This window comes from Sturnira hondurensis, unplaced genomic scaffold (assembly GCF_014824575.4).
Source record: "Sturnira hondurensis isolate 20B ecotype Veracruz unplaced genomic scaffold, ASM1482457v3 Scaffold0004622, whole genome shotgun sequence".
NCBI classification, from domain to species: Eukaryota; Metazoa; Chordata; class Mammalia; order Chiroptera; family Phyllostomidae; genus Sturnira; species Sturnira hondurensis.
This window is the reverse complement of record NW_028077253.1, coordinates 899,660-971,748: the sequence shown is the minus strand read 5'-3', so window position 1 is coordinate 971,748 and position 72,089 is coordinate 899,660. Positions and strand designations below refer to the sequence as shown.

Here is a 72,089-nt window from a genome sequence, read left to right as displayed (position 1 = left end):
AAATAACTCTCCTTTGCAATCCTTTTGAATCCAGGAATTGTGTGAGTTCACTTTCTCTTTTGGAAGAGTGCCATTTTTTTTCCTGAATAGTCTCAGTTGTTATTTCTGACACTAGACAGGAAAGACCTGCTAAGAGGTGAATTTTTTTTAAAAAGGCAATTAAGCCATACTGAGCTAAAATAAAATAACTGGCTAATTTGTAGTGGATTTTTTGTCACCTTGCTTCAAAAGGACTGCTTTAACTTCTCTAACTACACAGACTCACCAAGCCCAATGAAGAGGCACCGCACCTTGCTGGGGGAAGCTTTCCTTGAACAAGCCCAGCTGCACTGAGGGACAGGGGTGTTTTCCCACTGCACCGACTTTTCCACGCAGAGATCAGCTGCTTCAGCCAAAGTCATCCTAAACTTTGTAGGATGGTCTGCACACCAGATGGCTCCCTTCAATATCTTGGAGACTCTTTCACAACTGGCTTTAAAAGTGCCTATTTTCCCTTCCTTACTATTACCTGGAATAAATCTGGTTGGAACGGTGTGGGGATAGGGGTGCTTTGAGATGTTGGAAGGGACAAAACATTTTCAGAAATAGACTGAGAAACTGAAAGTTGTTAGGATAAGCAAGATCTTGGTTTTGCTATCATTTCCTTTCCTGCATAATAATAACTGCTACAAATCTGTAGTTACCCATTTGCAAATAAAATGAGCTGTCTCACTCTCTTACTTGTCTCAGTATGCTCATTATCACTTATTTAGTACACTGCACACATTCAGTATGACAGTATGTCAGTAAGACAATTTCCTCCCTTTGAAAGCACAGAAAAAATAAATGATAAATGAAACAGGGGTCAAAATTTCCATCATATATCCCATGTCTGATCTTGAAACACACTCCATTTAAACAGTAAAAACACAAAGTTCTATTCAGCCCTGAAAACCTATAAGCCAAATATCAATGTATCAACTCCAGGGAATCTTACTAACAAGCCCTTCCATGTGAAATCGAACCCTTTCTTAAACATTATGATTTAAGAAAGATCCTCTGCAAAGCACTCTGATAGTTTATAACAGAAGAAATTCAAATCCTAAAAATGAATGTTATACCACAGATGCTCCTGTCACCTAACACATTTCCTCCTGTGCGTTTTTCAGAAATGAGAGTTCTCAAAGGGAAGGTTGTGAAGTGTTTGCTTATCATATGACTTCTTCTACACTATCCTTAACGAATAGGCAACTGATTTACATGCTCTGATGTCAAAAAGATATCCTGTGTGTGGACTGGGTCAGCCCAGAATCACCAACGGATATATTTAAAGGGACAGCATAGAGTCGTTGAAATTTTCTTATTACATTTGTGGTTAACTCATGAGTGAGTCTTTTTGCTATTATAATTCAATAAACGAAGAGACCAATGACCCAATTTTAAAATGGGCAAAATGTTTGAATACATATTTCTCCAAGGAAGATATGCAAATGACCGATAATAACATGAAAAGATGCTCAAAATGACTATCAATCAAGGAAATGTAAATGAAAACCGCAAGGAGATACCACTTCACACCCTGATGAGAAGTGTAATCAAATAATGACAAAGTTCTGGAACTAGAGAATGGTGATGATTACACAACAGGAAAATGTGCTTAACGTGACTGAATCACACGTTGTAAAATGATGAAAATTGTCAGTTTTATGTCATGTGTATCTTACCACACACAAAAAGAGAGGTAATAATTTTTCGTGAGAATATAGAAAATGCAAAACCATGATCCACAGCTATTTGGAATGTAAAATAATGCAGCCACTTTGAGAATCTCTCTGTCAGGTCCACAAAAGGTTAACAGTGTTATCACAGGACCCAGCAGGTGCACTCCTCAGAATATGCCCACGAGACGAGCAATTATATGCCCCCCGCAAAAACTTGTCCAAAACTGTTCATAATGGCTTGAATTACAAGCCACTGAAGCGAACATCAACTGAACAGATAAATAACATATGGTATACCTATACAATGCATTATTATTTGGCAAAGAAAACAAGTAAACTACTAATATATTCTTCAATATGGATGAATCTTAAAAATAGTATATTAAGTGAATGAAGACAGTCCCAAAGGACCTGTAGCAGGTTCCATTTATACTAACACCCAGAATAGGCAGATCCATGGAACCAGAACAAAGATTGGCCGTCATGTAGGGCTGAGGCAGGGAGGGGGACTGTTTCAAGTGAAATTAGGAGTGACCATTAACGGCTATGTACTTTCTTTCTAGGATGATAAAAATATATTTAAACTGATTGTCATGATGGTTGCACAGCTGGTATAAAAACAACTGAATTTTACATTTTACATGGGTGAATTGTATAGCAGGTAGATTATAAGTCAATACAATTCTTTTAAATGACAATAAACTCCTTCTGGTTCATAGAACAAGTGTTGTGTGGGAGCTTGTGTCAACACAGAGAGAGCTTTTGGGGGGATGCATCTGCTGTACTGATATTTCCCAAAGTTAGCATTCTATATCTGTCCTCTAGATGACACTGTTTCTTTTTGCCACTACACACTTTCCAGACCATTGTCAACCTGAGAAAAGGAAAGAAGATCAAAGTAGGAGGACAAGAAATTGGCAGGCACCTGAAAAGGAAGCATAGTAGTAGAATCGGTTCCTTGGTATTGAGGTATTCTATAGGGAGAACCTCAGATCCACCATTTGTCAAAGAGTTGTGGCAACGGGTGGGGTGGGGTGGACCAGGATATCTATCAGTTTGCCTGTCTTTCTAAACCCCAGCACTAATCATTGAAACACACAATACTCTGACAGCAATAATATGAATACAAGTGAGAGGGTCCTCAGTGAAAACCCCAGAAGGAAATCCATCATTTGATCAATGGCAAGCAATCTCTAGGCAAGTTATTTCTCTCGAGTTCCCTCCTTTTCTTCTACCTCTTCTTGCAAAGTTTAAATACAGGTGCTTTTAAATTTACTCCTATTGAAGAGTAGGGTTAGTGATCCTTTTTCTTTACTCCAACCCATAATCAAATGTCTAACATTCTTTATTCGAAAATAATATTTTTCCTGATAAAGAGAGGTCAATAAAAATAAAAATAACAGGTCGCTTGCTTGTTCATTTGTTGCTTTCCGTTTAATATCCCACAAATGAGTGAAATCATATGGTTCTTAACTTTTTCTGACTGACTTATTTTGGTTAGCATGCTATTCTCAAGAGTCATCCATGTTGTAGCAAATGGCAGTATCTCATCATTTGTTATGACTGAGTAGTAATCCATTGTAAATATGGACCACATCTGCATTATCCAATCATCTAGCGAAGGACACTTCAGTTCCTTCCATGCCTTGGTTACCATGGAGAACAAACAATAACTCACAGACACAGACAACACTATCACGGTGACCAGAGGGAAGGGGGTTGGGGAGCTAGTAAAGGGTAAAGGGGGCAAAATAGGTGGTGAGGGAAGATCTGAATTTGTGGAGCGGGCACAGAATATAATATACAGGTGATGTATCAATGGATTATAAACTTGAAACTGATATGATCCTATTCACCAATGTCACCCCAATAAATTTAATAAAAATAAAAAATAATGAAAATAAGAAAAGATTTCTTATTGTTAAATATATTTTCATTGAAGAATTGAAAATATACTTATATTTATGAGCATACTTTTACTTTCAAAGTATTTTTATTTTCAAACTACCTGACCTAAATATATGACAGCTGGTGTTATTTCCTCTGTGCATTTAATATGGAAATGGAGTACACAGAGGCTTGAAAATTATCTCAGGTCTCATTCACGTGCAAAATTTAGGTCTTATGCCATTTGCTCTGTTTAGTAAAAACTCCCCAGTCAAAGACTTCAAAGATAACCCAAGTTAGCATGATATGGTTTCACATATTTCCTTATTTCAGTTCTTAATAGCCTGAGGTAGAAGTGATCTTCTTTTTAGTTTTCTACATTCTATTAAAAGTGCTAAAAAAGACGTAAGATTTGCTTTCAGAACAAAGGCCCTTACTATGATCAATCTCCTATAAAAGAGTAACATTTTGTTAAATTTACCACATGCTTAACTCCCAACATATTTCAATAATTTAATGTAATTTAGTTATGTTTGATCTTCTAGATTCTATATTGAAACGAAGTTATTCTGAATAGAATTTTCATAAGACTTCAAAAAATCTGTCTTCAATGCATTTAGACCTAACAGAATTCTATTCATACAAATTAAGTTCCTGGCAACAAAAACCATTTGAGCCCTGGACAGGTAGCTCAAATGTTTAGAGCATCATTCTGATATGCGAAGGTTGTGGGTTCAATCGCCAGTCAGGGAATATAAAAGAATCAACCAATGTATGCATAAATAACTGGAACAACAAATATATCTTTCTGTATTTTTCTCTCTCCCCTCCCTTCCTTCCTTCTTGCCTAAAATCAATAAATATTTTCTAAAGATTACTTAAAATGTAACTGCTAATTACTCAATGATCTGGTCCTTTCATTTGGTCTCTGATTACTTAACAGTCTGCTGTCCACCAGCCTCTCCACTTGTAAGTCTAATGGGCATATTATACTTAACTAGTTCCAAAATGACCTCCTAACAGTGACCACGATCAAGACCTACTCCCTGCCATCTTCCCCATACCAATAATGGCAATGCCATCTTTCCAGTCATTCAGTTCAGGCATAAGGTCCTCTTTAGAGCCTTTCTTTTTATTTATTTATTTTATGTTATTTATTTATTTATCTTTAGAGGGGAAGAGAAGGAGAGAAGGAGAGAAATATCAATGTATGGTTGCTTCTCAAGTGTCCCCCCACTGGCAACTGGCCTGCAACCCAGGCATGTGCCCTGACTGGGAATTGAACTGCGATCCTCTGGTTCACAGCCCCGTGCTCAATCCACTGAGCTACACCAGCCAGGGCTACAGCCTTTCTTTTTTGTACCTTATGTTCAATCCATCAGCCAATCTTACTAGTTTCACCTTCAAAATATATGCAGAATCCAACCATTTCTCAATGTCCTCTACTAATACCATCCTACTTTAGAGAATATTGTCTCTGAGCAGAATTACTAGAATAACCTTGTAACTAAAATGGCCTCTCCTCTTCAACCCATGGGCCACCTATGGTCTAGACTATTACTTCGAAGTCAAGCAAACCATGTTATTTTATACTCAAAATGTTTCATCTCATTCAGAATAAAAACAAGTCCTCATATAAAGCCCCCTAAAGCTCTCTGTTTCACTACTTCTCTGGCATCTTACCACTCTGCCTATTCCTCACCATGCCCACCCTCTAAGGGACATTTACTCCTCCATCTGCAAAGCTTTTCCAACAGTTATCCTCATGGCTCCTTCCCTCAACTCCTAATTAACACAGTTTCTCCTAAGGACCTGATTTTAAATTACAATCTCTTCCAGACCACAACCTCATCCTCACCTCATATAACCAATCCTCCTTCTCTCCTTTATTTTTGTTCATATAGTTACTATCATTGGGCTTAACAGTCATTTTATTTATGGTCTAAATGATTTTACCTGCATAAAATTTATTTAATCTCTTTCTTAAATTGTCTGGTTCATCTCTACTAGAATGTACACACCATCAGGGAAGAAATTTTGGACTACATTGTTCAGTGATATATCCCCTGTGGTCATAATAGTGCCTAGAACAAAGCAACTACTCCACAAATAGCTGTTGATTAAAATAAGTTATATATGGATGCAAAGATTCATAAAAGAAAATTAAGGATATCTTAATATTCTTGATATTCCTAATCTTATTCTAATACACTTCATAATTTCACTTTTTTAAAAAATACATTTGGTTAAAAATCTCAGGATGAATATAAGCATATTCAAATGAGTTTATTTATAGTCAATATGGCATTCATCAAGCTAAATTTATAAAGTATTATAAATCATCTATTTAGGTTGAGATTAATAATTTGCCTATAAAATGAATCATGTCATTATTTATCCAACTCCTACTTCAATCTTTACCTTCTCAGTAAATCAATCCAATGGTTCCAGCCTGCAACTGAAGTCATATTTGACTTCCTATTTCAGACAGTCCCTCTTACAAACATCCATCAACAAGCTATGTCGATTATAACCTCAGTCTCCTACCTTGGATGTGCCCACAGCTCCTGCCACCACTACCATCATGCCAGTCCCCAGCCACACCATTTCTTCTCTGGACAATGGCAACAGTCCCTCTGTTGGTCACTGCACACACATTAGTTATCACTTCCCACCCATTTTAAACACCATAGGAACAACACTTGTCTTAATCACAGACTAGATCACAGCATCCCATTGATTCCACCACTCAGATGCCTTGGTGTGCATCTTGGTCCTTCCCATGTGCACCCAGGCCCAGGAGAAGCAGCCAGAAGCTGTGGATCACTTGTAGCTCTGAACAGGTTAACCAGGACCTGCCACAGGCAGCGTGTTTCATTGCCCTGCACCACAGTCCCTCCCAAGAGGTCCAGAACCAACACACCCAGTGGCCAGCTTCAAGAGACATCAGATTAGGATCCAAAAAGCTTTACAAGCAACATAATAGAAGGGAGATCTAGGCAGGTACCAAACCCTGCTGAGGTGAATTCTGCTTTGTGTGATCAGCACCTGGAGAGCAGCTTGCACACCTGTGGCCAGGGGTGAGCCTCGTCACAGAGAGCAAGCCTGAAGGTCAATGCCATGTACAAATGGGCTAATAGCAACCAAGACCCAATTACAGCAAGAGGGCCCACATAACCCACACACAGGACATTCCTAGAGCACTCACGTCAGGTGATCAAGGAAATTGTGCCATGAGACCCCACAGGACACCTATTATATAAGGCCACCCCACAAAGACTAGGAATCATAGCAGGTCAATCTAATACATAGAAACAAACACAAAGAGGCAGCCAAAATGGGAGACAGAGAAATGGGCCCTAAAATCAGGGGTGCCCAGGATAGTTATGAATGTGGCCCAACACAAAATCATAGATTTACTTAAAACGTTATGAAATTTTTTGTTGATTGTGTGTCACAATGTAGTTAATGTGTGGCCCAAGACAACACTTCTTCCACTGTGGCCCAGAGACGCCAAAAGGTTGGACACCCCTGCCCTAAATGAAAGAACAGTAAATTTCCAGAAGATGAGCTAAAAGAAATGGAGGCATGCAATTTATCAAATACAGATTTCAAAGTAATGATTATAAGGATGCTCAACAGCATAAAAGAGGACATATAAACCACAAAAAGGACTAGTCCAAAATGAAGAATAGTATACCAGACACAAAGAATACACTGGAAGGACTAAAAGAGTAGATTGGGTGAAGCAGAAGATCAAATCAGCGAATAAGAAGACAAGGTAGAAAAAAAATCACTCAATCAGAGGCGTAAAAGGAAAAAAAGAATTAAAAAGCATGAAGATAGTTTGAGGGAACTTTGAGACAACATGAAACATAACAAAATCTGCATGATGAGGGTACCAGAAGGAGAAGAAAGCGAGCAAGGAATAGAAAACCTGTTTGAAGAAGTAATGACTGAAAACTTCCCTAAGGTGGTGAAGGAAAGTCACATAAGTTCAGGAAGTACAGGAGGTCCCAATAAAAATGAATCCAAAGAGACACACATGAAGAAATATCATAATTAAAATAACAAATATTAAGAAAAAATGACACATATTACAAACGAAGAGAATCTTAAAGGCAGCAAGAGAGAGACAGTTTGTTACCTACAAGGGAAATCCCATAAAGGTGTCAACTAATTCTCAACAGAAACACTTCAGGCCAGATTGGATTGGCATGAAGTAGTCAACGTAATGAAAAGCAAGGATATGCAACAAGACTACTCTACCCAGCAAGGTTCTCATTTAAACTTGAAGACAAAGTAAAGAGCTTGGGAGACAAAAAAGAAGGCTAAAGATGTTCATTACTACCAAACCAGCATTGCAAGAAATGTCATGGGGACTGCTTTAAGAAGAAGAAACAGAGAAGAGAATATAGGCATAAAGAAAAAATGGCAATAAATGAGTGCCTATCAATAATAACCTTAAATGTAAATGGATCAAATGCTCCAATCAAAAGACAAAGGGTAGCTGAATGGATAAGAACACATGTGCTGTCTGCAAGAGATCTACCTCAGACCTCAAGATTGACACAGGCTGAAAGTACAGGGTTGGAGGAAAATGTTCTATGCAAATGGAAATGGCAAAAAAAGAGTTTGGGTAGCAATACTTGTATCTGCCAAAATAGACTTCAAAACAAAAGCCATAAAAAGAGAAATGGGGGCACGGAAAGTGGGAAACTTAAACTTGAGATCAGACTAAAAAGAAAGTAAAAAATTGTCTGTTTCACTGAGATAGAAAATTATTTATTATGTCAAAGGATTTTAGATTAATTCTCATTTGATACTGATATCACCTCTCCAGATCTAGGAAACTTTACTTGTCAATGATACTATTCATTATTTAGGTTTAAGAAACTTCTGCGATGTAATACAACAAGATAAGCTTATCCAAGATAGGATCTTAAAGGGAAGCTGGACGGATTTAGCTCACAAGTGAGACAGACTGAAACAAAGACTGATGAGGTTCCAATAGAATGCTCAAAGCAGATTCAAGCTATGTCCACTCAAGAATGAAACAACTGATCAATCAGAGAGTGAGGGGTGCTGGCTTTAGGGGCTGCTGGCTCATCCACTTTTTTTTTATTCGTGTTTGACTCTGGAGAAGCAACACTGAGATTTTCACCTTTGTTCGCTTGCTCAAGTGAAGGTCCAACACCTTATAAATCACGGAACAATCAACACTAGAAAAAGCATCTGCTTGTTAAAATACAGGAATTTACCAAATCAATGAGTATCCTAAAAATATTGTAAACTTGATTGGTTTTACCTGACACTCATTGCTTTTTGACATAACTGTTTCACATAACTGCCTAGGAATAATTTTTTTCTATCAAAAACTTATTAGAATAAAGTTTAACAATACATTCATCACACATTTTAAGAAAATTTCAGGTTTTGCAAGCATAAATTTAATTTCCCAAAATATTTACTACACAAAGAAATGATGGAAATTTCCAGAAGGAATAAACATTGGCTATTCTTTTTTCCTGTTCACATGGAAACCCTAATTAAATTACCTAAGAACAGAAATAATATTAGTTGTGTTTACAACTTTGAATTATAGACATTTTGAATCTATATACTTGTTTAACACAAAATTGAAATGTCACAGCCAATACACTACAACAGAAATTTCATTGAATCATGTATGTATGTATGTGTGTGTGTGTATACACACACACACACACACACACACACACACACACATATATATATATATATATATATATATATATAATCAGTATCAGTACAGGTATTAACCTTTTGCAAAGGCTATTAAGGCATCTCAATGTGGCATCTTAAACACAAAATAACACCTGACCTGGCTTCCCAAATTTAAAATTATGATTTGTTCAATGTGTTGAGGCAGCTTGTTCCTTATATTAATAGTTAGATAACATTTTCAAATTTATTATCTGCCATTTGTGATCTTAATAGAATAAGAAAAGAATGAAAGCTTTTGGTAAATTTAAGAGCAGTGAGTAGGTAATAGATGAAATATAGAGAAAGGGGAAAGTACATGACTTCCTTTACAGCTGATAAGATGTATATTTAATACTAGGATACAGCCATAGAAAGAGTCCACAAAATCTTGGCTGCGTTTTCCGCAGTGGCTGCACCAGTCTGCATTCCCACCAACAGTGCACTAGGTTTCCCCTTTCTCCACATCCTCACCAGCACTTGTTATTTGTTGATTTATTGATGATAGTCATTCTGACAGGTGTGAGGTGATATCTTATAAAGAATATGTATGTGCAAGCCCTGGGCACAGACAGCAATTTGCGGATCAGCTTGGGGAAGGGAGAGGATGGGGCTAGGTAGAGGCAGGGAGAAAAAGCAGGAACTGTAATAGCATACACAAATAAAAATAAAGTTAAAACAAATCTTGGCCCTACAACCAGCTGTTCCACTGGCCAGAATTCCGTGAAGAGATGTGGTGGCCCTATCCCAGCATATCTCTTTTTCGCCTAGAGAAGTCAGTGATAAAGCTGAGACAATGGTCAAATATGCCTTTATCAGAATTACCTTGTTGATTGAATACAACCCAGAAGCCAAAATCCAAGCTAAAGTACATACACAGAAGAGACAGGTTTTCACTGGAGTGAGAAGTATAAAAAAACACTTCCAGATATTTTGAATACTGGTGTCTCAAGTACATTTTCGGGATGCCTTATCCAATTTTCCTTGTTTTATATCTCAGCTACAATGTATTATTTACACAGGCAGCCCAATCAGACAAAAGTACTCATTGATAATTTGGAGATACTATAATCACTTGCACTGTAAGAGTAAGAATATCTCTTTGAATTTTTAAAAGCATCTTCCATATGAATTTGCACACACTGCTGCTCCTGGATGAACATGTGAACTACAGAGATTTGGCTGTTCCAATCTCCATTCTTCAAACACAGACTAGTTAAAAATACAGCTAACCACAGGTGTTCCAGGACTTCCTCCCATGTCTCCGGAGCCCTGGTGCACGAACGCCTCTTGCCACTGCACATCTAGCAATGACACATATGTAGGTTGCAGGTGAGAAATCCACCCTGAAGGGCTGCGACTTGAAGTATCCTCCCAGGCCCCCAAGCTGTGAAATTCTCCAGCCTGCTTGCAGGAGGTCCTGAAGGAGTTATATGTGGGGGACAGTGAGAATGCCAGATGGCGATTTGTGAGAAAATCTGGGACCTGGGCAGGCAGCCAAAGACAGGGGACTGAATAAAAAAGGATGATCACCAAGAATATCCTCTCTCTTCATCCACCACAAAATGAATGGGAGATGAATTAGAGCTCTCTTCCTCACAAATGTAGAAATCCTCCATGCAGTTTTTCACCCATGTATGTATGCAACAAATAAAACAAGAACTGTAAAATTCTAAAAAGGATATCACCCTTTGCTTCATCAGTAGGAAAGAAAGAAGAAAGAAAGAAAGAAAGAAAGAAAGAAAGAAAGAAAGAAAGAAAGAAAGAAAGAAAGAAAGAAAGAAAGAAAGAAAGGAAGGAAGGAAGGAAGGAAGGAAGGAAGGAGGGAAGGAAGGAAGGAAGGAGGGAAGGAAAGAAAAAAGCCAATTAGCAAGGCATGTGCAGGCAAACTTACAGATAAAGTCTTTTAAAAAATTTAATTGTATCACCAGAAGCAGATGAGAATGCTACAAGGAACCAGTTTCTACTTGATTTGTAATGAACAGGGATATTTGCATTGTATTGATTGTTATTATGCGCCTTTATCACTTTTATTGTTTGCTGCAGTATAGCCCTTTGAAGGTGTGCCAAACCACTGTGACTTGCTCAAAAGCAAGACTGAATTTTAATTAAGCCGAGCCAAATAGACACAGAACAGTTGAACTTCATTAGACCACTTGTCCTCAGACACACACAGAGGGCATTCAGCACACTTTCCCAATACCTGACAAAGTCAGTTTATACATTTGGTGAAATTACCAAAATAAAAAAACACCATTTGTCAACATACTCCTTCTAAGTAAGACTTCTGCTTCTCTACTTTAATCCAATAAGCCACCAAGGAGAGCTCAGAGGGAAGGTTGCCAGTAAGAATGTATGTGACATACTCTCTTGATACCAGTATTCTATATTCCCTGGAAAGAAGCAGTGTGTGAGTTTAGTAATTAGGATTCAACAAGCATTGTTCAAATAAACAAATTAGTGTGTGTTGACTTTACTTTCCAATATTCCAACAGAAGAAAATTTACCAAAGCATTTAGCCCAGATAAGAGAGCAGGGGGGAGGTCAGAATTTCATGAATTTTTATTTTTGATATTTCAAGAGCAAAACACCCAGGTTTCTGGTTGGAGTAGCAGAACTGTTTGAAAATGTGTTCCCAAGGTAACTTCTGAAATCAGCCAGTGTCATTTTCCCACACAGCACGGAGAACCGAGTCTCCGACAGGGCCATGTTTCTGCAAAGCAAACGACTGTAAAACCGACTTTGCTGCTAATTTATGCTCAGTAATCTCTGGAATATTCTCTAAAACAACATTCCTGGGTAGACTTTTAGACCCATAGCCAAACCCACACTTTCCCTAATGGTGGAGAACTGATCACAGGCAGTATTTCAAAATAAGATGCCTCAAGAAGATACTCTCTGTGTGTGCATCTGGGGTGATGGACAGATGCATCCTAAAGTATGAATGAGCTAATATTTCTTAAGGTGTCAGTGCAAATTCAAAGTTTACATTCTAAAAGATGAAACAGAATTTGCATACACATCAAGGTGCAAATCCACTGCCATGAGAGGCTGTGACGCTGATCAATTCCAGTCCCTGAGTCTTTAATAGAATTTTGCACTTACTTCCTAATGCCCTAACACCAATTGACTACACTTAATCCTGAGAAAATAATCCTCCCTTCAGGATTAGCAAAATAAAAATTCAGTCAAATTCTAAATATAAATGGATGCCTTTTCTTTGCAGGGCAGCAAATTGAATTTCAAAAGAAAAAAGAATCCAAAGTTCTCATCCTTGACAAGAACAAGAAAAATGAGCCGTTTTCAACTATTTTTTGGTCTGTTACAATTTCACTCTTTATTCTCGTCTACATGAATTATGTAATAAAATGGTTTTGATAATTCAACTAAAATCCCTGATAAATACGCTTTTAAAAATAAGTCATTCACTGGGAAAAACAGGGACTTTGAAGCCAGATCATTCTGAATTTGAATGTGAATACTAACTATGCAATTTCCTACTTACATTATGTTCCTCAGGTTACTTATCTGTATTTTATAGGATATAAAATGGAAAAAATAACACTTGGGGAACAGATATAATGTATAAGAAATATTCCACTTAATTTCTATATAATGAATTTTAATGAAGTGTTTAATATGCAAAATTTGAATATACTCACATGATAAAAAGCAGGTTACCATTTTATTAGACATAGCATATATGTTTGAACTACTCAATTAGATCTTAATTTTTAGGCACAACTTTGAGGATGATGTAGTATTTGTGCGTGGTAAGTATGCTTTGATTTTTCTTCTTAATGGTGGCCCACTCTCTACCAGTTTATGAGTACTGTGATTAGAACCACATTAGGTTCACCTATCAGCATTTCATTTTTTGATTTCTACTCACTTTCATAAAATAAATGGATAATTTCTCCTTTGAGAGAGAGCGAGATAGAACAAAAACATGGATATGAGAAACAGGCATTAATCAGTTGACTTCTCGCATTAGCCTGGATTAGGGATTGAACCCACAACCTGGGTATCTGCCCTGACCAGGAATCAAACCTACAACCTGTAGGTCTCCAGGATGATGCCCCAACCAGCTGAGCCACGTGGATAACTTTTAAAAATGTAAATAATTGCACTATTAGTGCTTCTTAGACTAAGAGAGAAATGTTACTGAAACTCAACTGTTGATTGGCATTCAAAACCTTCATAGAATAACATGACATCTTCATTTCATACCTACTCTTCGAAAGATCATACTGTGTTTTACTACAGGCCATAAATGAATGAAAATGTATACTATATAAAAGGAAAGATTCCACCAAAGACAACTCTACAAAACACTAAGAAACATCTTTGTGCGTATATGGTACTCTGTATTTTACATAGGACTTATTTTCTAATGGCCATGATTAGTTTAACCTCCCTATCCTGCTATACTCCGTCATTCAACCCCATTCATGCCTCCATTACAGTGGCCACAAATGGTAATTTCATACTTAGGGTATGGGTTTTGTTGTTTCCTCTTTGTCTCCCTCATACCTTGCAGGCTCTCCATGGGCAAGAACCACCATCTTTTTCCTTTTATTAGCAATGCATGTAAATTGTTTTTAAAACCATGCCTAACACACAGCCAAGGCCCAACAAATGAAGAAAACCTAAAGTACAAAGGAAACGCTATCAATTCAGGGAGGATGGAGAGCATCTTTTTTGTTTGTTTGTTTTCCCCCCTGATAATTACTTTCACTTCCAAAGTAATAGCAATGTGCACACTAGTTTGAATCACATCCTGTGTATACTTATTACTCAATTTTCCACGAGATCAAAGAGGTGGAAGTGACCTTGAGGTACTGCTACTACTCAAAGCATTCAGCAAACATTAGCTTTTCTTAAAACCCTAGAGACTTCATGAAGTTCAGATTAGAAATAATCTTGCCCACTGGGTAGAAAAAGGGTGACATCTATAAATGATTCTAATATATAATCCTGAGTTAGCCCTTACAAATATTTATTTTTATGGCAGATAGCAAACTTTGAACTTATAATTACAGCCTGCCCCATCTTCTTTCTGGGAATGGGGGTTTGGGGTTTGGTTTTCTGGGTCAGGGGCCTGTTGAGGTGCTGGTTGAGATAATGGGTAGAGAGGCAAGTCTGAAAGGTGAGATGAGGGGGGGCAGTGGATGCAGATACAGAAAGATAGGTTGGGGGAGTGATTGGAGGGGGAGAGAGCACTGAGGCACAGTGAGAGGTCAAGGAGAGGAATGAGTGAAGACGATCCTTAAATATTTGGGTCATTCTTCCAAAAAATTAGTCAATATCAAAACTGTCTTTCAAAGTTTGCTTTGGTCAGGTTTTGGGTTTTTTTGTGTGTGTATGTTTTGTTTGGGTTTGGTTTGGTTTTGGTTGTTGTTAAATGTAGGATTTGTGTTTCTTTGTAATGTGGCATTGCCTTAGAATGACAAGATGACCTACCCGTATGTGAGTTACCATTCTAAAGGTACTTTAGAAGTCTCTACAGTCTTACTGTTCTGTCCAATATGGTAGACAATAGCCACATGTAGCTCTTGAAAACTAATATAATACAATTTAAATCAGATGAAAAATTCAATCTTAGGTCTCTTGCACTGACCAAATTTCCAGTGTTCAATAACCACATACGGCCAGTGACTAGTGACTTCCATATTAGAAAGCAGAGCTCTAGAATATTTCCGTCATGACAGAAAACTCTATCAGACAGCACTATTCTCAAATTTTGGGCTTATGTCACACACGGGCCATTCAAATGCTTTGGTACTATTAGTGGCACAGAGAAGATATTTTGTCACTATCTATTCTACTTCAAGTAGCAAATATGAAATAGACAATGATGATGCCTTCCTATGCCTTCAGTACACTAATCTCCAGACACCTCGGAGTCATTTCTACTTCCGCTGTTGAAACTTTTATCACTCATATTTTTGTGACATGCTCATATTCCCCCATATTAACTGACTACATTATTCATTATTCCAGATTATAATTTTTAAACTATGAAATCATTTGGCTGCTTTTTAAAAAACTATAGTCAAAGTAACTCAGTAGATGAAATAGTTAAATAAGAAGAAAATAACAACCTTTAGTGTCATGAGTTTGTATTGGGATAATAAAAATGGAAATAAAATACAGTCCTGATTCAAATATTAAAAAATAGATGAATGAAAAATGCCCTCAAAAGACAAACCTCAAGGTCAGTGTAAATTTGAAACTTATAAACATAGCTAGGACAGGAGAAAGTACATTACTCCTAGACTAATGTTAATGCTCAGTAAATAATAAGTTACAAGGACAGAAAACCCAGGAAGACACACTTCAGATTAGTATTGTCATTACGAGAATCTTGAAAGTCGAAAGAGGTGGTGATGAATATTTGGATACTTTTACTATGTTTTATGGGAAGGAGGGTCCAAAGGGTTTGAGAAAGGGTGAAGGATGAGAACCCCAGAGCCTCTCTGGAGTGGAATACTCTGACTTCTATGTACAGAAGGGAGACAATCCCCGGATGAACAAGTATCGGTAGAAGGACAGCTAGATATATCTTTGTCTGAGAACCACACTGGCTGCCCAAGTAATTTCAATAAGTCTAAGGTTGCCAGGAAGATGAAAGCTTCCACAAAGTAAATAATAGTCAAGAATCCAGCCAAACCAAATGATAAGCATGTTTATTTCATCTAGAGAGAAGTTACTTAAAATGGCTGACACATTTTCATTACATGAATAATAGTTGAATTCAAGATTCTTTAGAGTTGATATTTATTGGTCTCTAGTGAAGAGTGATGCTGCTATGTTTTAAAACCTTGAAGAAGAGTAAGTATATTAAAAAAGAAGGAAAGTCAACACCCAGGTTAAGCGATAGAAGTACTTTCCCCGAGGTCAGATCTTCGCATTTCAGTACTGACCTTGTGATCCAGGGTGCATAATTTAATGTACTGGTGCCTCTATTTGTCTTTGGGCAACTCTAAAACATATCTGTAGCTCCCACAAAAACAAAATGTTAAAAATAAATGGAATATATACTCTTATTTGATTAGAAGCTTCCATATGAGAAAGGTACTGAATACAAACACAGTGAAGTTATATTATGATTGCTAAAATACGCTATATGAATAATAATAATGACTGAGTGCTTCCTGTATTTTGAGTGCTTTGCATGTAATGATTCCATTAACCCTCACCATACTGTCAAGGTTGGAAGGATTAAAGGAAGAAGGAATATGTAGGTACCATAATTATTATCCCCATGTTATAAATGAGGAAATTGTAAGACTAACTCCAAATTTTGATCCCCATGCTCATGTGGTGTTTCTGGAGGAGCTTCCCCACAAATGATTGGAGCAGGCTTCACAGAGGATCTAATAAAAAGTACAGATATCAGCAGAAAGGCAGGGAACACCACTGGAGAACACTTGAGAATCTAAGTTAGGACTGAGTACACAGCACATACCCTGGACCTGCTGCTGTATTTGGCACAATGGAACTGAAAGAGCAACACCATTCAATTGTAACTGATCGGTTCTCCAGGAAAATAAAGAAAGAGCCCTCAAGCGAGGAAGATATCTGCTTTATTCCTCAGTTCTCATCAAAGAGTATGGTGTATTGTGAACTATCAATATATGTTTACTGCTTATGCACAGACAGCATAGGACAAGACAGGGGCAGGAGCTAGGGGGAAACTCCAAAGCAGCCTTGGAGTGGCCATTGGGGAGTGAGGAAGGCAAAATGAGAAGGAGGGTCGTAAGAAGGAGGCAGCACTGCTGCTGGGCCTAAAACTATTAGCAGGGTTTTTAAAATGAGGGACAATTCAATGTTGATTTGGCATACTTTAAGATCAGTGGAGAACGGGCATGAAGAGAACGAGGTCCAGGCTTCCCCTCAGCCCTTTCTCCAATCTGCAGTGAACACTGACTGCAGGCCAGGCCTCATTCCGCCACTGGAGAAAAGAAGGGCATATCTGCAGTTCCATCACAGTGAGGAGGTAAACAAGAAGAAAAGGCTGGAAGGAGAATGGAAGGAACCACAATGCGGACTATGGTGCACTATGGACATCCTCCGAAGGGACAAAGAAGAGGCAAAAACAGTTTGCATTATCTTTGCCAGCTGCATATTAAGTACCTGGAGAGAGGAGCCATATTCTTAAACATTTTTAAAATGCCTTAATATGCTTTCTTGCATATAGCTAGTAATCAGCCAATAATTATTTTAGAAGCAGTGTGGTACAACAGAAAAAGGATTGCTTTAGGAGTCTTAAAATAGAACGGTTTCAATTCTCTTGTCTGTAAAAACAAACAAATAAAAAGAGATTGTTAGATCATTTTAGGATTCTTTTCAGATGTAGTCATTAAAAACCCATGATTAGGACTGTCAATTATTTAGCATCACTGTTAAAAAGGAGTTCTCCTTTGAGGGGCACGGCACGCTGGGTGAGAGAGCACACGTGGCCTCTTGTCAGTCAGCCTGGGAGAGGCCCAGCTCATTGCACCTGCAACATGGTACTAAGCGCACAAGTGTATCAGATTTTGGATACCTGACTGTTGAGGCTTAGCAGCTTTGCTTGTAGAGTGGGCTGGAAATAAGGACTATGTATGCCGTGAAAAAAGAAGAAGAGGAGGAGGAAGAAGGAGAAACAACCCAGGCAATTCAGATATGCACTTGGCCTCAACCCAACTGCAAAACCCCTCTTAACGGCAAATTCTTGCTCTAGACTGTCTCATCTGAAAAGTCAAATCTTCAAACCAATAGCAATAATCATATATGGACAATGTGGCAGAGGGTGCTCAGCGGGAGGGAGTTTTATGATCTAACCTAGGGGGCACTTAACTCTGGGTTTCAAGTATTGGATCAAGCCCTTCTGTGGGACCAGGAATGAGATTGTTCATATAGGAAGAATAATTTAAACACAGAACATAGCCCTGCATTAATATAAAAACATCACATATGTTAATGAACAGTGACTTGACATATGAGTGCCTAAGACTGGTCAGTAACATTTAGTGGAGCAGGAGGAGGGTTTATATTATCTGTGATAACACACTGGAAAAGACATCAATTTGAAGAGGTGAGAAGATTGGGGTGGCAGAGAAATTGTCTGTTCACATGAAACAGCCTGTGTGAAGGCTTAGAGCTAGAGGAGAACTCACTCACATTGACAGGGAGCCATCCCCTCTCAAAGAATCAGCCTGGCTCTTGTGGGAGATAAGACAATTTGCATGTTTCGTGACTGATGTGGAGAGAAATCATAAATCACACCCAGTCTTCGCTCAAAGGCTCTGCTGTCTCAGGCTTACAAAGATGAACATTCACGCTCTACAACTCAAGAATTCACATTGTTCAAATGTATTATGATTTCAGGAACGATCTGAAAATACCTATCAGTCAGTACTGCTGAACTTGGACCACAGAGAATTCTATCATTGGGAATCATTTACCATTTGATGTGGTAGATGGAGTATTTTCAACTTGCAAAATGTTTAATAGGTTCTTTTTTTTTGGTTATCAGCATTTTCCCCATGACATGTGTCCCTAACCAAGGGGAAAACAAAAATAAGTCCCTCCACAACAAACTTGTTACCCAGGAGACAGAAATATACATACATACATACATATATATATATATATATATATATATATATATATATATATATTGCATGCTGTTAATTTTTCTGACTCTCTGTTTTCAGAAATATAATTATTTTCTTTTTGCTTTAATATTGCTGATTTTGCTTTCAGATTACGGCTAATGTAAAAAGTGAGAGCAGGGGAAACAGAATGTATTCTCCATGGAGAGTAATTCTATTACTGTTCCCGTACCAATCTTGTAGCTAAGAGGTATGCTCTTCCAAGAAGAAAAATTGCCACTACAGACAGAGTGACTGCATGTTCTATCTTTAAGCGTAAAAAGCAATGATGACATGATTAGCCTTAGAAAGCAGTGAATCACTTAACAGCCAGGATACAACGGGGCCAAAAGTAAACTGCTCACACCTGGCTCCATGTGACAGTATCTTGAATAAAGTACAAGAAAATTCATACCGTTTCACTGTTTCAAATCTAAAGAGGGAACAGTCTCTTTGAAAGTAGAATAAGGTGTCCAAATGAGTTCACGATGCCCTTTTATTCCCAAAGATTTTAGCTCCTGTCTCACTATTACTCCCTTCAATACGTGACGCCCGTCATAATTCACAGGGCTTTAGTCATTGAAAATAATTTTCTTCACTGCATTGACCTAGTAATTCAATGAACTCCTTGATTCCAGAGATTGTGTTTATGTCCTTCACTCTGCCTTGGTCGCTTGGTCCCACAGCTATACCCTGAATTTTGTCAGAAACTCAGCTTTAAGCCTCACGCTTTCTAGCCTCTACCTCCTAAGTAACCAGCTCTCCAGTATTCCTCTTCAAACACTGACTTTATACCAATCACCATGCCCTATAGTTCATTCATTTTACTGGTTTCGCACCATGTAACCAACCCTTCACACCGTCACTTTTCTTTTAATAAGAATCAACTCCATAGTCTTTCATTAGAAACCCTTTCTTCATAGACTCTCATGTTCCTTTGCCCCCTTTCATTTCTCCACCTCATCTGATAAATCTGAAACCCCACTAGAGCCCACTACCCACTCATTCCCTGCCCACTTTCATGTTGTTGAATGTTCTGGAGGAAAACTCAGAATCATTTGGACTAGTCTCATTTCTAATTCATGACCACGCACTTCAAGTTGGCTCTTAGCATGACCCAGCAGCTGACTCTATGCCTCAGTTGACACCTTCTCCTGTATTTCTAGATCAGCTGTTGGCAAATTTACCTGCATTTGCAGGAAATTTTTAGAAGTGCTAAAACCAGCCACTGCCACAAGATTCTGAATTAGCTGGCCATGGTTGCAGCGTAGACACTAAGGTCTCTCAGTGATCCCTCGAGTAATTCTAATGTGAACCAAAGTCTGAGAACCCCTGTCCTGATGACTATTTTATACTCTTCTTCTTAAAACTTCCAAGACCTCCTCCCTTGCCCATTCTCAGTGGATGACATCATTCCTCATTGATCGAAGAAAAGGGAAGCAATCAATAAAGGGCTGCTTCCCAGCATCCTATCACCACACCTGCCCACAGGCCTGTGCTGATGCCTGACCCTGTGGGTCACCGGTGTGTGTTCAGGTTCCATCCACCCCCGCCTACAAGGACATGGCTCCAGCTATTAGCCCCACTCTCTCCTGCATCGCCAATTTCTTTCTCACTTCTGGATCCCTCCCAGCAGTATTTAATGCTAATATTTTTCCATCTTACAAATGTCTTTTGACCTCGTTTCCCACCCACAGTTAAAGCGTCATTTCTGAGTTGCCCAGCAAGTGAAGTTTTAAACATTTCAGCAGTTGCTATTACTTCTCATTCTTCTCTTCAACACTCTCTTGATCCAAATATTTCTATCAACTATGCTTTGACTCCCAGCATTCCCTAAAACTGCTCTTGTCAAGATCACTGAAGGCTACCAGGCTGTTAAATCTAGTGGTCAATTCTTAATTCTCGTTTCTTTTGACAAATCAGCCGCATTTCATACAATCAATAACTCTTTCCTCCTTGAAACAGTTTATTTACTCAGGTACTTGAATTCGGATCTGCACACTACAGCCTGTGGAACAAATCAACTCTAATCCCCGTTTTGGGGAAGCTTTACTGGAACACAGCCAAATTCATTGTGTTTACCTTTTGCCGATGGCTGCTTTCTGCTAAAAGAGCAGAGCTGAATGGTTGTGAGAGTCCTTTAGGCTGGTGAAGTCTAAAGCATTTACCATCCAGCCCTTCACATAAGAATTTTGCCAATAATCCCTTCCCTCATACCTGTTCCTTCTGCGGTATTTCCAGGCTCAGGAAATAAGACGTCTATCCACTGAAATGCTCAAGCCAGAAATCCTGGGATCTTCCTTAAGTCTCTCTCTTCGTTCACACCACCCATTGGACTAGTCAGCAACTTTTGTCCTCTCTAGCTTCAAAGTATATTCATGTTCTAATCACTCCTCTCCACCTCCACTTCTATCATCCTGGGCCAAGCCATCAATATTTCTTGCCTTAACTATTTAATGGATTTATAACTGGTGTCCCTTTTCTTGCCCCTGTCACTTACCTTAACCTTACATACCACACTGCTTCAGTGAATTCTATATATAGAAGCCAGAGTTAGCCTTTAAAAATATTAAGTCAGATAACATGATAACATTCCCAAAGACTTCAACTCATGTCCAATTTTATACTCTATTAACCAAAACGCGTATAACCTGCAACTTCTTAGATGATTTTTTTCTGAACTTTTATTACTCCTCTACCCTTCACTTTTAGCCAGCCACTCGGCTCCCCTAGCTCTCTCCTCTGAACATGCCTGCGTCTTCCTTCCTCGTGGCCTTGGCATCGCTGGTACCCTTGCCTGGCATGCTCTTCCCTGAGATGTCCTCATGCCTTAACCCCTTATCCTCTCCTTTCTCATATATCACCTGTTCAGAGAAGTCCTCCAGGTACATGTGACTTACAACTGCAAGTCCCTCCCAGTATTTGATATCTTACCATCCTGCTTTATCATTTACCAAGGTATTTAACACCAAGTGTATTATTTTATATTTTACATATTTATTTCACTTACTATATGTCTCTTTACATTGAATTTGGTCTCCATGAGAGTAATATAGTTATATATTCTGCTTATCGTTGAATCCCTCATGACCAGAAGGTACTTAGGAGGTGATTGGGAACATGTGTTGCTGGAATAATCACTTGCAGTTGAAAGAAAGCAATCAATTGAAGATGCTTAATTTTGCTTTGTTGTCTTTCAACTTCCCTTCGATAAATTCCAAAACAAAAATACTTGTACACTAAATTTTCTGAGCTTATTTCAAATACTTACTAATTTCACTTTTGTGCTGAAATGACTTAAATCAATACCATTTAATGCCATAGGACAACTAAAGTACTGTGAGGTCCAGGGACTGTTCCATCTAAAGAACTCAAAAAAGGCTCCACAGAGGAGCCTCCCCATTTGCTGTCTTTGAAGGTCACTCAGCATTTCCCAGGACAATCCTTATTTGACAGAAGGGCAGAAAGAGTGCTGGCAGAGTGAAGGTCGGAAGAAAAGGAGAGGTCTGAAACAAGTTCTAAGCATGATATGTTTATACAACTAAATCATACGGCATGCTTGGTAACAGGAAGGAAAGGCAGGGCATGAAAATAAAGAGATGAGCATTGACCAGATGACCAAAAACCTTATTCTAAAAATGTGAGTGGTGGAAACTTATGCAAATTAAGTTGACATTTATGGTTAAATGTCTCTCAATAAACACTGTTTGAGTTGATATAAAAAACATTTACATTCCACGTTTACATGCAGTCAAAATGCATATGCACACTCTATGTGTGTTTATTTACCTACTTTTATATCTGTACAAACACTTATCACTGGTACCTCCATGTCCACTTCCTTATATTCCTCTCCATATGAATAAACTATGTCTATATTATGGTACATAAAGGAGCTGATCATTCTCCACTTTAGGGATGACTCTATCCAGCAAAGCTATCATTTAGAATGGAAGGGCAGATAAAGTGCTTCCCAGATAGGGTCAAGTTAAAGGAGTTCATCATCACCAAATCCTTATTATATAAAAGGTTAGAGGGACTTATCTAAGAAAATGAAAATCAAAAATAGGAACAGTAAAAGGAGAGCAAACTCACATCTACCAACAACTGAACCTAAAAAAACACAAAAACTAAGCAAACAACTAAAACAGGAACAGAATCACAGAAATAGAGACCACATGGAGGGTTATTAGCAGGGAGGTGGAGGGGAAGGATGAGGGAATAGGTACAGGGAATAAGAAGCATAAATGATAGGTACAAAATAGACGGGGAGGTTAAGAATAGTATGGAAATGAGAAGCTAAAGAATTTATATGTACGAACTTGGAACATGAACTAACAGGGGGTTGGGGTAATGCTGGACAGAGGGCAGCTGCAGGGCAGAGGGCAGTAAAGATAAAAAAGTGGAATAACTGTAATAGCATAATTAATAAAATATACATAAAAATTAAAAATGCCTCTGTGTATTAGTCTATTCATTTATAAAACAAGGAAAATAACACCTGCCCACACAGGAATTACTCTAAGAATGAAAGAAGGTAATGGAAAATGTATTAAAATATGAAATCTATAAAAATGATAGTATTACTAAAGGAAACATTTAAATTCACGATATGCATATATTAGATCTTTATAGAGGTTTTTTTTTTTAACCTATAACTCAAAGTAGAATACAGGTTTTACAACTGGTCACAAATTCAGCAAAAGAGATATACAAAAAAATCATAATAATATCTGTGTTCATTTTTATTCATTAATTAAATTTGACAAATACAGATCAAAAATTACCATTAATTAAACACCCCAAATTTAATATCTATCAAATACCATATATTTGCTTAGCACCATTATTTCATTTAATCTTTACAGAATCACTTGGAAATAAATACTACTCTTATTTACGTTTTAAATATGTCCAAAAAAAAGGAAGCTCAGGATTTCAGTAACTTGCAGGCACCACGCAGCAGGCCTCCGTAAATGCCAGCAATCATGGCCAAAGCTGACTACCACCAGCATCTGTCACCACTATGCCAATTTATTCTAAGAATGTAGCTCCTTCTGCAAGCCCAAAGTAGGGCCTCCCAAATTTGTGTTTAAATAGAATTACACGGTTAACTCACTGATCATAGTACGACCATAAAATGAATACCAATTCTCTCCAGAGAGGTCCCATTCCACTTTTCAAAATTGATGCTTTCTTTCTTTGTGCCCTGGGCCAGACCATAAAAGGAAGGGTACCTTGTGAGCTTCTCAAAATCTTGGTTTATCTTAGCTAGACAGTTTTCATAAAGTAGACACACAAAATACCTCTTCATTAACTAAGGTGGAGGAAGCTAGGCATAGTCCACATATGTGCATTTTCATAAATGAGAATTACTACAATCAGTATGTATAAGGAAACCCAAGCTGGTGGGCTATACAAAATAACAGAGAATCATTCAATGTACATATTGGATGTTATTTTAAAAAATAAATAAAAGTATCAAAAACTTGAGCCAAACACAGACATGGCATCCACAATGCAGAGTAGAAGAAAGCTAATGAAGAAATGTGAGCCCAGTCCTAACCCTGTTTACCTAATCAGGCAGAGAAGGTCCAACCAAGCACATCTGATCTACTCAAGGCCAGAATTAAGATGTTCTTTGCAAAAAAAATAAAAAAGATGATGACTTACAGTGGCAACATTTTTAATAGATAGTTGTGCCACATGGGCGGGAAATAAAACTTATGGATAACCAATTCTCAACTATTCCAGCAAAGGCAAAATTACACTATTAATTAACACGAAGACACTGTTGCTTTAATTTTATAAAGTGACATACAAAGACACAGAGGGCTGTGTATATTTTAATGCCATTGCCAAAAATGCACTGAGTTGAAATGTATAGAAAATTCATTCATTCAGCAAGTATTTATGAGCAGGTGCAATGGGAGAGGCATTGGATTGTGAAAGAGAAAGTAAGAAGCCAAGTGCTCTGTTCTCAAGAAGTCATGGTAACTTTTAAATACATAAATGAATAACTATAATAAAATTGGATAGGTAAAGTAATCGAGGTATGAACCATGTGCTCTGAAACATTGCAAAAATAGAGGGCAAACAGAACAGCATGAAAGAAACTTTATATAGGAAGAGACATTTACATAGAACCTTGATGAATGAGGAGATGTTCTCTAAATATGAAATGCCTACAAAGGAAACACCAACACAGGGAAGGTCATGACCAATGGAAAAAAACGTGATAGATTTAAATCATCATGGTTAGGTTTGAATGTGTTTTAAATGTACAAGAAGATGAAAGTGGCCAGTGATGAATCTATCCGGTTGGGATGGGTCAAGTTTAAATAAAACCACATTGTCATAAAAAAATGCCTGTAGTCTTTGGTCCCAAGATATGTTTTGAATTCTAGTTCTGTTCCTTACACCTGCTCTTGGAACTTGCAAAAATATTTAACCTCTTTGTGTATCAAATTTCTGTTTAGCAAAACAAGAGATAACAATATCCCTTCTCTGAAGGTTAGAGATCTGGAGATAATTATGCTATGTGGCCAGTAATATAAATTTCTAAAGACACAATAATAGCAGCAGTCAAGTGCTTTAAATCTATACTAAAATTTTTGGATTCCATTAGGTGGACAACAGAGAGCTCTGTACTATTTTTAACTGTTACATATAGAGTAAAATAAAACCTTTATACTTATAAGATGATAGACATAGAGAGGTCACATTTGAATTCAATTTTTTCACAGAATGAGCATTAAACACATTTCTTCAAAATGCTTTATCAAGCAGGCTAAAACACACTCACAACAGAAAGCTCTGCACTATTTTTAAATAAGGAAGTAACTGTTTTAGGAAGATCTTCTGGATATAATACAAATGATGGACTGAGGAAAATGGCAGAGAAGCCAACCAATGGATAATTAGAACAGCTTGGGAAAAATACAGGTGCCTTTGAAATAAAATGCCAGCAGTAAGCATGGAAAGAAGGGGCACAGACAAGCTATGATTTGACGGTAGAACTGACAAGATTTGGTGAACAAATAGTTGTGCGTTTAGAAAGCTGATTATGCTGATTACAGTTCCTAGAGAAATGGCAACCTTGACTTGTTGCAAAATATAGCCATAAAAATGTAAAGAGAGAATTGTTTTCTGTCTCTGCCTACGTTGGCAGCCATGAGTCCAAGCCCCTGTACATCCTCAAATACAAATAGGTCCAATTTCCATCCTCAAACACAGATAGGTCCAATTAATTTCTCTGCTAAACTTGCAATTCTCTTTTCCTTCCTCTTCAAACACACACACACCCTTTTCACTTATGTCTCATTGATCATTCTGCCAAATCCTAGGTTACATTTTTCTTAGAAGCTGAAATGATTAATGAATTCCTCTAAGACTAATGAGCTCGATACAAGGGAGATCTAGCATTGCTCAGTAATTTGGTACTCTACCCATGTACTTGTGAGGAAACACAGCCATCCATTGATTATTGCTAATGTTATCATGTTGCTCGAGCACCTGCAGTCCTTGTCTTGGGCTTGTAGGTCATTGGGATTTATAGATTACCTGCTACAGATTACAAAGGAGAGCCTTGAGTGGCACTGGCAGTCCATTCGCCGTGACTCTGATGTATTCCTTTATCAAGAATTCTGAACGTGTCTTACCAAAGACATTCAACGTTTCGTTTGTGTGCTTTAGCCATATGAAAAAAATCACCCAGGACTTTCCAGTGGCTTGGTACATTATGAAAACTTGAAAAATAACTTAGGGGGAAGATGGGGCAGGGGGACAAGATGCTGGTTCCCCAGGATGGTTTTGCCTCTGTAGAACCATATAGCCCTGCAGTTGGCATTTGCTAGTTACTGCGGTGCTTGGGAAACAGGTAATCCATGACTTCAGCCAAGAAAACAAGTGAAACCCAGGTCTCAGGGGATTTTCAAAATCAGGACAAGCAGTGTGGCTGAATTATATTGAAACTTTTATACTTCCTCCTTTTTGATTTGTTTTTGTGCAACTAGACATGGAAGGTATTTGATCATGTATACCACAGATAAATATTCTACATGTACTCTTTTTATAAATATATAATCTTTATTGTATTTTTTCCATTACCATTTAGTCCTTTTGTGCCCCCTCCCCCCAGCAATTACCACAGTGATGTCCATGTCCATGAGCCCTTTTTCCCTTTTGCTCAATCTCTCTACCCCCTAACCTCACCCCTCCACTAGCTGTCACCTGTTCTGGCGTCATGGGGCTGGGAAACAAATAGCATGGCTGGAAACAATGGAAATATATATATATAAATAGTTTTGATAAAGTATTGCGGGATAAGTAGGGTATTTTTTAGGGTAATTCTTCAAAAATGTCTTAAAGGATGGTAATATCACCACTGCTCTTGCTGTTTACATCATATACATAAGCCTGTGCAAGTAAGTGGTATTTGAATTATTAAGATAATCAAATTTTATTTAGAATTATAAATTGGTTAAGGAGTTAGAAGCCTATCAACCACATATGTTAAGATTAGTTAGAAATACCAATAGATGAAATCAGAACTTTTATCTTCTAGTATAACTGGCGTAGTGACTAATACGCAACACACATTCACTACTTGTTGGATCAATTAACTAGCTGTTCTTAGTGTACCAATTTAGTTAATTTATAAAATCTTATAAAGGAGTGAAAGTTGCTTACATGGTTTAGATTTTTATTTTGGGAGAAAAAAGTTTTAAAAGATTAATGGAAACAAACAAGGTAAGCAAAATTATTGTCTATCCAAAGTCCCACATATACAGCACTACATACCAAACGTATACTTCTGATATCCAAGAATAAAATTTCTCAGTTTTATAAAGAAATTAACTCTAGAGAGAAAAACAGCTATGCTACTATTGTGACAGTCTAATAGCTACATTTTTTTCATTTGCCTCACCAACGCCAACCAAGTTTACAATATAAACCTAACAAACATCATCAGAGAAATTAAAGTGCATGAATAATGGGGATTAAGAAATCAGTATGTGGCTATTGAAGTATTATGTTCTCAATGTTTTCTAAACTGGACAAAAACGCCTACACAGAGTAAGAGAGTTTCTTAAGTAAAGGCAAGCTGGCTTGTAACAATGCCTTGAAATTCAATATTTTGCCTGAATAACTCAATGTGTATCTCTAAGTCTCTTCTTATTGAAATTACACAGCATGTAAATTTAAGATGAAAAGTCAGGAAGCCAGGTTGACAAACAATATGCTTTAATGGTATAGAAAAATTTCTGGAATACCAAAATTAAATTCAAACACATTTTTCTGCATAGGTCTTAGCCTAACCAAGCAGCCTAAACAAGTTTAGCCATTTTTTTTTTTTAACAGATAGGTAGATAGATCTACAAACACATCGGCATCAAACCCAGCAAGGTCTCATTTAAGGGAGATTGGAAACTACATGTGTTAGACTGTCTCTTTACCACGTCATAGTTTCTCAATTAATTGGCTTGGCCATATAGTAAATGGCCTTGATACAAAAGCCAAAGTATGGTGGACAGATGGATGGTTAGACAGCTTTTATTTAAAATGCATCTTCACCAACTTCATTTAGAAAAATTTCACACTTAGAGAAAAACTGAAAGAACAATGCAGAGAACACCCGAAACAACCTCATGTAGACTCACCCATTGTCAACAGCCTGTCTAATTTCCTCCGGATTTCAATTCAGATACACATTTTTGGTAAGAAGTCTACAAAGGTGGTGACATGGATTTCTTTAAATTTAACCCTTACCGTACTTGTTTTTTTAAATATATTTTATTGATTATGTCATTACAGTTGTTCTATCCCCCCCTTCATTCCCCTCCACCCTGCATACCCCCCCCACCATTCCCCCATTTAGTTTATGACCACGTGTCTCAAGTTCTTTAGATTCTACATCTCCCCTACTATTCTTGCCCTCCCCCATCTATTTTCTACCCACTGTCTATGCTATTTTCTGTGCCTTCTCCCCCCTTATCCTCCTCCCACTCCCCTGTTGCTAACCCTCCATGTGTTCTTCGTTTCTATGGTTCCACTCCTGATCTAGCTGTCCTCTAGGTATGCTTTTGTTTTAGGTGTGGTTGTTAGTAACTGTGAGTTTGCTGTCCTTTCACTGTTCCTATTTTTTATCTTCTTTTTCTTAGATAAGTCCCTTTCACATTTCCTGTAATAAGGGCTTGGTGATGATGAACTCCTTGAACTGGACCTTCTCTGAGAAGCGCTTTATCTGCCCTTCCATTCTAAATGAAAGCTTTGCTGGATAGAGCCATCTTGGTTGTAGGCCTTTGGATTTCATGACTTGGAATACTTCTTTCCAGCCCCTTCTTGCCTGTAAGGTCTCTTTTGAGAAATCCACTGACAGTCTGATGGGAAGGTGACTGTAGGTGACTGTCCCCTTATCTCTTGCTGCTTCTAGGATTCTCTCCTTCATTTTAGTCTTGGCTAATGTAATTCTGATGTGCCTTGGTGTATTCCTTCTTGGGTCCAACTTCTTTGGGACTCTCTGAGCTTCCTGGACTTCCTGGAAGTCTATTTCCTTTGCCAGACTGGGGCAGTTCTCCTTTGTTATTTGTTCAAATAAGTTTTCCACTTGTACTTGCTTACATTACCTTTTAGTCCCCTATACATCCTTCCTCCTTTATTAAGGAAAAGAACAGTAACTTTTCATTGTTAAAAATGACTTCTTTTTATGCAACAGTCAATAAAATTACATACAATAGCTAATCAGTTCAACAACTAATCCCTTCTAAGGACACATGTAAAGACAAAAGTAAAACCCTGCTATTTCCACCACTGTTATTGGCTAGGTACTACCTCTCCAAATTGTTCTCTTTCCTTATGTGTGCACACATAGATTTGCTTAACATTTGTAGAATACTGATACCTGCATTTTGCACATAAAACTGAATGTTGAACATTAGCTTCACAATTATTATATGCATACTTAAGCTTTATTTTCCTTCTATGTAATATTTGTTTCTTACTATGCAATATTATAGAAGTACTTATTAAATGACCATTTCCCTTGGTCATTATAGAATCTTCTTATAAATGTATTTTCTACTTTTCACTTCCTAGTAGTCCTGTGAGGCATAGCATATTATGCCCATTTTGCACTTAGGCCAGCAGAGACTCAGGGACATGAACGCCTGCCCAAGGTCACAGAGTGAGGAATGGCCGGATCAAAATGCCCATAAAATGAGTAATACATGTGAAGGTACTCAAGATTTGCAGTTCTGACCTCTCGTAAACTTTTTAGATCTGACATCACTTTGTATTTCAACCCCCATACTAAGAATAAACTACACATCATTACCTAAGGAATACTTCTGTGCGGTAACAATTAACTAAAAACTAACGGAAGTAATGACTCCTAATGGCTGGCAGTATTCTAACAACAGAAAAAATAATCTAAGGGATTTTTTTAAAGGCCAATAGCTTGTAATTCTACATTAGGTTTTATAAAAGAAATCTTTCCCTGACAGATAGTCAAAAATTACATTTGAGTTTATTTCTGTAGAGAAGAAATCCCCCTTTTATTTCTCCACATGCAGAGAGAAAACGTCACCTGGCCCTACTGCCCTTACCAAAGTCTGAGAAAAGAATGCAGTGAAAGGACAGCAAACTCACAGTTATCAACAACCACACCTAAAACAAAAGCAAATTAAGAGGGCAGCTAGATCGGGAGCAGAAACATAGAAATGGAGATCACATGGAGGGTTAACAACAGGGGAGTGGGAGGAGGAGAAGGGGGGAGAAGGTACAGAGAATAAGTAGCATAGATAGTAGGTAGAAAATAGACAGGGGGGAGGGCAGGAATACTATGGGAAATACAGAATCTAAGGAACTTGTGACACATGGACATGAACAAAGGGGGGGAATGGTGGAGGAGGGGGTGTGCAGGGTGGAGGGGAGTGAAGGGGGAATGGGACAACTGTAATGGCATAATCAATAAAATATATTTTAAAAGGATATTAACATATTAAAGATACATTGTTCTCCAAAGCCAAAAAAGAATACAGAAAGCCACTTACAGAAACTGAGAGCAGACATACCCCAGAGACCAAAGGGTCCTGACATTCTTCCTCAGGCATGTGATTTCTGTCAGTTTCATCTATATTTTTGCCTCATTAAAAATGAAAATATAATTAAAGAAGGCTTTTACTTTTCTTGGGTGTTATTTGAAATAACCTTTTAAATAAAGGGTTCCCCCCCCCCACTGGAACACGGATTTGTTGAATATCTCTTCCTTGTTAGATTTATGCCTTGCATATCTGCACAGCAGCACTCTAAATTGTATGTGTTAGTATCTAACCTCACAACTGGTGATGTTCATTTAAGAGTTTGAAATTGGGGTGTGGAGCTCAGGAATGGTTTGAACTAGGTGTTTGGAAGTCAATTCTTCATAGCGAGATGATGAAAATAAATTCTCCCAAACAGTGTGCTTAGAAAGACAAGACAGAGGCTTGGGAGAAGGTCTTTCAGGGATAAGAAAAAATATAGTTATCTATTAGAAGTAGAAAGTTTTCAAAAATGGCTTTTCTTGCTGCCCAAAGGAGTTAAGTTAAAGAATTTTAACTTAGTCAATAGCTATAATGGTAAAGAAGAAAAGAGACCTAGTTATAAATCTAAATGCCAGACTTGATATGGAACACTTGAGAAGCTGAAAGAAAATAGGAAACATAACAAATTGATTCCAGCCCTTATACTGTCGTGGTGGAGAGCATGTCTTATATCTCTTCACTGATGAATAGCTGAACCGAGTCCAGTGGGATGGAGCTACCAGCTGATGTGTACAGTGGAAGTCTTGTCTTTGGCAGGAAATCCCCGAGTATTGTGAGAGGTTAAAATGAAATACTATCGAATCCCACATGAAATTTGCCCAAATAAATCTGTTTTGGTCATTGCCTTAGCCTAGTTTTTACCAACAACCATGAATTTACAAGTCAAAAGGAGGAATTTGCAACCCAAATAATGCAGACAAAAACTGGGTAACTCCTAGTTAATTGAGTTGGCCACCTCTTGTGGAATGCCATTCAGCATACTTCCAGTAACCTGTGATCACTAGACTATACTTACAAAGGTTTTTGTTGTGATGCCTACATGGATTACAGATGAAGGAAAAATAAGAAATACTTATTAGGAAACATTACTAATTTCAGGGGGAGAAAACTGAAGCTGTTTCCCTCAATTCAACTGTAATTATTCTAGCAAAACTTTTATGTAAATGGAAACACATTAAAATTCAGAGGATAATGCAAGAATCAAATACTTGATGGAACAATCTTTTATTATTCGATATCTGCACTTATACCAATGTAACGTTTGGGTTTCCTATATTGATATACTACAACAGGCTGACAAAGACTTTGAAATAGTAGTATCATAAAAACTTAAACCTACACGAGGGGAGAGGAAGAGCTGGTATAGAATCGCTATTCTGAAAGGCCACTTAAGGAAGCCTAAGCTTTGATAATTGGAATGAACACAAATTATTCCAGAAATAACAATGTTCTGCCTACAAGCACCAAACATGGGCACTCTGTCGGTTACCCCTCTTCCCAGTTTCAGATGGCACCTGAATAGCTCAAGGTAATCTCTTTGTTGGAATTATCATTCTGTCCACTAATTAGAAGAAGAATTGGAAAGGCAAGAATAAAGAGTGTCAACTTATGCTTCCAAAAAAAGCAAAGCATAATCACTTTTTTCCAGAAAAGCAGAGAAACACAATTTGGCGATTGAACTGCTAAGAATTTGTGTCGTTATAACAAACATTACAAGTTTCTTTGAAAACCGAATTATAAAATAGCTGCTTTGGCTCTAAACTGGGATATATGCGTAGACATTTTTGAAAACTAACATAACTTATCTCAATTACTTTAATATTTATTTAACATTTGTGCTATTATGTGTCCCAACCCATTATCCCATTCAAAAGAAATACATGGGTTATTGTAGACCTTAGTACATGCCTAACATCGGGCCCCAAGAATAAAAGGCACAAAATAAATGTTTATCAAGGGAATGAATTGTTTTGAATGGAAGTTATTTTTACACCATTCATCAAAAGAGAACTCTATTCAAACAGGACCCTTTATGATAGATGGCTTTACTAAGCAACTTCATGATATAAAGGAAAATGAAATCTCGCAAGGACACAACTGCTAAGAGCACACAGATTGCTTTATTATTTTATTGTGTTAGCACCTGCATTCCTGATAGACACATATTGCTACCCAGGCCCATATGAGAGCTACACTGAAATCAATGTGAATCTTACAGGCAAAGAACCAGAAGATTTAAAATGAAATCAAGTGCAAGCCTCTCTGGTGTTATGCCAGTTCAATGACTTGTGAGGTTTTGAAGCTCTCCTTAGAGACTATAAATTAATTCCTAAGGATTATCTTCCCTGCTAGGTAAAAAGCAGAACTGAAATTGAGGGAGGGGGGAGATTTGTTCAATTAAGTAAATTGCTTTATGGCACAGGGTTTTTACTCAGACCTTCAGAGTTGCTGCCCGGCTTCTGAGAGAGAAAACATCACACTTTCATTCCACAAGCTCAACACATTCTTAAATAAATGATCCAACTGGAACCTGCCTGTAATTTGGAATCTTGAAATGCAGGTGCAGATTTCAGGGTATTAAATACCACAGGAAAAAAGTGTACTGGTATCTATATTAATAGCGACCTCACTAAGTGAAGTTAAATTCGACTAAATGAGCTATTTAAAGAATAATTTTCAAGTTCTTTCTCAACTCAAATGATCAGAAATGAAAAGTTTTCTGTGTACAAATGGAACAAATTGCTGTTTACCACTTCTTTGCCTGTTTCTTAATGGACTTTGAATTCTGAGCTTCTGTAAAAACGTGAGGTCGAGTTTTAATGACTTGACTGTTTTCTGAACATTCCCTTACAATTCTACACAAGTGGGCAGTGCGCACTGCCAGGAACAAGACAAACAAGCTGTCTTCTGATGAGCACCAAGCCAAGGTGTACATTCTAGGAACAGAAAGGAAACACATTATAAACAAAACTACTACAAAACAATAGAATGGGGCCCTCTTCCCAAACCTTAAGAAAAAGCACAGCTATGGAAAGTATTTCAAAACTCTTTGGCTAACTTAATCGAATGTGAAAGATGACCTCAAGTCCACAAGAGGGACCGTTTTGACATGCTAAAATAAAAAATAAAATAAAATTCACACTGCCAGAATAAACAAGCAAATTTATACCACGTAAATTAGTATTTTCTCTTTGTAAAGTAATTTGGCAATTTCGAGAAACACACAATGCACATAGCCTTTGTCCAAGGCAATTGAGTGTTACAAATTTATCCCACAGTTAAATTCCCATGAATAAGCAAAAATATGTGTAAGTGTGTGGGCACCAGAGCATCCTTCGTAATACCAAGATTTATATACAAAACAACCATTCATGAGGAAATGAATGGCTAACATGGCCATTAAATGGAAAACACATCTATTGTATGGGTTACTATGTAGCACATAAAGAAAATAAAGAAATCTTTCTATGCACCGATAAATCTTTATTAAATGAAAAAGAAGTGAGTTGCAGGACAGAATGTCGTGCAAATAAATAACAACTTAGGTCTGCATAGTTCAAGTTAATTTATGGAAGAACAGACAGGCAAGTCTCAACTGCTTACTCCTGGGCAGTAATGCAGGGCAGAAATTCAGGACGGCTTTCTGTAACACCATTCTATTATGACACATTTTTTAACCAGTAGCATTTATTTATAAAATGAAAGGTATTACTAAAATTACTGTCAAAGTTTCCTTCAAGTGATATTATGTTTAAATATAAACAGGCATAAAAATTTTTTCTAGATGTATTATTGGGTTACAAAAAAAGACATAAAAATATGTAGAGTTTAATTATACAAAATATGTGTGTGCATATATATGCACAATACACAGAGAAAATTGTCCAAAACTCTACATACAAGGATGTCATAAATTGTGAAAGAAATAAGATGGGGCCAGAAGGTGGGGTACGGTGGACAAGGTATGACAAATGTTTTATACTCCTATATTTCTCTATTTTGTAATTTTTCTTTATAAGTGACATATATTACTGCATTGTTTCTGTAATTTTGAAATGTAAAATTAAAGAAAGCGTAGCTATGTAGGAATGTTTTGATTAAGTTTCTAAAGCACACAGGAAAATAACCTGTCATGAAATTAGACATACAACAATGTGAATATACCATACAACATGGAAGTATACACTTAAAAAAGGGTTAAGCCCTGACTGGTGTGTCTCAGTGGATTGAGCTCTGGCCTGAGAACTAAAGGTCTGCCAATTCGATTCCCAGTCAGGGCACATGCCTGGGTTGTGGGCCAGGTCCCCAGTAGGGGGCGTGTGAGAGGCAACCACACATTGATGTTTTTCTCCCTCTCCCCTCCCCCTGTCTCTAAAAATCAAATACATAAAATCTTTTTTAAAAAGAGCTAACATAGTAAACTTTATGTCATGTACATTTTACTACAGTTGAATTTTTTAAAAGGAAGGACTCAGAAATAGGAGAAGATAATAGAACTGGTTGCCCAGGAAAATGAACTAACTTAAAAAGCATAGAGTTTTGGGGATGAGAGAACAATACACCACTAAAAACTCTCCGGGAAAATAAAATGAACCAAACATGTGTATCTCAGGTGTGTATGTTATCCAGAACAGTGGTTTCCAAATGGAAGTATTACTGTTCATTCTCTTGTATCATAGGAAGAATATATTGGAAGTTCTACTTTCATTCATTTTAATCATTAATGATATGATTTCTTGATACATATTATAAGAAAAATGTGCATGTAATTCAAAAATAAATACACATATATTGGAGGCGTGATGAGAAGGATGGTATAATGTGAAATATTCAACGATCACCTTTTTTTATGCAACATTTATGAGAGGCAACCACACATGGACATATTCTGGCCAGATATTTAAAGGACAAAAAAATGAACAACAACAACAAAAACAGAAAAAAGACTTCTGGCCTTGTGAGCAGGGAAGGCATATCACATGTAATAGAAAATCCAAAGTTATCTTCATGCAGCTTTTTTCCAGAGAATTCATATGATTCAGTAATTAAATTTCTAGCCAAGAAATTGCAAAACAGGAATGTATGTTTTAATTTACTGCATCTTAGAAAATATACTAAGCATATGTTTTTCATGAAAAAAGTATTTGAAAGACTATGTCAAATAACTGAGGTAGTTATCAAAATTAAGGATAATTATGGATCAAAAATGCTATATAAAAAGTTAGTGGCAGCTAATAAACCAAAGAAACAATACAAATGAAATTAAAATCAAATGTAGTCACTGGAAGAAAAAAATGACAAAAAGTCTCTTTTACAAAATCTGGGTCTTCGATGCCAAATTCAACTAAATAAAACTTGGAAATGGAGAATTGCAATGAAAGGATAATTATATAAAATATAGTGGGACTGCCAGGAAAAGAAGCTAAAGATAACAAAAACTGGAATTTTTGTTTTTAAAGCCAACAAAACTTCATAATAATCAAGAACTATATTTATGATGTATAATATAGTAAAAATCAAAACCTTGTGAGATAATCTTATTTCATTTCAATACATATGTTTTCCAATATAAAACTGGCTTACTGACATCAAAACTAAAATTTTTCCCAAAGAACATAAGCATCATAGCAAAATATTTGATGCTCCTATAATTCAAAAAAGAAAAACTATATTTTATTATGCCATTCCAAAGCTGCCTTCCTTTGCTCTCAAGCTAAGTCTTGAGGGCTAAAAGAATGTTAATATGGCGATTTGGACAGTTTATACTTTCTTAAAGTAAAAGTAACAGGTTACATTGGCAACATGGGATAAAAAAACTCTATGCTTTGTGTGAAGCGATTGTCTATGATATTTTGCTGTGTATAATGTGCACCCACATTTTTGGCCCAATCTTTCAGGAAATAAAATCTTTCATTTTAATTGTTAATTCAATGTTTTATTTCTTTTTATTTAGCGACAAAACTGACTATCATGCTATAGGGTATTATTTTGCATACAGATATTGTTATTGCTTTCTAGAGTTACACTTCTTTTTATCACCATTAAGCCTGTTTATTTGTCACCATGAAATGTCTGCATTTTACACAGATTCTTGGACCGGGGGCTCATATCCATCAGCTCATTCAACTTTAACACCTGTCTCTTCCCCAGTAGCTTTTCCAGAACTGCTACCTTCACCATGAAGCTCCATGAGTTTTCCCAATTTAAACTTGGACTTCTTCAGCATTTTGAGTTCTCTAACAGAGACATCATGAAGTGGATAAATAGATTGGCAAGCCTTCTCCATGTCTTTTCCAATGCTATCTGGAATCAATTTATTGACTGCTTCTTTCAAGTCATTCGTCTGCACCTCTCGGGTCATGATTTCCATCATCTGCGTCCAGTTTGGCAGGCCTGTTGATGCTGAGTGTAAGAGGTCTTCTGAATCTGATTGTTGCGTTTTTTTGTAAAACCAACATAAAATAAATAGATGAAGCAAATACCCATCAGTACTCTTGGCATCAACCTGAGCTCCAGGCCTGGTCTGCCATTTTTTGGCCATGGAGCACATTTTGTCATGGGTAAGATCCATGCCACGGGAATTAGTCAGGCAACTTTTGCCCTGAACATCCTCAGTCATTAGCTTGCATTTTCTAAATGCAACTTCATCACTCTGCAGATCACCTAGGCTCACTTCAAATGCACAGCCCTTCAGACCATCAGATTCAATTTTGGTTGCTTGAGTTCTTGTGGTAACTGTTTTCCCAACGTTTCATATATTAAACATAACTGCTGTTTTCACATCATACCAATCTTAGAAAATGGATCAAACACTTTCTTCTTTGCTCCCTTTTTGCAGCGTTTTGTAAGACGCTTGCTCTTGCCCACCACCATGGTGCTGCTCAGAGAGCCAAAAGCTAGAGTTACACTTTTCACACATAAACATAAATAAAACAATTCAATAGGTATGGAATTAGTGCTAACCATGTATAGTGCACACTGGTATTTTTCCCTCAAAAATTTGGGCAAAAAAGTGCACATTATACACTGTAGTATGTGGAAATAAATGCTTATAGTACTTTCTCAGAAAACCTAAAAATGTATCTATGGCAATCAGTTGTTCTCCCAGGGTGGCAATTTTACTCCCCAGGGAATATTTGGCAATATATGGAAACAGTTTGATTGTCACAAGTGGGAAGTAGGGTGCTATAGTCATGTAGATAATAGATGCTAGGGATGCCACTGAAAACCCTGCAATGCACAAGACAGCTCTCTATAACAAAGAATGATCAGATTTAAAATATAAGTAGCGCTGAGGTTCTATAACCCTGATCTAGGCAGATGGATATACTTTCAGTATTTGCTACATCTGTAGTATATACCTGCATTCACTGTACTCAGACCCATGCATGAAGAAATAATTGCAAAGATGATACCCTTTAGAAGGAGAAAAGTAATTTTTACACCAAGAAAAATGACTTCTACACTAATTAAATACATATAGATTTTTATTTTGCTCCTCACAGCCTTGTCTATGAAGCTATTCTAAAATGTATTAAGAGAATAAAAGGCTTGATAACTTTGAGTGGATTTTAAAATGGTCTCCAAGGATTTAAGTTACAAACAAGGTACCCTACCAAATCATGTCATGTTCATTTCAAAATGAAGCATTTGAGTAAAATATGAAAATGTAAGTAGGATTTAGATTGGAGAGAGCTAATTACCACTGGAAACAAAAGCTACTGAAACAGTACGGCAGACACTAAGAATATTGGAACAGTGAACTGGTCAATTGTATAGAAACCAAAAGAGCAAGCAAAATATGACCAGAGACATTGAAATTAAGCACAAACTGACAGTAACCAGAGAGGAGAGGGGAGGAAATAATGGGGGGAAAGGAGAAGGGTTTTCAGGAACATATAGAAAGGACACATGGACAAAAGCAAGGGGGGTGAGGCCAGGGGTGAAAGGTGGTGGATGGGGTTGGGGGAAGTGGTGGGGGGAAAATGGAGACAACTATACTTGAACAACAATAAAAAAAATTAAAGAAAAATATAAAAAGAAACCAAAGGTGGTAAATACTTGTAGAGCCAAGAGGCCCTGAAAAATTATTTCAATGAATAGATAGATAGGTAGATAGATAGATAGATAGATAGACAGATAGATATTAGACTTAAGCTTTAGAGTATTTAAATTCTGAGCCAAAGAAATTACAAATAAGTGGGGGTAATGGAAAGTCATTTGGCTAACAAAATCAGCCATAGAAAAAAGCTCCCCAAATTTCGTTTACAGCTATCTCTACATTTGATTTTCAATTACTTATACTGAGATGCACTCGCACTGCTGAGGTGCTCCCTATGAGAGTAACAACAGTGCCAAATGAGCACGTACAAGAAATACTTGTCTTATATTCTTAATGGACTCCAACTGTTCCACATTTCCCACAAAAGACATGAAATCCAACCAGCGATTCAAAAAGTAAGGAGCAATGAAAAAGAACAAAACTTTGTTTTGGGTTTTTTAAAAAAATTCTATTCATTTACTTTTTAAAGATTTATTTATTTATTTTTAGAGCGAGGGAAAGGGAGGGGGAAGGAGAAGGAGAGAAACATCAACATATGGCTGCCTCTCACATACTCCACACTGGGGACCTGGCCCGCAACCCAGGCATGTGCCCTGACTGGGAATCAAACCAGTGACTCTTTGGTTCACAGGCTCACGCTCAATCCACTGAGCTACACCAGCCAGGGCCAAAAACTTACCTGTAATATTTTTTAAAAATGTATTTACAGGCAAGGTTCCAACAACCCACGCAATTGTTTCTGCAGACAACAAGTATTGAATGATTCTCAAATAACATAAAATTTTTAAAAAAGAATCTTTGCTGGATATCTGAACAGATAGATATTCTCAGTTTAGAGAAAATAAAACATACAAAGAAGCAAAAAATTGTATCAACAAAAGGCTCATTCTATGGTATTTTCAATATGCTTAAAATCAAACATCTTACTATTTCCAGAATGTGAAACATTAATGTCCCTGATATATAAACAATTCATAAAAATTAATGAGAAAAACAAAAAAATGCATAAAAGACAAGCCTGAATTATACAAAAAAACCACAATTGAGTAAAATGAGCTAATGCCTCACAAAAGCTTTCATTAAAAATAACATTCTATAAAAACCAATCAGCAACAAACTCAAAATCAGTGATACACTAACAAAAAAGAATTAGTGACTTACAGATGGCTGTGTGGAAAAACAATAGTAATGAGCATTGAAATCAGCAAAAGATAGAGAACTAGGTAAAATATGAACAAATGATGTTTATATATTTACAAACATAAATATATAATAAAAGTATTAAAAAATCAATATCTTAAAAACAAGAATAGACTAAAATTTTAAAAGGCACTTAATCTCAGTTATTGTTAAAGAATACTAACAATGAAATGTCAGGTAGAAAATACCAATAACCAGTTTAATACTAGGTTAAATTATATAAAATTTTGATGCTGATAGATAAAAATCAATTGAATGTTGGCAATTTTAAATTATTCAATCTATTATTTTGAAGAGATAGCTCATTAGATAAATGTCCAAGATGTGTGAAGTGCTTCAATAAAAATCCAAACTGAATATAAAACAAGTTGGCAACACTCCAAACTATCACAAATGAAAGAAGAAAAGTCACACTTTTGCAAGGAAAAAACTGCCCACAAATTTGAAAATTAGGGATTATTACCCAGATTTCATTGTTAAAACCTCTTTGTGGTCATATACAAGATTATCACTTCAATTAAAGATATCTTTAATTATCTCAATGTAATCCATTCTGGAAATATGTTGGATAAAAAATGTTTGGATATTGAGAGTCTGTATTTCATTGTTTTAAATGATGAAAACAAGTAATGCCTGCACAGATCATCCAAAAGCCCCATCAGTTTTTTCCAAATATCACAAAAGACTTCTTAACACCCACATAACAATCCACCAAGGTCTCTGCATTACACAGAATATTTTAAAATTAATTATATTTAACATCAATAACAAGCTAACATGTTTTAAATGTTAATGCATTCATTAGTATTTTTGTAGGTAAAAAGGACTGAATGCAGTTTCATTTCAGTGACCATACATTCTACTTTAAATAAACCAAAAAAATACATGAATGTAGAGTATACGAGGACATGTGAATTGACATGCTTATGTCTTAATGGTATTGCTTTCGACTTAACTTGTCCTGCATAAGCATTTTTAGGCCTCTTAGACACACTTCCTTTCTTAGTAAAGTTTCCCATTTTCTTCAAGGATGTCTTCTCTTAATAATGTGCGAATGTGACAAAGAGATTGTCCACATTTCAGTGACAGAAGCACGGCATGTTAAACTATCAGTAAACAGCTAAGACATTGCTGTAGACTCAGCACATTCTTCATTCTGAAACAGCAAAAAAGTTAAATATTTCTGCTGGAAGGTAGGTGAAAATAGAACCACTTACTGATTCAGATTCAGGGCAAATATTATTTATACTTAATAACCAGACACTGAGTTTTCAGATAGAAATAGATACCTTATCTGTAAAAAATAAAAGTTTAATTATGACACAAAGCCACAAAAATTGTAGGAGAAAAAAACAGCAAAATATCGCACATTGCTCATTGCAACATTTTATCAGATGTATCTCCCGAGGCAAGGGAAACAAAAGAAAAAATAAACAAATGGGACTACATCAAACTAAAAAAGTTTTTGCACAGCAAAGAAAATCATCAACAAAATAAAAAGACAACCCACTGAGTGGGAGAACATATTTGCCAATACATGTGATAAGGGGTTACCTAATATCCAACATTTATAAACAACTTACAAAACTTGATGCCCCCCAAAACAAACAACCCAATTTAAAAAATGGGCAAAGACCCTGAATGGACACTACTCCAAAGAAGACATATAGATGGCCAACAGACATATGAATGGATGCTCAATGCCACTAATCATCAGATAAATGCAAATTAAAACCATCTCACACCTGTCAGAATTGCTACCATCAATAAATCATTGAACAACAAGTGCCGATGAGCATGTGGAGAAAGGGGAACCCTTTGCACTGCTGGTGGGAATGCAGACTGGTGCAGCCACTGTGGAAAGCAGTTCGGAGACACCTCAAAAAATTAAAAATGGATCTGCCTTTTGACCCAGCAATCCCACTTCTGGGAATATATTTGAAGAAACCCAAAACACTAACTTGAAAGAACATTAGCATCCTTGTATATTCACTGCAGCATTATTTACAATCACCATGATATGAAAGCAGCCCACGTATTGATCAATAGGTGAGTGGATAAAACGACTATGGAACATTTCCACAATGGAATAGTATTCAGCCATAAAAAAGAGGAAGTAAAAGAAGAAAGTTTTATCCTTTGCCATAGTATGGACTGACTTGGAGAACATTATGCTCAGTGAAATAAGCCAGTCAAAGAAAGACAAATATCATGATTTCACTCATGTGGAATCTATTGAACAAACTGAACTATAAAGGAAAATGGGGACAGACCCATGGATGCAGAGCAGATGACAGATAGCGTGGAGGGGGAGGTTAGTGGGTGGAGAATGGACTGAGCAAAAGGGAAGGAGGACTCACAGACAATGGCGTGGTGACTGTAGGGAGGAGGCAGGTATACGGGGCCTAAATAATAATGAAAGAATACAAGAAAGATTTTGAAAAATTTTTACATTATATGCAAATAAGAATCTACTTTAAGCACTCTATAAATATGTGAATATGTAAAATCTGTTATATAGTCACAGAAACCTCACGTAATTTAGAAGACCTACTTTTTGAGGAAGGCATAATACTAGAGAAAAATTAAGTGGGAGCAACTCAGTCACACACCATACCACAAAATCTCGGTGGTAGGAAAAAGTTAGAAATTATACAGGTATCTCTCCCTGTTATTACAACATTTCACTTCACAGAACTCAATGTCTCCTTTATGATTCATGACGTTCTTTCAGCTCCTGAGATAATCTAATGTCAATTATTTTGAATGTTGGTTTCTTTAATTCATACATGTATGGAAACTAAGTTAACAGGCACTTTTATTGGATGACTTCAAAAGGCATATAGTTCATAGCAGCACAATTCACAATAGCCAAGAGCTGGAAGCAACCTAGATGCCCATCGGTCAATGACTGGATCAAAAAACTATGGTACATATACACAATGGAATTCTATGCTGCAGAAAGGAAGAAGGAGCTCCTACCCTTTGCAACATCATGGATGGAACTGGAAAGCATTATGCTGAGCAAAATAAGCCAGGCAGTGAAAGACAAATACCATATCATATCACCGTTAATAGGAATCTAAACAGCAAAACAAACAAGCAAGCAAAATATGACCAGACACTGAAATACAGAACAGGCTGACAGGACCAGAGGGGAGAGGGGAGAGAATCATAGGGGAAAAGGGGATGGACTCACATGAACAAGTATAAAGGACACATGGACAATATCTAAGGTGGGGGGCAGAAATGGGAGGAAGGTGGGGAGCACTGGGGGGGCAGGACTGGGAATATAAGACAGAAAACTGTACTTGAACAAGAATTAAAGAAAAAGAAAAAAACAAAAGGCATATATTCTCTGAGGATTCACTATTCAAAACAAGTGCCTTTAAATGGTCTAGCATTAAAAATAATATATCTTTTTCTAGAATGGAAGATTTGAACTCCATTAGTATGCAGGATCTGGCAGAAGAAATGCCTACTTGAATGTGGTTGGTAGGGTAATAATATGGGTGTAATCATTTATAGCTTTAATTTGAACATTTCACCTAAAATGTCATATGATGTGCTTGAGTGTGATATTATTATGTTACAGAATGACATGCTTGTGATTTTGTAATAAAAGATTTTATAACAAAAAGGGGCATTATTTGTGGTGGGCCCTGTTATAGCAAAAAAACTGGTTCTAATTCATGAGAATGGAATCACATTGGTATAATGTTTTCATAATGAGCATTAAAAAACTCAGGAGCTTCACATCTGCATCAGCTCTTCTTCCCCAAACCAGTCCCCAAACACTCATTTGCTTATTTTTAATTTGTATGGTGTGGACTTTTGCAAGGGACCTAAAATCCTCTCAGGAGCAAGGCAGAAGTATGAATAAATAGTCAAGAAAGCAGTACAACTCAGAAATAAAAGCACATTTTCTTTGGTCTTTCTAAGTTCAGAAGCATCTTTTACTCTAAAGAAGTGATCTTATTCCAAATAGACCAAACTTTGCTTTGGTCATTGCAATGTTACTGTATTGCATGTCATACACATAAGAAAATGTACATTACATTTATTTCCCAGGAAAATCTATTAAAACATGACTGGGTATCTGATCAACCCAAATAGTTGTAATATGAATTATTATAAGATTTCCCTTCAATGTGGCTAAAATTTTGCACATTAAAGTTTAATTGAATAGATTTGGATTTTCCTTCTATTATTCATAATACATAAACATCATCAATTTCACATAACCGGCTGTTATATTCCATATTCAACAGTCCACACTGAATACAAATGAACTTTGTAGGACAATTTAATGTGTAAACATTATAGTTTTTTGTGAATTATTAAAATAGTAGTTTAAATTTTTATAAGTAAAATTAAATCCCATTAAATGTACCAAGATTTCAACAAATCAAACCATAGTATTAACCTTTCATTATTGTATGAAACTATTTATAAACATAGAAAAAGTATTATCAAACTCTATTATCCCCTTTGTTTTATCTTGCTACAAACACATCTATACATATATTCCTGTAAATACCTAAGTTAAAGCCAAAAACTAAAGTGGAGAAAGATGTCAATATATTGAACATTTGTCTTTGTCTTAATAGAAATGATACCAGATGTACTTTATCCTAACAATGTGAACCCCTACAACGTTTTCAGGATTAGAGTTTTCCTTTTTTGTTTAAACATGTTCATGGTCAAAACAGTTGTGTTTTCTTCAAGTTGAGTATGTCAATATTCATCTCCTTGTATTAATGGCTGGTATTTCTTAATAAGCAACCAGTATTTTATCCCAATGGAAAAATATACAAAAATAATAACTTCCTTTAAAAATTGGGTTAGATGAGAAAATCTGTATTCTGTATCTCCAATTATTTTCTTAGTTGTTAGGGGAAGAAGGCCAGCCTAACAAGAGTGAGCATTTCTCAGAGTTTTAAATAGGTTACAAAGGTTGAGAAATAAAATTTCATGCTGTCTTGATGCCTGTTACACTTAAAGATATGTGCACATGTAACCCTGAAATACCTAAACTTAGATTTTGCAACTGCCTGTCAGGTAGTTTAAATTCCAGATCTGTTTGGATTTTGCTTTTGAAGACACATCAAAACCCAGGGTATTCACCAACTTATCTTTTTAATTATTTTATTGTTGTTCGGTTATGGTATCTCCCCTACCTACCTGGCAGGGGAGATACCATAATCACCAACTTATTAAATGCCAGATTTAAATTAGCAATAGACCTTTAAAAATGTATTTCAGCTTTAAATAATTCTTAAATATATTATTTCATTTTTTAAGATTTTTATTTTTTGAATATTTTGTTTATTTTTAGAGAGACGAGAAGGGAGGGACAAAGAGAGAAAGAGAAATGTCTACGTGAGATACAGACATCAGTCAGTTGCTTCCGGTATGTGCCATAACTGGGAATAGAACCTGTGAACCAGGCATGTGCCCCGACTGGTTTGCAGGCCAGCACTCAAACCGCTGAGCCACACCAGCAAGGGTGATTCTTTCTTTTTGTTTGTTTGTTTGTTTTATTTTGTAAAATATTTTAAAATATTTTATTGATTATGCTATTACAGATGTCTCAATTTTTTCTTCCCTTTATCCCCCTATGCCCTGCATCCCCTTCCCTCCATCATTCCCTCCTTCCCTAGTTCATGTCCATGAATCATACGTATGAATTCTTTGGCTTTTCCAGGTCCTATATTATTCTTAACCTCCCCTTTTCTATTTTGTACCTACCATTTATGCTTCTTATTCCCTGTATCTTTTCCCTCATGGTCCTCCTCCCCCACCCCCCCACCTCCCACCCCCGCCAATAACCCTCCATGTGTTCTCCATTGCTGTGATTCTGTTCCTGTTCTAGGTGTTTGCTTAGCTTGTTTTTATTTTTTAGGTTCAGCTGTTGATAGTTGTGAGTTTGTTGTCATTTCACTGTTCATATTTTTTATCTTCTTTTTCTTAGGTAAGTCCCTTTAAGATTTCATAAAATAAAGTCTTGGTGATGATGCACTCCTTTAACTTGACCTTATCTGGGAGCACTTTATCTCCCCTTCCATTCTAAATGATAGCTTTGCTGGACAGAGTCATCTTAGATGTAGGTCTTTGCCTTTCATGACTTCGAATACTCCCTTCCCGCTCCTTCTTGCCTGCAAGGTTTCTTTCGAGAAATCAGTTGATAATCTTATGGGATTTTTCTACGTAGGTAACTCTTTCCTTTTCTTTTACTGCTTTTAGGATTCTCTCCTTATCTCTAATCTTGGGTAATTATGATGTGCCTTGGTGCGTGCTTCCTTGGGTCCAATTTCTTTGGGACTCTCTGAGCCTGTAAATAAGTTTAGGTATTTAAGGGTTACAAAATCTTAAGGGTTACAATACCTAAACTTACAAAATCTAAGTTTAGGTATTTCAGGGTTACATGTGCACATATCTTTAAGTGTAACAGGCATGCAAGGACTTGCATGTAAATATCCTTTGCCAGGTTGGAGGAGTTTTCCTTATTTTTTCAGATAAGTTTTTGATTTCTTGCTTTTCCTCTTCTCCTTCTGGCACCCCTATATTTAGAATGTTGGAATGTTTAAAGTTGTCCCAGAGGCTCCTTAGCCTCTCTATTTTTTTTTGTTTGAATTTTTGTTTCTTCATTCTGTTCTGGTTAAACGTTTATTTTTTCCTTCTGCTCCAAACCATTGATTTGAGTCCCAGTTTCCTTCCCTTCACTGTTGGCTCCCTGTAAATTTCTCTTTATTTCATTTAGCATACTTTCACTTCTTCCTTTATTTGGCATTCATAATCAATAATTCCCATGAGCATACTGTGTTTCTTGTAGTAGTATAATAACTTTTACACACAGATGTCCTTAAATTGGACTACCTGGTCTGCACCTACTTCCTGGCTCTAATGCTTACTGACCTTATGACCTTGAGAAAATTATTTCATCTTTGCCTCACTTCAGTCATCTGTAAAATGGAGATAAAATATTATCTACACTAATGGTATTTTTAATATTCAACCAGTTAATACATGAAAGTACTTAGAATAGTATACTTGGCATAAAGAACAAGCTTAATAAATATTACCTGTCATTATTTCATTATATACCTTTCTAGACTTTGATTTTAAAAAATGTTAGGATACATTTAGGCATTTTGAATTAGGACACAGTCTGTGTTCTTTGTGGTCTAGGCCTCATACCATCAAAAAACATGTAGATTTAACTTAAGAAACCAATATAACAGAGATTATGTTTTGGAATAGAAATATATTGACTTAGAAATGCCTCTTTATTTCCACTTTTAATATATAAACAAAAGGGATGAAAATATTTATTTCCTTCCTGTAAATGCTAAAATAAATAGTCCTAATACTCTACTAGCAATTACCTCCAATTAGTCATTTTGATTAAATATTATTATTTTTCAACAATCTATTTGCCAGCTATATTACTTCATACATTGGGTACACTTAAATACTTGGGTTTCTTCTTCTGAACCTTTCAAGTTTAAAATGGTAAGGGCAAATGCCAGTGGTATTTTTCATTGATCCTCAAGTAATATTTGAATAAGTTTACTGGTGATAAAAACATTACAAGGAAGACAGACAGATTTGAAATTTTGTTTGTAAGGGAAAGTTTGAGGAAAGATAACTAAACACACTAAAAACATACTGGCCAAATTTTATAGGCTGTATTATTCTCAAGAGTTTGTGAGGGGCAATTTAAGCACCTCTGCAATATAAAAATGACCATTCTATATATGCAAGGATGTTATATGCAATCTTTTGTACTTTCCTCAGAACAATTCTAAACATATCTGAAATTATGAGAGGATAAATGAGTTCCCTCAGCCAGAGAGTAAGGAGTATAACTGGAATGCACTATCAGATCTTCCTAATACTAATTATATTTTCCTGAACACTTAAAATATACTGCCTCACAGCAGCTCATATGATAAATGCCATTAAAAGCACCAAAAAAAAAAAAGCTTTCTTTAATTGTAGCAACTGGTATACTTTCTTTTCTCTCATGATAAAAAAAGACAATTTCACTTATTTCTCTTTTACCACATAGCCTGCCCGAGTTCAAATGCTCAACTATACTGAAGTATATTGTCCTTATCAACTACAATTTGATACTTTTTAAATTTTCCTAAAAAAGTAAGGCAAGACAACTTAATTGAAACTGTGGGGCAGGTGATAAAAGTAAAATTGCTATTTCTGAAATCTACCATGATATTCATTCTAATGACACTAAGTAGATAACAACTCTGTAGTCTAATTACTCAAGTGAATTAAATGTAAATAAAATTGCAATTAGACATGCCCATGATTATCAGCATTAGTCATAAATGTTGATATTCTATAAGACACTAAACTTTTTTTTATTTTAAAACTTATTTATTAATTTTTATTAAATTTATTGGGGTGACATTAGTTAATAAGATTATATAGGTTTCCAGAGTACATTTCTATGATACATAATCTATATGTTGCTTTTTGTGCCCACCACTCAAAGTCAAATCAACATCTATCACCAGACACTAATTTTCAAAACACTGATTTTCTATGACACATGAATTGTCAAAGTTTGTTAGTACTTGGCAAACTTCATCTGCAAAGAAGCAGAGTAAGCATTTTCAGCTCTGCACATCTTATGGTCTCTGTCAACTGTATTATAGCCTGAATGCAGCCACAAACAATATATTAACCAATGAGCATGGCTGTGTTCCAACAAAACTTTATTTACAAAAACAGGCGGTGAGCCAGATTGGCCTGCAGGCCCAAGCCGGCCAGTCACTTACATTGTCCACTATCAACTGTGCTGACAGTTTAAATACATTCACATAGGCACTGCAAATGAAGTCGTGCAAGGCTATTTCTTTCATGTGGAGCAAACAACTTTTTCTGATTAACTGTTTTCAGCAGTTACCCCTTAAGAAGTTTCATATAGTATGGATACACAAAGTAGTCTAAATAAAGTACATTGGGTTTTTTCCTTCATATTAAATTTATTGGTGTGACATTTGTTAATAATTTAAGTTTCAAGTGTACAATTCTAGGATATGTGATGTTCTTCTTGTATTGTTTTTCTAAGGCCACTTTGAAGACTCTCTGTCATAATGTTGTTGAATGGTGCTCATTCCTAACCCTGAGCACTCTGGCATTCAATAAAGATCCACTTACCAAAGCCTATTTAGAGACTGATTTTGTCACTGAACTGGTAGCAGTAGTAATGGTAACAATAGCAACTTCCCTTTAGATATGTGCTGAATGTTCACCACATTACTGTTAACAATGCTTACGGTTAGAGCTGCTTTACATACACTACCTCAAATTCTTATAACAGTTCAGGTAGATTAATTACTATTCCAACGTTTCTAAGTGAGGAAATTAAGCAACAGTACCATGAGAACTGCCATCCAGCAAGTAAGTGCCAGAGATCAGTTTCACACCTCAGTCACATCTTGCCGCCTTCTATCTGCGTGGCATCCAAACCTCTCTGTTTCCTGAGGGTTGGGAAAAGGGACCTGTGTCCAGATCAGGCCAGGGACAGTGAGTTTCTTTAAGAGGCTGGCAGCAGAACGGGTCTGAGAGAGAAAGTCAAACAAAGCAAACTCACCCATTCTCCTATCTCAGGAGATGAGTAGATACAATGAAGCTTATGTGCTTAGAAACAGGGTCCTTAACAATTTTAGGAAAATTAAATGGAACAAGTAAATCTATTAAATAATTTTAAGTAGCTTTGAAAAAGTGACATGCTGAATAACACCTGAATGTCTCATTCCCACTTTAGTGTGTGCAACCATTATAAATTCTACAGCTGTGTGTAGGCTGTGATGGTGGACTTCCAGTCAGAAGCCATACTTCTGTAGATCAGTCTTTGCAGTTATACCAAGCATTAATTACTTAATGCCTGCTAGGTCTCATAACCGTGGTGGTGGAGGAATCACTCCCAGCCAGTTGAATAACGTCGCAGCCATTGTTCTCTTCCAACAATGTTCTTCTACCCCATTCCCAATTTCAAAAGCCTACTCTACACACTTCCATCTCTGGCACAAATACTACATCTTCATGAATCTTTCTCTAAGCATCAAAACGAGCTTATTTCCCACATTCTTATTAAATCTATTTCTTTACAATGTTTTCTTCTTTCCCCTACATACTTGCATGCCTGATTTATTACTTCTGCTAAACAGTAAGTTTCTGGATGGCTGAGAAAATGGACCATCAACCACATCTATGTACCTCTCCCAGCACCTAACACATTAGCCATTCTGCACACTTTGAGTGAATGAACTTGTATACCCTCCAGTGTGTCATGAAATCTACTCTAAGGGAGAATTAAACTTCAGAGCAACAAAAATTAACAAGCAACTCCCCAGCCACTTCCCCAAATAAATTCTTGCACATGAGTGTACCCATGCACACACATTCCTCCCGCAAACACCCATTCACCACTAGCACAGCTATGGGACTCCACTCCTCTCAACACGTGAACTTTGAGTATGAGACATACAAAACAGGCCAAAAGGGGAATTTATGTGAACAGGGGCATCCACCATTGCATAGTAAAAAGAAAAATGGAATGACTTGATCCCCTTGGTTCCAGTTCATGCTTACTGGGCCTGCAGTTCCACACACAACTTGTCAAAGCCCGTGAGTGCCTATTAGCCTGAAGTTTTCCCAAACTGTTCCTCGGTGTTCAAAATTGTTGAATAGATAAGAGAATCATCACTATCTGAATAGTAATTGAACTCCTCAGAGTTCAAGAGCAAATAGCACTGTTTTTATTAAATGTAACCACCACACACGTGAAATTCTGCGGATCATCAACATATATGGACACTGCCTAGAGGTGTAGACAGAGTTGTATGAAATCGAGAGTGGAAATTCTGTCTTAACCATTGTTGTGTCCCTAATTGAGCACACAGCCTTGAACTTAATGGAGACCCCATAAATATTGTCTGGGTTAAAATGAGAAAATCTATTAAATATCTATTGCTCCAGAATTACTATCCTCTGCAAGATAATTTATTCCCTGCAATTATTATGACTAACTCGAATGCTTACAAGGTACCAGGCATTTTCCAAAGCAGTTTATATAAGTCATCTCACAATTTTTTCACATATTATAATTCTCACAAAAACAGATAATAAATTGAGGGATTGAGAAGATAATTATCCCATATTTGCATACTAAATTAAGTAGTGGCGCCACAATGTCAAAGAGGCTGCATTAGTTCAGAGGCCATACTTTAAATCACTGCACTTACTTGTCCTCTTTCAAAAATTTTAACATACAAACAGAATTTTGCTTCATATGAAATAAGGTAAGTAAATAATTAAACTTATGCACACAAGGGAAATCCAACATAAAAACGACCATGTTACCGATCCATGAATGAAATCAATCTTTTGAAATGTGACTGAATATTTTTCAAACTAAATGAATCAATGATCTACTCTTTTGTATTCATGCCAAGCATTTGTAGATTAGATTAACCATACACTTCATATTTTATCAAATGTTAATTAGTATGCCGTCTATGTTTGCATTACAGTACATCAGTTAGAATGTCCTTCTATCCCACTTTCCATTTCCAGAGCCAACTAATTATTCCTACACATTCTTATCTCAGAAGTGTTTTAAATGTTATAATTTATTTTTGTACTTACAGGACAAATAGATGCATTTAAATACCTGAAAAGATTATGTACGTGTGTGTGTATATAATCTCTCTGATAATTAGGATCCACTAATTCCAAAACTCTGGAACTTGGACGGTAATACAACTTAATAGACTGTGTTCAGTCAAAAGCTATTGATTAGCAAGACAGCTTTATAAACTCATACATATATCAATGCCACACAAAGACTTGATATAAATGCCAATCACAGGCTTTGAATATGACTGCGTAATTAATAATAATGAAAATAACCTGCTGTGAATGCATGAACTGAACAAGATTAAAAACTACAGTTCGATTTTAAAAATGGTCTGCTTCTGTCACATCTTAATAAATAAATCCTTCTATCCCAACATTAAAAGTACTTTTTCCTTTTGAAGATTTTCAGTAAAAATCCCATGCAGTTTGTTTTTACTTACTCTTTAGTCTTCAAATAAAATTCCAAACATGCTAAATGTTTGATGTAGACATTTCTTTTGTTGGATAACTTCACACTTTCAGTTACAATAATAAATTTTGTACACAACTGGAAACAAAACCAAATGCCAGAAGTTCCCGACACTTCTACCTTATCACTGACATCATAATAAACAATTTTCAATTATATGCATATAGATTTCTATTTGTCATTTGAATACATAATGCACCGACTGAAAGCTAGAAAACAAAGTACATTGCAAAGTCATTTAAACACCAACTTCATTCCCAGGGGACAAGAGCCAACTCATAAAAGTGATGCAGAAGGGGCAAGCATAATGAAATTTCCTTAGAAACTTTGAAATACAATCCAGAGATGACACATCAAAAGAGAAGTTTCAAATCATTTTCCTAATGTCTCATTATTTGTGACCCTAGACACCAGGTTTAAGAAAGAAGTATCATAAATCATTACAAAGAACTTACCAAATCTTAGCTTGTCTGAGGAATTTGTGATTTTTTGCCTTACCAGTGATTATTTTAAAAATAATATTATGATTCTCTGCTACCATAACAGAAATTAAATTACTACTTTAGTCATGATTAAAAAAATAATAAAATTCTGCACATCTGCTGCCATATTAAAAAATAAAAACAACAAAATTGATTTTCACCTACTATATATGTTCACACAATGTAGTTTATTTTACCTTTACAATAACTAGGGAGGGTTTGAGCTCAAAGATGAACTGACTGGCCATATGCAGTGGTTGCAGAATTTACATAAAAGTGCTCTGATTTAGCCCTAGCTGGTATAACTCAGTGGATTTAGCACAGGCCTGTGAAGCAAAGAGTCGCTGGTTCAATTCCCAGTCAGGGCACATGCCTGGGTTACAGGCCAGGTCCCCAGTAGGGGACACATGAGAGGCAACCACACATTGATGCTTCTCTCCCTCTCTTTCTCCTTCCCTTCACCTCTCTCTAAAAATAAAGGAATAAAATATTTTTCAAAAGTGCTCTGATTTAGAAATCTATTTTAAGGGCAGTGGTCAATCAAATTCAGAAAATAAGTGAAGGATATCATAGTAAAGATCTTTGAAGCAAAAAGACCTAGGGAAAGAAATTGATGTTTCAACACCTTGTGGAATTCAAACTAAGGCACCAAATAAATGTATTTTACCATAGAATAGGTCCTTTCTAGTCTGTTAAATTAATTATACCCAGGAGATTTGTTGTTGTTTTCCATTAGAACTAATACCAATAATTTCTGTGCTATTAATATGCTTGGCAACTCTGGATGATCAAGTATGCATATGTTAATGAACATTTTAAAGATAACATGATATCTTAGAGGTCAAAGATATTTTATTGGGTTGGCCAAAAAGTTCTTTGGGTTTTTTCCATAAGATGACTTTAGTGTGCTTGGTTGTCTTCAACTTCATTAGAAACCATTTTGTTAGATAATGTACACTGACAGCTGTCCTATCAGCATGCATTTAAAAAATTAAAATTAATTAATTTTTGTATAGCCATGTTAATACTGAAGATGAAAGAGAATAAGCAACATTTTTTAGCACATTATAATTCATTATTTTAAGAAAGGTAAAAACACAACTGAAATGCAAAAAAAGATTTGTGCAGTGTGGGAAAGAAGGTGCTGTGACTGATCAAATGTGTCAAAAGTGGTTTGTGAAGTTTCATGGTAGAGAATTCTTGTTAGATGATGCTCCATAGTTGATAGACCATTTGAAGTTGATAGCGATCGAATCAAGACAATAATGGAGAACAACCAAAGTTATACCAGGGAAGAGAGCCAACATACTCAAAATATCCAAATCAATAAAGTTATTGGTGACCATGAAAAATATATCTTTTATTTTATGGGAAGAACTAAAGAGACTTTATGGCCAGCCCAATAATAAGAGAAAAACTATCTCCCTTCCCCCTATCTCCCAGTTCCCTACATTCCTCCTTGCCTCAATTCTTTCTCCATGATTCTTCTAATTGCAAAATTTAGGCCAGTATCACTGATTCCCTAGCCCTAAAAATTATTTCTATGATTATCTCCCTCCTTTTAATGGTTGCTGTGTATTACTGATATATTAATTTTACTTTTTAACCTCAACCTCCTGATCAATAACTCACAATATTGCTCACTACTACCACATTTGAAGTCTTCAAAATGGCATTTGTACTATTTCTTTAACTGACCCCACCTTAATCTTACTTCTGCCTCTCTATTCCCCTGCCAAGGTCTCAGTTCCAATCAGTTGAACCATCAAGGCAAATTCCCTTTGCTGTCATGAGTCAAAAAACCTATTCTAATAATTAATCCTTCCATTGTCAATTATACATTACAAAATATTTGTGAGCAAGACTGAGACAAACATTCAACTGGCTAAGAAGTAAAAAGTAATTAGTTCTCCCTTTTTCAAATTCTAAGTCAAACCTTATGCATGCGAAGACATCACAAAATACAGGGAGTGATTTATAAAAATAAATTTTTAAGAAGCTTGCATATTTAAAGAGGAAAACTAGAGTTTTAAGTAGATTCCTATATCTTTTATTTACCTTATTTTCTTCTTAAATTACATGAACAGTTCAGTTTCTTTCTGTTGATGACACTGAACATTATAAGAATTTACAGGTTACATTATCTAATAGCTTAACACCTTCTTGGATGTGCTCTATGATGTATTTATGATGTGGATTTTCATCTTGTGCTTAAAAATATCTGGTAAGAGTAAAACTGCTTGAACACAAAATTACCCATTCTCAGAAAACACAAATGCGAAAAGTATCATCTCTATATTCAGTAGAAATCTGTAATCCTTTCAGATTTAAGGCCACTCTTTCTTATTCTTCCACCACAAAGAACAAGTTTTCTCAAACATCGGATGCCTCTAAGTTATTGTGAATCTTTAATTTTCTTTAATTATGAATATGTTTTGCTAGCTAATATCTCATATTGATACTATATGGCCCAATTCCCACTACCTTTATAATGGTCAATATTTTTTCGTTTATTCAGACATGAAAAACAGATAACCATGCATGTCTAAATTATCTGTGAACTCATTAAAAAAACTGAGAAAATGGTTAAGGGCTGGTTCTGAGAAATTAAAATGGACTTCAGTGAGAACTTACTTCTGTATTTTCTTTTTTTAAAATAATTTTTTTATTTAATTCTTGTTCAAGTACAGCTTTCTGTCTTATATTCCCAACCCTGCCCGCGCCCCGCCCCATGCTCCCCGCCTCCCTCCCATTTCCGCCCCCCACCCTTAGTTATTGTCCATGTGTCCTTTATACTTGTTCATGTGAGTCCATCCCCTTTTCCCCTATGATTCTCTCCCCTCTCCCCTCTGGACCCTGTCAGCCTGTTCCGTATTTGAGTGCCATTTGTCATATTTTGCTTGCTTGTTTGTTTTGTTTAGATTCCTGTTAATGGTGAGATCATATGGTATTTGTCTTTCACCGCCTGGCTTATTTCGCTCAGCATAATGCTTTCCAGTTCCATCCATGATGTTGCAAAGGGTAGTAGTTCCTTCTTCCTTTCTGCAGCATAGAATTCCATTGTGTAAATGTACCATAGTTTTTCAAGATCTTGGTTCAAAACCATTAAAATTGTTATAAGTAAAATGACTTGGAATAGACTATTACATATATTTTTATAAATTAGCTTGTTTATAATGTATATTCACACATGTATAACATTTTTATAATACAGGGTGGGGCAAACTTAGGTTCATAGCTGTTCCTGTGGGAAACACTATGATAATAAATAAATAATAATACAAGAATTAGCTCTGTGTTTCATGTACCCACAACTATAAACTTACTTTTGCCTAACCCTGTACATACAATATAAATTATATGTTATTACATTTCATTTTTTTATAATCAAGCACATAACAATTAATTAGATAATCACATCCTCTCTAGAAAAGTCCTCTGGAATGCTTGCCCAGCCTGACAGAACATTGTTAGTGGACAGCAAGCCAATACTTCCCATGACAATTTATTATAGCTTTCAGCATATTAGATTTCATCTCAGCATAAGAAATCTTCATCTGGCACACTATCCTCTTCCCCATCCTTTGTTCCAATTTTACTCTGAATTTTTAGAGCATGTTCTCCTTTTCTATGTAATAAATAGTTCTTCAATTTTTGCAGACTCAAGTCTTTAGTCTTTGGGACAACCAGGAACAGAAGGTAGTAGTGCTCTCATTTAATTAGACTTGTTAAAGACCTATTGCATGCAAGTCGAGAGAGTAGTTACTCTCTACAAACTACAGTTTTGTAAAGCATGATATTTCCCTAAGTAATTTATAATCTACTAAAGAGAAAGGGAGTTTTATGCAAATAATGTAATCATACACTTAAGCAGGAGGAGAAATCATGTGATTATATGTCTGAAAGTTTAAATGGAACCAAACTAAATATTATGGTTACTTCCAAAAAAATTGTAATAACCCTTCATCTTTAAACAGAAACCTTTAACAATTTTAAATCACCTTTCTTAAATGCTTATGTTGCGGTACAGATGTGTCTGCTCAGTGCAGAGTATGGATCACTTCTACAGTCAATTTGAAAGAGGCCAGCGAGATGGAACTAAGTTAGGCTGGAGAGCCAAGAAAGTGGTACCAAAGGTGAGGTCAGAAGATTACAAATTGTCTCATCCCTCACAATTTTATTTAAATCTTCCAGTTTCATCCAAATCTAAGTCATCATCCAAATCTAAGCCATCATCTTGCAGCGAGTTTGTAACAGAGATAAATCAAAAGCAAAAAGCCCTTACCCCTCCCTATCTTTTGAAAATGTTAAGCATTCCCTAGAGCTTTGTACAGTGCCATGCACAAATATGAATTATTTCTTGAGGAAAGGGAAATAATATCCTATCAATTGCTAAGGCTAGCATATATCTAAGATTCTTCATTGGTAGATAAAACTCCCTGATGCTGTATTTTCCCATTAGAAAGGCATTCTAAATATTTTTTTTCTATTTAAAGCTATTTAAAAGCTTTGACTAGCTTTAAATAGTTGCTTCAAAGAGTCCCATCAATAAACTTGAGGTAAACAAAAATAAAAAGAAGCACAAAGACAAGAAAACATTATAGTGTCTCCTCTTTTCCAGAGTGGGAAGAAATCAGTTGTCACTCTTGGCTCAAATCAGTTATCCATTCACGAATTAGGGCATTTATGGAAAACCTCTGCTACAATGATTGACCCCGGTATGACAATTTTCATCACCTGCAGATATATCCAAACAGCAGTGGGCAGGGCTTATCTGACATAGTGCTGCTATCTACCTGCTCCTTCAAATGGCAGAGCAAGGGCCAAAGGGGAGCACATCACACAATCAAATGTGACTGACAGAGACAGCATTATCCTGGCTGTGATTTTCCATTTCCCCAAGCTGGGCATGATATAATCAACAGGTTATTTCTCTCCTTGGAGATTTCTAAGACATTTAAGCCAACCACATCTTATTTGTCTAGAATGACACATAATGACAACTTCTAAAACTTCTAGAAAGAAAACCATCTCTGATATATTGCAACACTTTTATGTGATGAGAAGACCATATTCCAAACTGTTCATAAGAAAAAGAACACTTCTTCAGAGAACAGTAAAAAGAGGGGAAAAGAAATAGGCTTTTGTCGATGAATCATTTTTATTTACAGCGGTTAAAAGAAATCAATTCAAATGAGTCCCACAATTCTTTAACCAATGCTACTCAATATTTTCTACTCTCATAAATATATGCCTTCTTTGCACTTATTACAAAACTTCACAATAATTTACTGTTTCTCATTTTAGCCTTATGAGAACAGTATCTTGAGAGCCACATAAAATGAACATTCCAACTGGTTTCATATTTTCTGCAGAGCTGAGGAAAAGGTAATAAGAGGTATTTATATGAATGTAATTTTCTTTGCATTTGGTGAGCATATTTGTCTTTTTTGTTGTTTCTGTATGCATATATAAAGTATATTCTCTTTTAAAGTGATTTCTTTTACCATGTATTGAATACATGCTATGCAGCTGCACCTGCTTTAAAGAGGAAGACAAAAGTAAAAATGCAGATAGATAGATAGATAGATAGATAGATAGACAGACAGACAGACAGACAGGCAAAACTTAATCATGATAGGGTGATTACTCATAGAAATTTTGAGAACCATATTGCTATTTGATAAACCAGGATACAGTATGAAATTTGAGGTCTGTCATTCCCTGTCTAAATTTGCCTGCGGAAATAGAAATTTGTCTGAATCCAAGATGTTGATGGTAAGATTCAATGCCACTTTCCAGTCCAGTTAAGCGAGAAAATCATTGCTTAATTTATACTACAATAAGATGTATCCCAATTCCATAGATGTTAAAACATGAGAAAGGAAAGTCCATCTTAGAATCCAGGAGATAATTGTCTTCTTTAGCACAAGGAATGTGTGTGACGGTAGTAATCTTGCCTTTATTCCAGACTACACTAAAAAAGATGATAGGAACAGAAGACACGCTTTCCCTCCTTTTCTAGCCTCTGTCACTAATTTTTGATGTTTGGGGGACAGTAACTACCTAAATCATCCACAGTGGCAGCTACAAACCCTACGCTGTTCTTAGATCAGTCCCTTTCATTTTTGTTTTTTACCCTTTGCACATTTCCTTATTCAAGTAGGCACGACAGTAAAATCTAGTCATTTTCACAATCTTAGGACCCAAGCAAAATCATGGACGTGACCTTACTTCTAGATATGTCAGAGCGGTACATCATAACAAATAATAATTTTGCATGTTTAGCATAGGTTTCTGTGCTCTCTAGGGTGAGAAACGAACTCAGAGTAATAATTCAATATAAGCAGCAGCACAAAGGGACAAATGTTATTTACTGTTTTCAGAGGGTAAATTTTAATGCAGATATACACATAATGATAGTTCCAAAGACATGATTTTAAAATGAATAAAAAGCAAACTGGAAATTCCCAATATATTTTATCGAAAGAATTTTTTATTAGCCTTATGGAGGACACAGCATAAATGACAAGGCCTGACAAAGGGAATGACATTAATGGTGTTAGAGCCAGTAAGAAAAGGAAAACACCAATACAAGAATCAAAAGAATGTTTGGCAGAGGCAGAGCTTATGAGAAGAAATGATTCCATAATTTAATCTGACACATTCTCTGCAAAGTTGTACTGGAGCCGCACCGCACTCCCTCACCCACTTTTTCTGGCCTCAGTCAGGGGTGTCAAACTCATTTTCACCGGGGGCCACATCAACCTCGCGGTTGCCTTCGAGGGCCAAGTATAGTTTCAACTCCTAACTGTTAAGGAGTAGACACATTTATTCAGTCTTAAAATTATTTCGACCCTTTGAAGGCAACCTTGAGGCTGATGTGGCCCCCGGTGAAAATGAGTCTGACACCCCTGGCCTAAGTTGTCACAGCAGCAGGCATTAATGCAAAGAATATAATGTCATCAGTCACAATTGTAAAATTCAAAGGAGACTCTGCAATTTTGTGATGCAAAATTTTTATCACAAAAAAGAGGAAACTGAAGTTCCAAGGAATTGTGTATCATCCATTTTTATGTTTAAAAAAAAGCACAGTTACCTGGCAGGGGAGATACCATGATCAAAAGAAGCTAGTGGCCTAGCCAAAGTTAAAACCATTGATTCTTAGTATAGTTCTCCTTTTCTGTCATCCAAAATCAGTGCCATAATATGAACTACCAGTACATGCACGTGTGCACACACACACATAGTTATATTATTGCATTAGATGCAGGAACACAGCAGGTGTTCTCAATACTCACTGTTACCGTTACAATGATCAAAAGTAGCCCATTAGCTAGTCTGTAGTCACGATCAGGAGGAAATCATGTGAAACACCTGAAGTCTTTGGCTATCTACAAAATTATTAAAGTATACTGTGAACGCTCTTATGGAAGTCATAGAATGCTCGATTAGGTATAACCATAGAGAATATCAATTATACTTTTCTCCTTTTTATAGTTGAAGAGGCTGCAGCTCAATGTTTAAGTGATTTGCTTAAGGTAACTCAATTTGTTTAGCGTAAATCAATGCAGGTGGCCTACATTTGGCTAATTATAAAGATACTCTGCAGCCTGCATCTTAGGCTCCACTGAACATGCAGACACACAAGACCACAATAGCCCATACTAAGTGTCAGATTCATTAACAGGAATGTAAGACTGGAGCCCAGAAGGCTTGAAAGGCAGCATTAGATATTCCTCTTCAATAGTACATATCACCCTAGCTGGTGTGGCTCAGTGGATTGAGTGGCAACCTGCACACCAAAGGGTCGCTGGTTCAATTCCCAGTCAAGGCACATGCCTGGGTTGTGGAATAGGTCCCCAGGTGTAGGGCGTGTGCAGAGGCAACCACACATGGATGTTTTTCTCCCTCTCTCCTTTCCTTTCTGTCTAAAGATAAACAAATAAAATCTTTTTAAAAAATGAGTCCATATAGCCATCCATGAGACAGTCTCTTTGAGTCTGCAGAAGAAACCCACCGTCCATATTGGCCAGGTGTGGGACTCTTCCTGGCTTCAAAACCTCATACCATATAAGAGCCAGTATGTCCTGTAACAGCTCCATGACAGATCTTTCCATTTTGAAGTCATAGCACTCAGGGAAGAGCAAAGCTACTGCCTTTCCGTAAGCTAGTTAAACTTCTCTCAGTCCTCATATAATTCACCAGTCGCTGACTATGTTTACTCTAATCAATGTTGTCCTCTGGTATACTTGGCAAATTAAATTTATTTGATTTCCAGAGTAATTCAGGTTTCCAGGCCAAATTGCCAAGCAGAAAAAAAAAACCTTATGTTTAACTTACCAAATCATTGTTATGCCCTAAATAAAAAACCTTTGGAGAATTTTGTTCAGTCTTAATACTGGATATTGTTCTAAAGCAATTCCTTTTAAGGATAGGCAATATAGTCAATAACATAATAATATCTTTGGTGAGAGATGGTTACTAGACATAATATGATATAATTACTTCATAACCTACACAAATGTTGTATACCTGAAATTAATATAATACTGTATTGCAACTATGCTTTCATTAAAAACTCTTAAAAATAAAATATAATGAATGAACAGTTCAGTTTATAGCTTCTGAACAGGATAAACTGCTAGGTTATTAATTTAGTCATTTGCTATTAAAAATCATTCAGTGACTAAAATGTATCTGGCACAATTCTAAGTGTAGTGGCAAGCACATAGAAATACTCTGCTCTCAGAGAGTTTATATCAAAAAAATGGGACAGCCTCAATAAATAAATTAATTAATTAAGTGATATTCTAGAATGTGACAAATACTAAAGAGAAAATTAAACCATGGACATGATATGATGAGTCCTTGGGGATATGGGATATTGCAATTTTAAAGATTTTATTTATTTATTCTTAGAGAGAGGAGAAAGGAAGGAGAAAGAGGGAGAGAAACATCAATGTGGGGTTGCCTCTCATGCACCCCCTACAGGGAACCCGGCCCAAAACCCAGGCATGTGCCCTGAGTGGAAACTGAACCTGTGACCCTCTGGTTCACAGGCCCACGCTCAATCCACTGAGCTACACCGGCCAGGGGGGGTGTTGCAATTTTAAACAAAGTGGTGTGCTTTTCACCAAAGACTTGAAAAAGATGAGGGAGAAAGCTATCTGGATACCTAAGGCAGAAGAAAGAGCTTTACAAAAGCCATCAAGTCAAAAGTGTACTTGAAGTCAAGGAATTGTAAACCAGTGTCCTTGCAACAGAAAGAGCCAGAGAAGAATAAGGAAGTGAGACCAGAAAGATTCCCATTTTCCTGAAATCTTTCTCAGATTTTACAATATAGTTTCATGATCCAGCTATTTCTCTTCTATCCCTTGATGGAAAAATTCTACTTTTGACAATGAAAAATGTCAGTGAGAGACATAAAACTCAAATATAGCAGAAGTGAGGCTAGCAAGAAGAGAAGTGCTGATGCAGGTAATGCAAAGTGTGAGAGAGAGATATTTACATTCTATTTACATGAGGGGAAGGAAGATAATAAGGTTAAGTTGCTCACACATGCACACTGACAGAATGTGATCATTCTCCCCAATCCCCCTGGCTGTCACAGGACGTACAAAAATAGCTTAAATTTGTTTTATTACAAGTTATTCTCTATGGATGACTTTATCATGTAATTAGTATTAAAAATATTCAGAAAGCAGGTAAGACTAACACTTTAGCTTCTTAAATAAATAAAAAAACAACCTCAAATCCCAAAAATGAGGAATGAAGGAGGGCATTCATTCTTTACTACCAGCCCTATAATTTTTTTAAAAAGAATTGTAAATAATGCTATGAACAATTGTATGACAATGAAGTAGAAAATTGAAAAATCCTTAGAATGTTATAAACTATCAAACTATAACACACATTGAAAACTATAAGAAATTAGAAAAATTTAAAGAACTAAATAAACGAAAAGTCATCCTATGCTCATGACTTTTTAAACAAAAAGGAAAAACAAAATATAAAATTTATATGGAATCATAAATATAATATATTACAATATGATATATACAGAATAGGCAAATACATAGAAACATAAAGTGGATTAGTTGTTGCCTAGGGCTGGGGGAGGGTTGGGAGCAATGGACAGGAAACTCTTCTTAATGGGTACAGTGCTTCATTTTGTGGTGAGGAAGCATTATAAAATTGATTATGTTGATAGTTGCACAATTCAGAGAATAGACAAAAAAAATCACTGAACTTTACCATCTGAGTGGGTGAATTATATGGTATATGACATTTATCTAAATAAAACAGTTATCCAAAAAAAGGAGTTTTTAATGCCAAGGAAGAAAAATATCCATACCAACAACCAAGCAGACTAACACAAATATTTCATGAACACATTTAGATATGGGGTAATGTCCTTTGCTCAAAGTACCAAAAAATGAGTTTTTCGGTATAGTCTGATAGTGATTTATTTATACTTAGAAGATTTGATTCCTTCAAATCTGTAGAACTCTTTTTAAATGATGGAAGAAATTAAATCTACTGACTGGTAACAAGCTATGTTCGATCACAGATGAGGATGTTGATAGAAGACACTCTCCAACACTGTCTCTACATGGTTTCAGAGAACTGAAGATTCAGGTAGAAATCATGATGGTCACTGAGCTATAATGGGGAAGGTACTTCAGTGGAAAAGGCTTACAATGTTGCCTCTCCAAGCTCTGCCTACAAAGCGACTGATCTGGGGTGGTGAAAACAAACCAATGAAAAGCACGATGTATAAACACATGCTGAAAATCCACTGACAGTTACACCAAGCCCATACTGTAAACATGAAGAAACATATTGACATGTGATTAAATACACATTTGAAGAAAATGTTCTGGCTCACAAAAATAAAAATAAAAAAATCAATTCTTGCAATTAATTACTTAATTAAATCTGAATTAATTCATCCAACAAATCATATAGGCAAAGGCGTATGGTATTATGGTATGAACAAAAAGGAGGTACTTAGACCAAACTTTAAAAATAAAAGTTTAGGAGTAGAATTGCATGAGTACAAATTACATTAACTTTAGCATTTGAGATAACTTTGGCACTTCGAAAATAAAAATGTTCATGTGGAATATTTTAATTTTTATAAGAAAATAATCCAAATATGTATGCTATTTCAGTGGGACTGAATTCCCCTCTTACTCCTTTCCCAGTATTTCTTCTTAATGATTTTTTCCTACTTTACCTGTTAGCATTACAATAAAAGCTGAACTGCAAAAAAAAAATTGTAAAGTTATATGCTCCAAGGTAAAAATTAGAAACATAAAAAGTCTAAATAGCTCTTCCTCAAGGGATCCATGAAGAGATTTTCCCTCCAGGACACTGTTTTGTATTTAGGTTAATTGTTTCTTTATTACTAACATTTAAAAGGAAACAGAGCAGAAGCCAAATTTTATTTCTCCAAAACACTAGCACTTGAATTTAAAGATGTATTTATCCATATCAATAAAAACACAAAAGCACACATTTCTTTTCAGTACAAAGAAAAGCAAAGATCAACAAAATTCTTAAATTACAGAGGAATTACAAGACTATTGATCAAAAACAAAAACGTCTGCCAAATATTTCTCCACCAAAATGGGTTTATTTAGAAGCAACAAAGAATTTCACTTCAGAACACACAACCTTAGCAGAACTCTTGGAAGCCCTCTAAAATGAAGAACAGGAAACTCTTAGAGGCAAGGAGTAAGTCGGGAGCCTGTTACTAACAGAGAGTTCTCCCTGTTGTGCTTTGTAATCACAGTGCAGAGGTCCCCCTCTGGCCTCCCTGCTTCATTTTAAATGAGGTTTCTGTTTATTAATCTTTTAAAAACACATATTATTTACAAGATAAGGGCTCTTTAGAATGGAGATGGGAAGTTGCCCTTGAAGAATGATATTTATAATAAAAGACCCAAATATAATGATTGTAATGGTGAATGCAAATAAGAATACGTGAGTTATAGCCCTGGCTGGTGCAGCTCAGTGGATTGAGCACGGGCCTGCAAACCAGAGGATTGCAGTTCAATTCCCAGTCAGGGCACATGCCTGGGTTGTGGGCCAGTTCCCAGCGGGAGACACACGAGAGGCAACCATACATTGATGTTTCTCTCCCTCTCTCCTCCCCTTCCCCTCTAAAGATAAATAAATTAAATCTTAAAAAAAAGAATATGTGAGTTATATATGTATCATTAGAAGACCTTTTAAACTCAATTTATGTATCTACCGCATATAAATGAGAGTTAGCCTCTACCTATGTAAAAAACTATTATAAAATTATTTTTCAGGAAAAGTGTTAAATATATTCAGAGGTCTCTGTGTAGGTAAACTTACATGTACTCACGTATGCAAAGCCAACTTTATATTAAATATAAAATGGAACATTTTTAAAAATCGGTTTGTGTGGCTATAATTTTGATAGCCAATAAAATATTAAATAATAAATAACAATACAATTACACATTAATCATTTCAATTAACTATATAATATTTTTCCAAATAAAATTTGCTAATTTGATTTAAAATTTATATATCATTAGCTAACTAATTATAACTAACTTGAAACAGAGTGGTTAACTACTTATTAATGATAGCTAATAAAATATTGTGCAAAGTTATATTTTTATTTACTGAATTAAATAATAGAATTTGAAGGAAAACATTTTAATAACTTAAAATTCAATCATTTACACATACTCAGAACTACATTCATAATAAACCAAAAATACATGATTTTATCTGTAAGAGAAATACTTAAATTCTAAATATTTTTATAAATAGAGCTTATTGCCTAATTGAACTAAAAAAATTTCCCATAGCTTTATTCTTTAAAGTTAATAGAGCTGAATTTTCAAACTTTCAGGCAAAACATGGTTCAATCACACTGACAGGCAATGGGAGGAGAGAAATAAATTACCCAAGGTTCTAAGACTTGGTTATAATTAACTACAAAGGAAACCCTGTTGAAAATAGATATGATGGAGTAATGCAGACCATTTTCTTCATTGATTTTATATTAACCAAGCTTAAACATTAATCTAAATAAAGAGTGGCACAAATGTAGGTTTTTAGTTGTGAGTATGAGAAACACAGAGCTTATTCTTGTATTTTTATTGTATTTTATTCCATATGAACTGAATACCTACTTTTGCCATACCCTATGGTTACAACACCTAGACTATATCACTCATTTAATTACCCGTATATTTTCTAAAAAAGAAAACTCCTACCCATCAAAATATCCAATGACTTTATAGCACAGCTTATAGCTTATATTTCATTAGCAGAACAAACACCTTACTCAATTTGCTTTTGCAGAAGAAATTCCTAGTCAAATTTCTAATTTACATTCAAGAGTTTTCAATATTTTATCATACTTAGAAATTAATTTTTAAATATGAGTTAAAGCGAATATATACCCTATACATAGTACCCAGAAGAAGGAAAAGAACTACAATATTCATGGCATGTTTAAGTGCCACTATGTACTGAATTTAGAGTGTTAAAACCATTAAGCATTCAGGAAAATAACTGGGAAGATGGACAAAGGACAAAGTGTGGAATTAAACTGTCCACAGAATCCTGATTTTCACCTTCATTATTTAAGCTTTTAATAAGATAGCACTGTGCCCTGGCTGGTGTAGCTCAGTGGATTGAGCGCAGGCCTGCGAACCACACATTCGAAGTTCGATTCCCAGTCAGGGCACATGCCTGGGTTGCAGGCCAGTTTCCAGCAAGGGACTCACGAGAGGCAACCATACATTGATATTTCTCTCCCTCTCTCCTTCCCTTCCCCTCTAGAGATAAATAAATAAATAAAATCTTTAAAAAAAAGATAACACTGCAAGAATATGAGTTCATTCTCTTTCTTTAAAAAGCATAAGGAAAACACTCATTCTTACTTCGATTTTGATGCACTAGAACACAAAGGGGAAAATAAATGGCAAGATTTAAAAGAAGTCCTCTCCTAACAACATAGCAATGTTAGAAGAAAAGGACTATTTTATAACTTCTACGTATTAAGCATAAAATGATTTACTATGTATTTTTAAAATACACAGATAAAAATCATTTTATAAACCAGTTGTGCTTCAAAAGCAAGCATCTGTATATCCACAAATGTGGAAATCATCCCCAGGCCTTCCTTTCTGGAGAGGCTCTGTTTAATTCTTAGTGGCAGAGATCAAAGGTATTATTCACGGTTGTTCAGTGAAGAAAGCTACTAAATAATCATCAGGCTTTCTAGCTGCCTTTCAATACGTGTTTCTTAGAATGTTCACATATAGCAAGTAGGATGTGTCATATAAGTCTGATTCCAGAGATTCATTGGTGCTGCAGAGACAACAGTAAAGGAAGAAGAGAAGCAGGAGGTGACACATTAGATACAGCCACATCCACATCCTAATATATTTTCACATTGCCATTGTTTGTCTCAGTGAAATGTCTATGAGAACAAGTATCTCTGGTAACCCCACAATCTCAAATAGTTAAATATCACCTAGCACTTGAAAACCAACAGTGCAGCTTCTATTGATTTCTTCCTTAAAACGTTAATTTACTCAGAGTTCTAATTTTGAGACATGCCACGCTCTAGACTCTAGGGACACAATGGATATTATCATTACAGGACAAGATAAATAAATAACCTGGAACTAAGTAAAATAAGAATGATTCTACACAGTATACATTCCCCACCAACAATTATAATAGGTTGAGTTGATTAAGAGTGACTAGTAACTACTTTAGTTTGGCTAGTGGTCATGTCTGAGAAAGGGTCATTTAAGCTCAAATCTGAAAAACAAAGAGAAGCCCACAGACTGAATATGTGGAGCAGGGGACCAAGGCAAGGGGCTTCTTGGCCTGAGGCTAGAGAGATTTAGGAAAGAAGACAAAGCAATGTAAAGAGCCAGGCAAGGGACAGATCATGAACTTTGTATGTCAGAGGATCGAAAAGAGGTTATTTGTGTTTTGAACTTTTTGTTGTTGTTCAATCACAGTTGTCCCCATTTTCACCCCATTACTCTCCCCCACCCTACCCACCTGCATTTTCCATATTCAATCCTTTCCCCACCCCGTTGTCTTTGTCTATGGGTCCTTTATACATGTTCCTTGACACCCTTCCCCTTCCTTCTTTCCTCCATTACCACCCCCCTCCCCTCTGGTTACTGTCTGTTTTTATTTCTGTGTTTCTGGTTCTATTTTGCTCATTTGTGTGTTATTCATTAGGTTCCACTTACAGATGAGATCATATGGCATTTGTCTTTTACTGCCTGTCTTATTTCACTTAGCATAATGCTCTTTAGTTCCACTCATGCTGTCATGAAGGGTAGGAGCTCCCCCTTTCTTTCTGCTAGGTAGTATTCCATTGTGTAAATGTACCACAGTTTCTTGACCCACTCATTTACTGATGGGCACTTAGGTTGCTTCCAGCACTTGGCTATTGCAAATTGTGCCGCTATGAACATGGGATACATAGGTTCTCTTGAATTGGCATTTCAGGATTCTTAGGGTATAATCCCAGCAGCGGATTGCCGGGTCAAAAGCAGTTCCATTTTTAGTTTTTTGAGGAAATTCCACACTGTTTTCCACAGTGGCTGCACCAGTCTGCATTCCGACTGACAGTGCAATAGGGTTCGCTTTTATCCACAACCTTGCCAACACTTGTTGTTGTTGATTTGTTTATGATGGTCATTCTGATCAGCATGAAGTGCTATCTCATTGTGGTTGTAATTTGCATCTCTCTAATGGGTAGTGATGCTGAGTTAGAAAATATAAAAACATATTTGTAAATACAGAAAAATTGGTATTGAAAGAGAGATGATCTCATGAGAAAATACATGAATACACTCAGAACAAATGAACTCCTGAGTCCAAGTGGAAGGGCTGGGCTTGACATGCGGGAGGTAGGTAGACTGTCATCCACAGTAAAATAGTAGAGCAGTTAAAATAAACAACATGTAGATTTAGAGCCAGATGAGTTGGTATGTTTACATGTGGATGGATGAGGGAACTCAGGCAAGGTAACTATTTTTCTCAATGAAATGAGAAGCAAGGTTATCCATGTGGGAAGCAGAATCAATTGTGGGAGGGAGATTTGAAGAGAGAGAAGATGTGTAAAATCGTTTTGGATAATAGGAAAAAGAAATTGAATAGGATATCTGGGGATGTTGAGTGCTCATTTGAGAATTGTGGGTATGAATTTAAAATGAGGTGTCAGTGATAGTTAACTACTTGCAACATAGGCATTGAGGTCGGTTGTTATAACCAAAGCTGTAAACTACAATTTACACAATAGTTTTAAGAGGAAAAGGCGATTTATCATCAGACTATACAGGAGATTGTCCCCATGTTCTGAACACTTTTCCTTACTGGCAAGGAATGTGCACTAGCCAACTTGTGACTGTTTTTATTTTTAAAATTTTGATAGCATATTTTGAGGTGAAACAACTAAATTATAAAATGGATTGTTCTTGCAGATATCCTGGATCTCAAATAGCTTTTATAATGCTCAAAATAATGTGTTATATTTTTAGAAATTTAATCTTGAAAACATTGAGAAAATCCTAGGAGAAGTACTAACTCTTGAGAACAATGCTGTTTAGTAGAACTTCTACCCAAAATGGAAACATTTTTCTGTGCTGTTCAATACAGTAGCCACTTAAATGTGGCTAGTATGGCAAATGAAGTGAATTTTCTATTTTATTAATTATAATCAACTCACATTTAAATAGCCACAGGCTGGACCTCTGTCAAGATGGAGGCATAGGTGGAAACACTGTGCCTTCTCCCACAACCAAGTTTGAATACAACAAAGGTTTAGTAAACAAAGACACAGCCAAAGAACAGAAAACTGAACTATACGGAAGTCCGACAACAACAAACCGTTCCACCAGGATGGTAAGAGGGGCGGAGACAGCAGCGGAGCAGGGTCCGGCATGAAGGATCCTGACCCAGGTGACCCAGGCGCGAAGGCAGCGGGGTAGCACTGCGGACCCAGTGAGGGTGCGGGGCAGGCTGAGCATGGTCACACATTCACGCGCAGATAAACCAGAAAAGGAGTGAGCAGTGAGACGTACCCAGCAGGCCCCAGCGGCGAACCGAGCAGACCCCAGCTTCGAACCCAGTGAGGGTGCCAGGCAGGCTGATCGAGGTTGCACATTCGGGCTGGACCAGGCAGCCCTGGCGGTGGGAGGAGGCAGAGGGGACCGCCATTGATTTCCTTTGACCCCACCCCCACATATAGCGTCACAACCCAGCAACTGAGTTGCCCCACCCTGGTGAACTCCTAGGGCTCTGCTCCTCATATGTAACAGGCATGAACAGTCCAAAATATGGCTCAAGAAGAACTCAAAGTCTCAGAGCCAATAACTCTAAGTGACTGAGAAATAGTGAACCTCTCAGATGCACAGTTCAAAATACTGGTAATCAGGATGCTCACAGAACTGGTTGATTATAGTCACAAATTAGAGAAACATATGAAGGCTAAACTAATTGAAATGAAGGGAAATACACAGGAAACCAATAGTGATGGAAAGGAAACTGGGACTCAAATCAAGGGAGTGGACTAGAAGGAAGAAAAAAATGACCAAACAGAAAAGTATGAAGAAACAAGAATTCAAAAAAATGAGGAGAGACTTAGGAACCTCCAGGACATCTTTAAACGTTCCAACATCCGAATTATAGGGGTACCAGAAGGGGAAAAGAAACAGCCACGAGTGGAACACTTATTTGAACAAATAATAAAGGAGAACTTCCCCAGTCTGGCAAAGGAGATAGACTTCCAGGAAATCCAGGAAGCTCAGAGAGTCCCAAAGAAGTTGGACCCAAGGAGGAACACACCAAGCCACATCAGAATTACATTAGCCAAGACGAAAATGAAGGAGAGAATCCTAGAAGCAGCAAGAGATAAGGGGACAGTCACCTACAAAGGAGTTCCCATCAGATTGTCAGCAGATTTCTCAAAAGAGACCTTACAGGCAAGAAGGGGCTGGAAAGAAGTATTCCAAGTCATGAAATCCAAAGACCTACATCCAAGACTGCTCTATCCAGTAAAGCTTTCATTTAGAATGGAAGGGCAGATAAAGCACTTCTCAGAGAAGGTCCAGTTCAAGGAGTTCATCATCACCAAGCCCTTATTACAGGAAATGTGAAAGGGACTTATCTAAGAAAAAGAAGATAAAAAATAGGAACAGTGAAAGGACAGCAAACTCACAGTTATTAACAACCACACATAAAAAAAAAGCAAACTAAGAGGATAGCTAGATCAGCAGCAGAACCATAGAAATGGAGATCACATGGAGGGTTAGCAACAGGGGAGTGGGAGGAGGAGAAGAGGGGAGAAGGTACAGAGAATAAGTAGCACAGATGGTAGGTAGAAAATAGACAGTGGGGAGGGCAAGAATAGTATGGGAAATATAGAATCTAAAGAACTTGAGACACATGGTCATAAACTAAAGGGGGGAATGGTGGGGGAAGGGGTGTGCAGGGTGGAGGGGAATGAAGGGGGGAATAGAACAACTGTAATGGCATAATCAATAAAATATATGTTAAAATAAATAAATAAATAAATAGTCACAGGTTGCTAATGTCTACACTGAACAGCTCAGTAACAGAATCACCTACTCCTCTCCCATCTAGCACTAGGTATTTGGTAGCTACTTGAAAAGCAAAGGGTTTCAATGTTGAAATGGCTGCGAGATAGGTTTCCTTTGGTTCTTTAGTTTAGATTGGTAGTTTTAAAACTTCAGTAGAATTGATAATTACTATACAAGATTTTATATATAGAAACCATAAAAGCTCAAACAGGTAATTCATGAGATTTTCTATGGTAGTTTTAACTGCTGGCAATTTCCACATTATAAATTATAAATTCACATTAAAATCTGACTCTATGACCCCTCACCCATTTCAACACTATAAAGTCATGTTGAGAATTGACTTAAAGAATTAATAGAGAAATGTTTGGCAAAAAGAGATGAATCAGGTGGACATTAATGTCATGTATGAAGAGTTATTTAGCCCTACAAATTATAAATACATAGTGAATTTTATATAATTATCTTCTCATTAGGGAAGTTTAAATATTCATTCAAATGTATTAATCTACTTTAACTTCGGT

The 72,089-nt window shown here is 36.4% G+C and overlaps 1 long non-coding RNA gene and 1 pseudogene across 1 annotated transcript; one reads left to right on the top strand and one right to left on the bottom strand.

Moving 5' to 3' along the window:
* Nucleotides 1-37,132: 37,132 nt before the first annotated feature.
* Nucleotides 37,133-38,026, bottom strand: LOC118986887 (40S ribosomal protein S3a-like; annotated as a pseudogene).
* Nucleotides 38,027-42,623: 4,597 nt separating this feature from the next.
* On the top strand, nucleotides 42,624-53,918 carry LOC118986886 (uncharacterized). The gene is made up of 3 exons (XR_005066476.1): nucleotides 42,624-42,633; nucleotides 42,952-42,957; nucleotides 53,809-53,918. It is a non-coding gene; the product is annotated as an uncharacterized LOC118986886 (long non-coding RNA).
* Nucleotides 53,919-72,089: the final 18,171 nt, after the last annotated feature.